Here is a 72,089-nt window from a genome sequence, read left to right as displayed (position 1 = left end):
GCCGCGGAGGCCTCACCGCCCCCTACTATTCCTACCGCTGGCCAGGCCCTGCGGCGATGGCAGCCTCACAGTGCAGCCGAACCAGTGAACCCTCGTACTCCTCTCCGCGCGGGCTTCCACTGCCGCGTCGTCCCCATCCTAGGCCTCGCCGTCATCCACCGCCGTGGTGCTCTCGGCGCGGCCTGGTCAACGTGGTCAAGGAACGACTTCCATCAGACATGGACTGTACGTGGAGAGGCTGACAGCTGGGTCCACGGCCGCAGCAAGGAAGTGCCTCCTTATTACGCGGAAAATAATGATTCCTCCACCTGACAGCTGGGACCCACCGGACGGGCCACTGTATTTCACGGAAAAAACGTTTCCCCCTGACTGCTGGGACCCACCAGCTTCATCTTCGCACGCAAGGAAGTGCGTCCGGGCAAAAAAACGATTCGCCCCCTGACTGCTGGGACCCACCAGCTACACCTTCGCACGCAAGGAAGTGCGTCCGGGCAAAAAAAAGATTCGCCCCCCTGACTGATGGGACCCACCGGCTACATCTTCGCATGTAAGGAAGTGCGTCCGGGCAAAAAAAAAAGATTCGCCCCCCTGACTGCTGGGACCCACCAGCTACATCTTCGCAGGCAAGGAAGTGCAGGACAGTCGGGACCCACCTGGTCGAAGCGTACGTAGCGTTGTCATTCTGGTCGCGAACGTGTACGTACATACTGGTCGATGTAGAGGCGCGCACGTGTCGTAGTAGAGGCGCGCACGTAGCATGTACACGTACGTACAGCGGCCAGGGTGCAAGAAAGAAAATACGGCCACGTATGTGTACATACGGGCGGGGTCTCGAACGCCTACTCGCGCATACGTACGGCCAGGGCTCGTGTACATGGCTAGGTCGGAACGGAGAAACAGCGTCGTCGTCGTGTTCATGGGGAGGCAACGGAATGCGTCGTGTTCATGGGGAGGCAACGGAATGTGTCGTGTTCATCGGGAGGCAACGGAACGCGTGGGAGCCAACCGGCTGGGTCAGAACGGAATGCGTGGTCGTGTTCATCGGGAGGGCTTGGATGGAACAGGCGATGGAAACGAGGCCTGGCGTACCGCAAAACGGAGGAAACGGACCTCCTACGTTCGGAACGGGGTCCTGTTGATCGAGAGGGGTGTGGCGTACCGCAAAACAGAGGAAACGGACCTCCTACGGTCGAAACGGGGGTCCTGTTCATCGGGAGGGGTGTGGCGTACCGCAAAACGGACGAAACGGACCTCCTACGGTCGAAACGGGGGTCCTGTTGATCGGGAGGGGTGTGGCGTACTGCAAAACGGACGAAACGGACCTCCTACGGTCGAAACGGGGGTCCTGTTGATCGGGAGGGGTGTGGCGTACCGGGACGAAATGGACCTCCTACGGTCGAAACGGGGGTCCTTTTCATCGGGAGGGGTGTGGCGTACCGCAAAGAGGGACTCCACGGGATATTGTTCATCTCCACCGTCGACCTCCTCCAGCCTCCACGGGCTACTGTCGACCTCCTCCAGCCTCCACGGGCTCCTGTTCATCCAGCCTCCACCGCGCGCCACTCCACCGGCTACTGTTCAACCACCCCTCCACGGGCACCCTCCACCGTCTACTGTTCATCCAGCCCTCCACACCACGGGGTCCTGTTCAACCACCCCTCCACGGGCACCCCTCCACCATCTACTGTTCATCCAGCCCTCCACACCACGGAGTCCTGTTCATCCAGAGGCAACGCCACCGCTCACTGTTCATCCACCCCCCCCGGCAACGCTCACTGTTCATCCAATCGATCGGCTTCAGTTAGCAGCAGCAGCGAAGGAATCGCTCGATCGGGTTCAGTTAACAGCCATCGATCGATCGCTCGGGTTTAGTAACGCGTAGCCTGCAGTGCAATCGCTCGGGTTCAGTTAGAGCCCAACGCCTCGCTCGGGTTCAGTTAGAGCCAACGCGCGTACGTGTACGAGAGAAACGCGCATCGCTCGGCCCCCGACCTCCCACCGTAACCGGGAACTCCCCGAATTTTCCTCCCCCTCGCTTCTACCATGGTTTTTTCCATCATGGACGGCCCAAAGAATGTCATGCAGCTGCGTCTCCGGCCCGCCCAGGACGAAAAGCCCATTTTTTGTCATGATTTTTTGTCATAGAAGTAGGAGCCCACCACATCTATGATGATACCGGGTTTTGTCACAATTATCGTCATAGAAGTGTCATATGTATGACAGAAAAAAAATTCGTTCGGCCCAAAATGTCACGATGTGTCTTTTTTTTGTAGTGTGAGGATTTTGAGTGCTTTGCTGAAATGATTAGACCTATCTTTTTGTGTATGCGTTTGACTGATATGCTTAAAATGAATCCTTATGCTAAATATATGAAAGATATTGTTACAAATAAAAGAAAGATACCGGAAGCTGAAATTTGCACTATGCTTGCTAATTATACTTTTAAAGGTGGAATACCTAAGAAACATGGAGATCCAGGGGTACCAATACCATGCTCCATTAAAAGAAACTATGTTAAAATTGCTTTACGTGATCTTGGAGCCGGTGTTAGTGTTATGCCTCTCTCTTTATATCGTAGACTTGATTTGATTAACTTGACGCCTACTGAAATATCTTTGCAAATGGCCGATAAATCAACAGCTATACTTGTCGGTATTTGTGAGGATGTGCCTGTTGTGGTTGCAAACATTACTGTTTTAATGGACTTTGTTATTCTTGATATTCCCGAGGATGATAGTATGTCGATTATCCTTGGTAGACCCTTTTTGAATACTGCAGGGGCTGTTATTGATTGCAACAAAGGCAATATCACTTTTCATGTTAATGGTAATGAGCATACGGTACACTTTCCGAGGAAACAACCTCAAGTCCACAGTATCAACTCTACTGGAAAAATTCCAACGATTATTATTGGAGGTTTTGAATTTCCTCTTCCTACAGTCAAGAAGAAATATGATATTCTTATTATTGGGGATGTGCATATCCCCGTTGAGGTAACTTAGTGTTATTCGAAATTTCTCCGGTTTCATGCGATTCGGAATGTGTTTGTTAACAAGACCTGATCAACCTTGCTAGTTGATTCCTTTTGATGAGCATGAGATGGATGAAGTTAGAAAGCACAACTCTCTGTACCCTCCTTCTAATTTCTGTTATTTAGATTAAATAAAGCAAAAATAGTATTTTCTGTTAGTTTTCTGAATTATCTGTGCATAAAAAATACCCCAAAAATAAAATTTCTCTAAATGCCCCGAAATTGAAATATGATTTTTTCTGGAATATTAGAGAATATCTGGCACTGAGAACACAGTAGGGGGAGCAAGCACCTGGCCATGAGGGTCCAGGGCGCGCCCACACCCCCTGGGCGCTCCCCCCGCCTCGTGGGCCCACGGTGGCCCCCCTCCACTTATTCCAGCCACCACACACTCCTTCTTCCTCCCCAAAAAATCACCAACCAGCTCAACCACTAGTTCTAGCTCATTTTGCTGTGATTTTCGATCTCCTAGCCCAAAGCTCCACTCACAAAACTGCTTTGCGGGATTGTTCTTCGGTATGTGACTCCTCCAATGGTCCGATTAGTTTTTGCTGCCTAGGTGACCCTGTTCTTGAGCTTGCATGTCATAATTTATATGGTCCCAAGTAGTTCTAATGCATGATATAGTCTCTAGGCACTTGTGGGAGTAGTTGCTATCAATTTTGTTGAGTTTGGCTCACCTTTATTTGAAGTTACTAAAAATTTCAGAAATTTTCAGAAAATGATGAAGAGATTTTTGAGGGGCCCTTCGAGCCGAAGCTCGAAGGATAAGCAAAGTGAAGAAGATAAGAGGACTAAATATAATCTCCCTCGCACCGCGGATGTTCGTCCGTGTGAATGGCCTTGTGATGAGTTCTTGAGAGCAGCTGGGATTCATGATGATTTTTATGATTTGGCTGAGAATGCAGGCCTCACCGACTTCCTCCGCAACCAACGTAAACAGTATCTCCTACTCACTAACACCTTTGTGCAAAATTTTCATTTCCATGCTAGGAGGTCACCACCTTCGGTGGATTTTTATTTATATGATGAGTATAAGGAGATGCCCCTTCATGAATTTTGTAAGGTTTGCAAGTTGCCCTTTTTGGGCAGCGTAGAGGAACCACATCGTAATGATGTGGAAGGGTTTATTGATACAATTGCTGTAGGGGAAACGAGGAAGGTTTCCGATGCAAGAATTACTAGCATACACTTTCCTGTTCTACGTTATTTTTGCAATATTTGCTAGTATGCTTAATTGGTCGCGGAAACTGTGGCAACCTTAGTGCCCCTAATATTACCATTTTGTGCCATGCCTTGTTCCGTGATAACACTTTTAGTATGGGCGCTATTGTTGCCAAGCGGTTAAATCTGAACCGTACTAAAGGTCCTATCCTGGGAGGTATCTTCGCCTCACGCCTCGCTGCACACTTTAACATACCAATTAGGCATTATGAGGAAGAAGAAAAGTTGCTGCCTTCTATTTTTCTAGACTATAAGAGTATGGTAGCACATGATTTTATTGTTAAGAACAAGAAAAAGGAGCTTAAATACAGACTATTATTTGATAAAAATCACCCTGAGACTATTACTTTGCCTGCTCCTTCTTTGTTTAACTTATCTTCAGGCAAGTATCTTGTTCAGCCAGAAGCATTACATGCCTACCAGAACCCCACATCAGTTACAGAGCCAGAGCCGGAACCACAACTTGATCCTCCACGACAGTCTGTTTACCAGTGGGATTCGGAGGAGGTTGCCAACCAGTGACACCCCAAGGCTCCTTCTCAGTACAACCCCAACTACAACTTTGGATATCCGCCAGGCCATAGACCAACTTAGGCAAAAAGCCTAAGCTTGGGGGAGTACGTATTTCTCACCGACATTACATTTATGTTCACACACTCATGCTAGTTGTCGGTGTTCATACTTTTTCATTGTATTATCCATGCTAGTTTATTTTCCTTTTTCTAGCTTTCTTCTTGTGTGTTTGAAAAACCTTAAGAAAAACCAAAAAAATTAGTTGTAGCTTTTAGCTAGTTTACTTTTCATGTTGTAGTGGTAGTAATTAAAAGAAAACCCAAAAAGATTTCTTGTTCTTCTTTTGCTTGTTGGGAGCTTTCCCGTGTAAATAGTTTTATTTCTTTTCTTTTCCTTGGGGGTCGAGACGGGGAGAGCATAATGAAAATGTTGAAGTGGCTCTTATATGCATTATTGTTGATTTAACCAAGAGCTCATATTGCCTTGTCTTCTCGTATTTATTGAATGCTTGCAGATTTTAGCTTAGTCCAAAGCACGTGCACTATTATTATTATTATACAGACCGTTCGGTCGTGCAAGTGAAAGGCAATTATGACGATATATGATGGTCTGATTGAGATGAGAGAAGCTGGTATGAACTCGACCTCTCTTGTTTTTGTAAATATGATTAGTTCATCGTTCCTGATTCAACCTATTATGAATAAACATATTTGCAATGACAATTAGAGATTATAGTTGCTTATGCCTTGCTTAATTAGCTAGGAGTTTATAATGGTTTACCTTGCGTGCCAACATGCTATTAAAATGGTTGTGATGTGGTATGATAGGATGGTATCCTCCTTTGAATGATTCAAGTGGCTTGACTTGGCACATGTTCACGCATGTAGTTGAAACAAAATCAACATAGCCTCCACGATATTTATGTTCATGGTGGATTATATCCTAGTCATGCTTGCACTCACTGTTTATTAATTTTAATGCATGTTCATGACTGTTGTCGCTCTCTAGTTGGTCGCTCCCCAGTCTTTTGCTAGCCTTCACTTATACTAAGCGGGAATACTGCTTGTGCATCCACTTCCATAAACCCCAAAGTTATTCCATATGAGTCCACCATAACTTCCTATATGCGGTATCTATCTGCCATTCCAAGTAAATTTGTATGTGCCAAACTCTAAACCTTCAGATGAAATTCTGTTTTGTATGCTCGAATAGCTCATGTATCAACTAGGGTTGTCTGTATCTTCCATGCTAGGCGGGTTATTCTCAAGAGGAGTGGACTCCGCTCCTCACTCACGAGAAAATGGCTGGTCACCGGGATGCCCAGTCCCATGCTTTAAGAAAATCAAATCAAAATAATTGCAAAAAAAACTCCCCCAGGGCTGTTGCTAGTTGGAGGCACTCGTTGTTTCGAGCAAGCCATGGATTGATGCTTGTTGGTGGAGGGGGAGTATAAACTTTACCATTCTGCTTGGGAACCGCCTATAATGTGTGTAGCATGGAAGATATCGAGATCTCTCGGTTGTTATGTTGACAATGAAAGTATACCTCTCAAAATGTTATTTATCTCTATTTTAAAATCGAGCTCTGGCACCTCTACAAATCCCTACTTCCCTCTGTGAAGGGCCTATCTATTTACTTTTATGTTGAGTCATCATCCTCTTATTAAAAAGCACCAGTTGGAGAGCACTACTGTCATTTGCATCCATTACTATTAATTTATATTGAGTATGACTATGACTGGATCTCTTTTACCATGAATTACAATGTTTAGTCAGTCCTTGATCATCAGAGGTGCTCTGCATTTATGTTTTGCGGTCTCAGAAAGGGCTAGCGAGATACCATATTGTTATATCATATTATGATTGTTTTGAGAAAGTGTTGTCATCCGAGATTTATTATTATTGCTCACTAGTTGATTATGCCATTGATATGAGTAAACATGAGACCTAAATGTCAGTGAATATGGTTAGTTCATAATCATTGCTGAAAACTTGAATGTTGGCTTTACATATTTACGACAACAAGAGCAAACAGAGTTTGTAAAAGTTTTTCTTTATTACTTTTAGTTTATCAATTGAATTGCTTGAGGACAAGCAAAGGTTTAAGCTTGGGGGAGTTGATACGTCTCCATCGTATCTACTTTTCCAAACACTTTTGCCCTTGTTTTGGACTCTAACTTGCATGATTTGAATGGAACTAACCCGAACTGACGCTGTTTTTGGAATGACCTGAAACTTCACGGAGATTATTTTTGGAAATAATAAAAATTACTCGCGAAAGAATCAAGGCCTGGGGGCCCACACCCTGTCCACGAGGGTGGGGGCGCGCCTACCCCCTGGGCGCACCCCCTGCCTCGTGGGCCCCCTGGTGCTCCACCGACCTCAACTCCAACTCTATATATTCACGTTCGGGGAGAAAAAATGTGGCACCCCGGCTCAGAGAAACCGGAACGCCCCGTATTCCAGCCCAGAGATCGAGGTGAAGTCTTCTGGAATACGGCACTGCTTAGCATAGAACAAACCAGCTCTCTATTACAACACGAATATGAATACAAGGTCTCCGATATTACAATGAATAACATCGGCACGACGACACTACGCCAACCACGGTTGCTCTATACAAGCAGCATAACAACTCGAAGCAGCGGAACAACTACTGGCAGCGGAATAACGAAGGGCGATGATGGACTCCAATCCACAGGGACTCTGGCTGAACGCTTATCCTAGATCGCGCACACAGGAATAACACCAAACAAGCAAGCAATCAAGGCACGACCTGCAAACTGGCATGACACGCCAGGTCAGTACATTGAATGTACTTGCAAGCTCACAATAACCAGAAGCATTTAAGACAAACAACACCATGGCAATTATAGGTTAAGCAGGAATTATCATGAGATCATCAGGATAACATAACATGAACAACATGAACATAATACTGCTAGAACAATATGATCATGGCAAGAACATATAAATCTGATGATACTAGCATGCAACATGATGACACTACATGCACCATTTATTCTGTTCGGGTTACCTCGTAACAATCACATGCATCACTTACCAACCACGGACATTACACGATCATCTCAGGATCAAATCAAGCTTGGTATAAACAATACCGTAGTAATCATTAAATGACCACAAGGAGCTTGATCTTTACCCACGATTCTCGCACAACATCACGAATATTCAACAACTCGGTATCCTCGATACCATGGTGATCATTCCGGCGATCACAACCATGACCAACACTTGGTCTCAAACGGTGATCTTTCCGGCGATCACAACCAACTTATCTCATCATCGACTTGTTATTAAGCACATTATTATTACTACTACTGTTGACTCATAGTGTGACCAACTACGAACTGGGCCCTTATCCGCGGGCGCGTCTATCGATAGATTTAATATACACTCTGCAGAGGTTAGTACACTGTACCCACACTACGGAACCCATGGCCTCGCACTCCCATTCGGGTGGACCAACGGCGTTCCGACAAAACCGATCTACTGCCATGACACTCTCCCGGCCACTCCGACCCACTCCCAACTGGGCTAGTCCTGGGTGGCCCCGTGTCGACCAAAGACACAATGACCACCGTCGTGGCCAAAACGTCCCTCGTGGGGACCGGATCCATAACAACAACAATGGGCACACAAGGTTATGTCTGCTTACCGGGCCAGGGTACGCACGCCCATAACCTTCCCTCGTTGGAGGCACCGGCGAGAGGCACGACAATAGACCCAGTTAGGACCTTCCCATAAAGGTAAGCGTGGTTGCACTGGTCAGTTCGATTTGGTGGCACCATGACTCAGCCAACAGTTGTTCAAGTTCAATTTAATCTGGTTAAACTTGAATGCAAATATGCTGAGCCATGATAAAATACATGATGCAATTACAATGCATGAGCATGAATATTAACATAATCATGAGAGAACCACATAACTATCCACCATATCAACAATGAATCATATCCAACTAAGCATGGCATACTGATTAGCATGAACATCATAAGTACATACTTCTCCGAAACATAACATGACCACTATCATCAACAATAAATATCATGCAAGAACATGTCAACAATGCCATCATGCAAGCATTTAACCAACTGGAAGCAAAGGAACATGCATAACAATGGTACTCGGGAGAGATGGCAGTCATGCACCGAAGACCATCAGCAACATCAACATGTACTACTAGCAAGCATAAGCATATGAAAGGAATACTAGCAACTAGCAGGGCATGATAATCAGGTGCATAGCAAGAAAGTAAGCACTAACCAAGAATCATTACCGAACAACCATAACCATATTTTAAACAAGCAAACAGTTAATAAATATTCAAGTTGAAAACCATGGCTACTGCATGACTATCATGCAAGTGGGTATTGTGGCTTGCCTGGGGTGACGGAGACTCCAGGAAAAAGTGTGGTGAAGCCGCGGAACGAAACGCCGGACGGTTTTCGCTCGGAGGGGGCTGATTAGAGGCAAGGGCAAAATGGTCATTTTCACTGTGTGAACACTTAATGAAAATGGTACCAACAAAAAGAGTTCGACGAGACGAAGAAGTGAGTGCTGGTTTCACCTCAATCGGAGTTACGGTTGCGGACTTATGAGGTGTGGAAGAGGAAGGACCAATCTGTGAATATTTTCATCACTAACGGGTCCCTGAGTGGATAAGACAGAAGCGGATTTGAGAAAATACGCTTTCTGACTTGGAAAGCGTACTTCAGGCCGAAGTAGAAACAGAGTACGCCTTCGAGAAACGAAAGCGTACTAGAATAAATACGCCTTCAGAAATGGAAAGCGCACTCACCAGAAGGCGCTTCCACTTATCCACGTGGACCTGGGCCTTGGGCCACTTACAGGCGGATCCCATGCGGTCAGGGGAGGGGCCAGGCGTTGCTCGTCTTCTACCTCGCTCGGTCCCGATCGAGACAGAGGCGAGGCAGAGGCGAAGCAGAGGCGGGCTCCAGCGAAGGGGCCGGCCGGCTCCGGTGGCCTTTGGCCACGGCGCGGCAACCGGCTGGACCGCAGCGACCAACCGCACCCATCCAGAGGGAGTACGGCCACCGGGGAGGCACGTGGAGGAGGGGAGGGGCGGCGCCATGGCGAGCACAGGAAGCTTCCGGAGGCGGGGTTCTCCGGTGATGCAAGCACTCTGGCGACGAACGGAGGAGATGGGGAGGCTGGCGGAGGTGTGGGGAGTGCGATGGTGGAGACGAGAGAGGGGGAGGAGCTCCGGATGGCAGAGCTGGAGTGGTGTCCGAGAGGAGGGGGCGGCGGCCGAACGTGGAGGCCATGGCCACGGTGCACTCCGGCGAGGGGCGAGGTGGCGGGGCGGCTCAGTGGGACGAGGGGGAGTCGGTGGACCTGGTAGGAGGAGGGGAGGAGGCTCGGGTTGGTCGGAACCAAGCCGAGGCCGAGGCGGCCATGGAGGAAAACGGCGGACTCCGGAGAGATGGGGCGATCCTGGTGACCAAATAAGGCGAGGGAGAGATGGGTGAGCTGCGGGAGGACTCGGGGCACGCTTATATATCCGAGGGGAAGGCTCTGGAGCACGCTAGCGAGCTCGAGCAGTGCTCTAATGGAGGTCAGTGGCTGGGCATCACAAGGGCATGGAGCTAGAGGCTCATTTATGGCGAACCACGATGACGCACCAATGCAGGGCGCTGCAGTCGAGCACGGGCGAGCTCCAGGACATGAATGGAGGTCGAGACGAGGAGGGAGGAGACGAGAACAGTGGCCGGAACAAGCCAGAGCACGCGTTCAGCCATGACGCAAGCGTGATCACCACGCGCACTGGCGCAAGCGGCGCTCTTTGGCATGGCCAACCATGTCCAGTGGATTGACCTTCGTGCCCTTATTCAAAATGAGGAAATAAATCTGTCCAGGGGCAAAGAAGAGATATGCACTTAGCTCCAAAAGTAAATCAGTAAGAAGGTGTTTGTAACTCTCTGTGGTTAAACCAGCTTGGTAACATGGTACAGGGTTTGTCTGCTGATGATCACGCACTAAGGTGATGCTGATCACCAAAAATCAGACCAAGAGGAGGAGTTTAGATGAGGGTTGCTGTAGAAAGTGCAAAACTGGCCAGAATTAGGGATTTGGATGATACACTCACATACTTGATCTCTGTGAGCTGAAGTTTGGCAGAGAGGGGTTATATGAGGGTATGAAGCTGCTGTAAAGATTGCATGCCATCTGTAAATACCAAAATGGCACTTGCTTCACAAAGCTTCATTCTGGACAGAAACTTGGAAAAATTCTAGAGGAATAATGGCTTGATGAACCATGCCCAAAATGGGTGTAGGTAAATTATATGGATAATATAAGGCCTAGAAAAATTGGCAGCCAATATGGAGCAAGAAACAATATACTTGCTTCACAAACTGAAATTTTGGACAGAATCAAAGAATTGAAGATGAGCTCACATGGAGGCATGACATGAGCTCTACTTTGGTGGAGGGATATGATATGATGATATGAGGGATCATGCACAATGGCAACTGAAAGAACATGCGGTGCCCCCATGTTTGGTTTTGGTAATTGATGACAATCTCTATGGACTAATGGTTGCCTTGAGTTATATTTGAAGGATTTGTCCATAGGCATTTCTTGAATTCCATGTGTTGGTTTCAAGGAGTTTATGTGGTGACCAAGGTGTTATTAAGGAATTATCCAAAGATTGGTCATGTGAGAGTAGAGCTTATTGCAAGCATGTCTTGAAGAAGAAGATTGTGTGATCATTCATGTTTACCTTCAAGACATCATCCAAATGAAGAGAGTTGGAAAGAGTCAAGGTTGATCAAGACTAAGTCAAGAGTGAATCAAGTTGATCAACACACAAAGCGCATAAGATGTACCGAGAGGGATCAAGCGATCCCATGGTGTGGTAAGCATTGTCAATTACGCCTTGTGTACTAACCCATGATCTTCGTGAGAGTTCTTTGTGGGGTTAGGTTGCGGTGTGCAAGTTCAAGTGAAGCATCATGACGAGATCAAATGCTTGAAGCTTGCCGTCCATTGTGGTGACAATGGACTGGTGAAGATGTGCGGAAGAGTGGCTCACCCATAGTGGAGTATGGGGGAGCAATCAACTAGACTTCATCGAGCCAACACAACCAAGAAAGGTGGTCCATCTTGAGGGAGTCAAGATCGTCATCATCTAGCTCAAGTGGACCATGTGCAAGGCAAAGGTTTGCTCTTGATAGGTTTTCTATTTTACCGGTCTCATGATGGTAGTTGGGAGACCGGGTTATAGGATCGATTGCCGTACTATCAAGGGGGGCTCTCGATGAGTAGCTTGATCGTATCGTTCATAGAGGGCTCAAACCATTGCATCCTTGCATCATCTTTGTTGGTTCTTGTTTGGTTCTTGTTTGGTTCTTCTCTTTGTGAGTTTTGGAGCTTATGGTCATCTTGATGACAAGCTCGAGTTCATCGAAAACGGAGTTCACTCGCATCTTCTATGATGTTTTCGATGTTGGAGGTTATGCCGGTTCTTCTCGTTGTTTTGATGCTACTCATCGTCTTGTATCCAACAAGCTTGAGTTTGCTCAATTCGGAGCTCATATGAAGAAGTTATGGCAGTTCTGGTTTTCTCCCTGCGGTAGTACCGCGGCCAGAGCGGCAGTACCGCTTATCGCCCCAAGCGGTAGTACCGCTGTCCAAAGCGGTAGTACCGCCTATGGCCATAAGCGGTAGTACGGCTACGGTTCCGCGCTGGTACCGCCTCGATTTTGGGTCTTGCATTTTTCGCGTCGAGTTTTGCAGTAGTTGCACGGCAGTTCCGCCTATAAGCGGTAGTACCGCCCCGATGGGCGGTAGTACCGCCTGTAAGCGGTAGTACCGCTCCGGTCGGGCGGTGGTACCGCTACTGCATTTTTGGTCCCGTGTTCTGCTCCTCCAGCGGTAGTACCGCTGGGGTGCGCGGTAGTACCGCTTATAGGCGGTACTACCGCCCCAAGGTTCATGTTTGGTTGCTCCTTTTTCCCTGCTTCTTCCGCCAGAGCGGTAGTACCGCTCGTGGAGCGGTAGTACCGCTCGTGTGCGGGCTGAGCACATAACGGTTGGATTTTTCCCCTTCTATAAAAGGGGATCTTCTTCCCCAATGAACCTTATCTCTTGAGCTCGTGTTCTTCCCCCATTGTTGACCTTCTTCGAGCTTGCTAACTCTCAATCCCTCCATGGATTCTTGCTAGTTTTTGAGGGAAAAGAGAGAGGAGATCTAGATCCACATTTCCACCAATCACTTTCTCCTCTATGTGAGGGGAACCCCTTGGATCTAGATCTTGGAGTTCTTGGTGTTCTCCTTCTTGTTCTTCCTCTCATTTTCCTCCCTAGCATTAGTTGCTTCGGTGGGATTTGAGAGAGAAGGACTTGGGCACTCCGTGTGCCCTTGCCATTGCATTTGGTGCATCGGTTTGAGTTCTCCACGGTGATACGTGGAAGTTACAAGTTGAGAAGCTTATTACTCTTGGGTGCTTGGTACCCTTGAGCTTGTTCCTCTTGGGTGCTTGGGCGCCCTAGACGGTTGGTGGTGTTCGGAGCTCAATCATTGTGGTGTAAAGCTCCGGGCAAGCGTCGGGGTCTCCAATTAGGTTGTGGAGATCGCCCCGAGCAATTTGACGGGTACCGGTGACCGCCCCCAAGGGTTGCCAAAGTGTACGGGTTCGGTGACCGCCCCCAAGGGTTGCCATTTGTACAGGTTCGGTGACCGCCCTCAAGGGTCCCTTAGTGGAATCACGGCATCTTGCATTGTGCGAGGGCGTGAGGAGATTACGGTGGCCCTAGTGGCTTCTTGGGGAGCATTGTGCCTCCACACCGCACCAAACGGAGATTAGCATCCGCAAGGGTGTGAACTTCGGGATACATCGTCGTCTCCGCGTGTCTCGGTTATCTCTTACCCGAACCCTTTACTTATGCACTTTACTTTGTGATAGCCATATTGTTTCTTGTCATATATCTTGCTATCACTTAGTTGTTTATCTTGCTAAGCATAAGTCGTTGGTGCACATAGGTGAGCCTAGTTGTTGTAGGTTTTGTGCTTGTCAAATTAACCGATAGGTTTATTCCGCATTTGTTCAAGCCTAAACCGTAATTATTTTAAAGCGCCTATTCACCCCCCCCCCCCTCTAGGCGACATCCACGATCTTTCAGCAACTCATTTGGATATGCCTAGCTTGCACCTCCTTCACAAAGCTTCTTTCTGGATAGAAACATTGGAAAATCTTAATTAAATAATTACTAGGCAAATGAGGTTGCATTTTGGCATGTGGCAATGATATGGACAGGAAAAGGTGTCCAAGGAGTTTGAGGTCAATTGGGAAAATGAAAATAGCACTTGCTTCACAATGTGCCATTTAGGGCAGAATAGGAAATGAATTATTTAAGCATGATGATAAACATGAAAAATAAAATATTTTTCCATATTTGAGAAAGATATGACCCAAACAATTTATGAGAATTATTTGGGAATTTTAGGAGTGATGGAAATAAAGGTTGCTTCACAACCTAGGGCAATTTGAGTTATTCCTTTAATAGAAAAGGAATATTCCCAATAAAAAGAATATTGGAATTTGGGTTAGGATGAAAATTGATAGGGTCTAGGGAAGGATTTGGAAATGACAAGCCACTCTGGAAACAAAGAAGAGGGCATCTTCTTCAGTTTCCAGACCACAAAGCCACGGAAAAAGAAAACTCAAGCAAAAATCTCAAAAAAACAAAAGAAAAAGAAAGGGCCAAAAATCAGGCTGTCACAAAAAAATAAGAGAGAAGGATTCATCGTGTTTTACGATACGGAGCCACCGCCCAGCCCTAACACTACTAGGAAAAGGGCTATAGATGGAATGGCCACTAATGGCGCACTGTGCATGTGGTGCACCATTACTAAATAGTAATGACGCACCATGTGTTGGTGCGCCATTAGTGTGCAAATACTAATGGTGCACCACATCCACGGTGCGCCATTAGTAAAAAAATTATTATTTCAAAACTAGTAATGGCGCACCAGGGAATAGTGCGCCATTACTAGTTAAACTAGTAATGGCGCACCACTCCCACGGTGCGCCATTAGTAATTATGTTTCAAAAAAAAATTCAATTTTATTTTATTTTATTTTTTAAACTACTAATGGCGCACCGTGGGAGTGGACTAGTAATGGCGCACCACTCCCACGGTGCGCCATTAGTAATTTGGCCCAAACATTCCCCCGAATGCACCCCCCCATGGACCGCCTTTTCAGTTTCAAAAAAAAAGAAAATGATAGAAATGTCAAAAAAATAAAAGAAAATAAGATTCCCATGTGATATGTGGTCTAGTTGTTAGCAAAATTTACAAACATGAATTTTCGACTTTTTTGCAAAATCTATCGAGAATTTGTAAAAATGGGCATAACTTTTGCATACGAACTCGGATGAAAAAGTTTTTTATATGAAAAATCATCTACTCGAAATGTTACATCTGAATTTAACGGGGGGAACCCCGTTAAACATGTTCAAAATCCTCAAAAACCTAATAGAAAAAAAGATACGGGGCTTTTAAGATCTGGAGAGGCAAAAAATTCAAAAAAATTCAAACTTACTAATGGTGCACCTGCCCATGGTGCGCCATTACTATCTTCCCGCCTTCAAAATTCAAAATAAATCAAAAAAATAAAAAAAGTTAGTAATGGCGCACCTGCCCACGGTGCGCCATTAGTATGCCGTATATATGGCTGGGCGTGGTCCTCTCCTCCTTACCTCTTCATTCTTCTCCTCCACTCCACCTCTCCTCCACTCCATCTCCTCCTCTCCTCCACTCCATCTCCCCTTCTCTCCTCCACCATACTACCCTCCTCCTCTCCGGCGACCTCCTCCTCCTCCTCTCCGGCAACCTCCTGCTCCTCCTCTCCGGCGACCTCCTCCTCCCCTCCCCTCACGGTTTCTCCTCCCTCCTCTCCGGTGATCTCCTCCTCCCTCCTCTCCGGTGAGCTCCTCCTCCCTCCTCTCCTCCCCTCCCCTCACGGTTTCTCCTTCCTCCTCTCCGGTGCTCCGGTGAACTCCTCTCCGGCGACCTCCTCCTCCTCTCCGGCGATGTAGGTGAGCGCCTCTCCGGTGACCTCCTCCTCATCCTCTCCGGTGACCTCGGCCCTCCTCTCCGGCGAACTCCTCTCCGGCAAAAGAACACGGCAAAAGAACGTACAAGATAAAAAAACGAGAACAAAATTTGAAAAAATATCATGCAAAAAAAGAGCAAAAAAAGAGGAAAAAATGGGCAAAAGAATCGCGATCCAGATCCAAATTCAAAATTCAAAAATACCAATGGCGCGCGGTGGGGGTTAGACGGTGCGCCACTACTATTTTCCCGCCTTCTAAATTCAAATATACTAATGGCGCACCGTGGCCTATACTAATGGCGCACTGCCTGGTGCGCCATTAGTAAAAAATACTAGTGGCGCACCAGTAGTGCGCCATTAGTAGGCAAAACTGGTGGGCCACTAGTAGGCCTTTTCCTAGTAGTGTAATCTCTCTCGGGAGGGCTGATCTGGAGTCCGTTCGGGGCTGCGGAGAGGGGAATCCGTCGCCATCGTCATCATCAACCATCCTCCATCACCAATTTTATGATGCTCACCACCGTGCGTGAGTAATTCCATCGTAGGCTTGCTGGACGGTGATGGGTTGGATGAGATTTATCATGTAATCGAGTTAGCTTTGTTAGGGTTCGATCCCTAGTATCCACTATGTTGTTGTGACTTTGCTATGCTTAATGCTTATCACTAGGGCCCGAGTGCCATGATTTTAGATCTGAACCTATTATGTTTTCATGAATATATGTGAGTTCTTTATCCTATCTTGCAAGTCTATAGTCACCTACTATGTGTTATGATCCGGCAACCCCGAAGTGACAATAATCGGGACCACTCCCGGTGATGACTGTAGTTTGAGGAGTTCATTTATTCACTATGTGTTAATGCTTTGGTCCGGTACTCTATTAAAAGGAGGCCTTAATATCCCTTAGTTTCCAATAGGACCCCACTTCCACGGGTGGGTAGGACAAAAGATGTCATTCAAGTTCTTTTCCATAAGCACGTATGACTATATTCGGAATACGTGCCTACATTACCTTGATGAACTGGAGCTAGATCTGTGGCACCCTATGTTGTAACTGTTGCATGAATAATCGCATCCGACATAATTATCCATCATTGATCCAATGCCTACGAGCTTTTCACATATTGCTCTTTGCTTAGTTACTTTACCGTTGCCACTGTTACAATTACTACAAAACTACTATCGTTACTTTTGCCACCGTTACCGTTACTTCCATACTTCTTTGCTACTAAACACTTTGCTGCAGATATTAAGTTATCCAGGTGTGGTTGAATTGACAACTCAGCAGGTAATACTTGAGAATATTCTTTGGCTCCCCTTGTGTCGAATCAATACATTTGGTTTGAATACTCTACCCTCGAAAACTGTTGCGATCCCCTATACTTGTGGGTTATCAAGCTCTTCCGTCCACGGAATTCGGCAAGCAAGCACTGGCAATTATCGATCTGTACTTTTGTGTGACACATCTGCAAGCTGACAACGAAAGACAAACATGAGCGGCACGTACCTGGAGCAGTGAACGTCGTTGCTGCAAAACCGCATGAGCGGGAGCGTCGCCATCACCGGCATGATCTTCAGAACCACATTCTGAATGTGGCTGCCTTGATCAGTGCCGGCAGCAAGGGCTTCAAGCATGGTCGCCAATCTTTAGGCACCGCCAGAGGCATCTTGTACCAACCGAACATATGCACGGTGTACCGTCAAGCCGTCATCATATCAGACGGTGAAGTCACCGTATGAAACTAATGGACGCTACGTACCTTTTCTCCCTCTCTTCGATCACATTCAATCCACGCATCAACGTGTCCTTGTCCCATTGTACGTGTAGCGTGAGCAGACGAGCCTGTCCGCTCTAGCAGCAAACCCGAAGATTGCCAAACTTTTTTCTAGAGTTGGAGTTGATTCGATCAAAGAATCATGCTACTTCCAAGCATAGCCTTTGTCATAAACAAATTACCCTATGCTCCAAATGGCTCTACCAAGGATCCCACAATTTTCCCGAAACCATGTTTCTCAGAAAAGGCTGGATTCCCTATTCCCATTTTTCATCAAAATTCCATTGATGTGCAAAAGCACGAGGTGATGCATACAAGTTGGCAGATGCATTGCCTTGCCTAAGAGCTTATCAGTGTCAATATCACTAGCTATCTAGATGTCTCCTCTCTTAAACCAATGCATACTCTACCAACGAATGGAGTGAGAATGAACACCCAAATTTGGTCGGCACAGTCGTAGTGTCCCTGTCAGTTTGTGGTGCTATCCCAGAGGGCATCAAATAAGTAGTGCATGTTGACGCTGCCGTCAAGAACCATGAGCCACAGCTGGACGTGTCAAGGGCCGGAGGCGAATGATTTTGGCATGATCTATGTCTCGCGTATTGCAAGATGGTAGTTCGTCATACCTCTGGCGCGAGTGCTAGCACACTAGTAGAAAAAGGGCCATTTGTCCCGATTCGTAAGGCCCATTTGTCCCGGTTGGGGAACCGGGACTAAAGGGTCGGTACTAAAGCCCTATACCTTTAGTCCCGGTTCTTACACCAACCGGGACAGATGGGCCTCCACGTGGCCGCTGCGGCGAGCCCAGGCAGGAGGGCCTTTGGTCCTGGTTGGTAGCACCAACCGAGACCAAAAGGCATCCACGCTTTAGCAGCTGGCAGAAGCTGAGGTTTTTTTTGAAAGGGGGTGGGTTTTGTAGGGTTAATTTAGGTGTTTCATATATTGTGTTAGCTAGCTAATTAATAGAGAGAAGTGTCCTCTCTTATCTCCGTGCTTGGTCGACGCTACATACTAGACGTATAGAGAGGACTCGACACGCTAGCTAGTAAGCAAATGAAGGAAACCATTAAGTACAGAAGATCGTCATGAACATATGCATACAGAGAGAAGTGATATCGACCTCTCCTTCTCCGAGATTGGTCGAACAACAAGTTTTCGTATATCTATCCGACGCTACTGGCTACATATATACAATATAAGTTCTCTTACAATATAATCCCCTAATTATATATGAACTCAGGGTCCACATGGTATTCTCCATCTTTATTGATCACGTGGTCAAGAAAGAATGCCGCCAATTCCTCTTGAATTGCTCGCATGCGATCTGGTGCTAGGAGTTCATCCCGCATCTGAAACATCTAATTTGAAGAAGGGGGTCAATACATATATATGAATGAATGAAACTCAACACAAATGATGGTAATAAAATAAAATTGTGAATATTTTTGCTTACGCACTTCATATTGTTTTTTAGAGTAGCCCCGCTCACAGGTCGTGTGGCGGATGGACTCGCAAACGTAGTATCCATAGTAAATATTCCCGGCTTCCTACCACAACCACTTTACAAGAAATAGAGGTCAATCAAACTGATAAGCAAGTATGCTAAATGGTATTGATGAAACTAGCGCTTGAATCACTAGGAGATGCGCAGAACTAGCTAGTAGTACTTACTTTTGGGTGTGTAAATCACAGCTTCCCCGGCAGTCCCGGAGCTTTTGCGGTGAATTTTTTCCAAATCGTGCCAGACAAAGAAAACAATTACTTGATATCAGGAAGTGAACAAAGTTGCTGATATGCTGCGATAATGATCGATTTAACTTACTTCTCGAGCATTTCAGTCATGTCCGCGTACTCCTGGGGATCTTTTTGTCTCGAGTCTATGACGGTTACTAGTCCCTGCTCAAGCTTAATCTCTAGGAGAATATTGTGGAACCTGCGCACGCATGCATAACTCATCAATTACATTACTATAACCTCGACTACTAAGGGAAACAAAATATGCACAAGACAGTAACACTCACTTGAAGTTGTAAGGAAAGAGTATTATATCTTTGTTTTGATTTATTACCAACGATAGTAGCAAGTTGGCCTCGATATCTTTGGCATGAAATTCAACTGTAAATGCATCTATGAGATTTGTGTTAATGAACCCAATATCATCAATTTGTCTTTTCTTCAATTCGGTGATCTTCAATCTGCATAATATAGTGAGGATAATTATATATACATGCAATGAAAGAGCTGAGCTATATATAGAGACTTAATGACAGAAGTAGTACTTGCAGACTGTAGCAAGTGACCGTTAATTTATCGAGGGCCTTTTGATTGAAAAACTGGAAGAACTCCTCAAATGGAACATACAACAGATCAATTCCAATGAGGTCATGCTCCTCTTTAACTTTCAGCGTCAAAGTATCCTCCCCCCAGACTATTTGCAGGTTTTCATGTACCAATCATGGAATCTTCGCATAATCGTTGTTAGAGATCTTTTATCTTTGACGAGAGGCTTCCCGTAATGGTATTTGTGTTCGTCCACCTCCAGTGCATCATAATGTACATCGTCGGGCAGGTAATCTCCAAGATTGGTACCGGGCAAAATCTCTGGATGATTAGCGACGATATCGCTAGACACCTTGAGCGGGGGGCACGATTGGTTAGCTTGTTAGCCGAGCTGGGCAATTTTTTTCCCAGCTCCTCATTCTGCTAAGCTTTGATCACTGATAGTACTTCCCGACCGCTCTGCTTCGATATATGACCTTTGAATAATGCGATCATAGTTGGATTGCAGCGGAGAAGGTGGTGGTCGCTTCAGGGCATCGATAGTGCGCTTCGCTTTCATCGGATCTATCTTCTCCTCCGGAGGTGGATGTTTTTTGCTTTCACCGCTTCAAAGAAGTCCCTCACTTCGGCTTACACGATCTTCTTGTTTTCCTCCATGGTCCTCTCGTATGGTAACTTCTCTAGAGGCTTGAGAGATGGGCCGAATCTATATTGCCTCCCGCCTCTGGCTGTACTGCTAGACGCCGGAGCAGACGAAGCGGCTGTGGCTGTCTTCTTTCCTTGCTTAAGAGGCGGAGGAGAAGGACTACGATGCGCCGGAGCAGCGGGTCTCTTCCGCCCTTGCTGACAAGGCGGAGAAGGAGGAGGCTGGCTGCTCGGGTGCGCCGGCGCAGGCGGAGAAGGAGGCGCAGTGCCGCCATGCGCCGGAGAAGGAGGCGGAGTGCCCTAATCACTCGCCGGTGGAGGAGGCAGAGGAGAAGGCGGAGTGCCCTGACTCACCGGAGGAGGAGGAGGAGGCGGAGGCGTCTAGTTCATAAGGTTGATGAGCTCCTTCCACCATAGCATGGAGTCTTCAGAGTAGAACCCAGCCGAGTCTCCCCTTCACCGGTAGGCTGGTCAAGCTCGAGGTCCTCAAATCCCTCCGTTATTTCGTCCACCGTCACCCTAGCATATCCTTCTGGAATTAGACGGCAGTGAAAAGTTGCGCCGGGTTCAGGAGGTCGACCAGAGCCGACAGCCGCCTTGACTTTGAATTGCTGCCATTGCGTCATAAGGTGGCAATGTTGAGACTCCGTGATAGCATCCACGGGGTAGCTAGCAGGAGCCGTCAAGACAGGCTCCAGAAGCAGCTCGGTGGAAGCCACGCTGCTTCTCCGTTGAGATGGCGGGGTAACTTCGGCAGGTCGCTTGCTGCGAACTGCTTCTCGTTCCTCTAGCGCTTGTGCCCTTGCGTGCAGCTTGTGCAGTTGGGTCTGATCCACTTTCTTCCTCCTCTCCTGGCATTTGTAACCGCCTACGTCTGGAAACCCAGCCTTCCACGGAACGGAGCCGGGCGTGCCTCATGTCCATCCAGGGTGCTCAGGATTTCCGAGGGCCATTGTGAGCTCGTCGTTCTCTCTATTGGTCCTGCGCTGCGGCGATATAGTCCGAAGCTTCGTGACGGGTATTCGCAGTTGCTCATTCGTCCAAACGCACTTCCCTGTTACAGGGTCCAAGGTTCCGCCAACCCCGAAGAACCAAGTCCGGCAACGGTCTGGCCAGTTCAATGTCTTTGGTTCGACCCCTGCGGGGCTTTGAGGTAGCCACCTGACCCCGTGCGATGGTGATGCTCCTTCTTCGCAGCATTTTTCTTGTTTGTCGCTGACATCTTCTTACTCTTGTCCGATGTCTTGTGGTCCACAAATGCGTCCTAGTGATCTCTGATCTTCTCAAACCGGCCGGTGAATTCGGGAGTCTTGTCTTTGTCGACAAACTTTGTTTTCAGCTCAGTCTTCCACCTCCTGAATAGATCCGCCATCTTCTTAAGATCATGAGCCTTGACCAATGGCTCTATAACTGGCTTCTCCGGATCCTCCTCTAGCGGTAGGGTGAAATTTGCCTTCAGCTCGTCCCAAAGATCATCTTTTTTCCTATCATTGTCATAAGACACCTCAGGGTCTTCCTCCTTAGGCTTATACCATTCGTGGATGCTGATCGGGATGATGTCCCTAAAAAGAACCCCGCACTGAGCAGAAAATGCTTCCTTGGTCCGGATGGGTGCAATCGGTTGGCCATCGCGCGCGATTTCTGTGATCGTGAACCTTTCATCCTGGCGCAACCTTTTCTTCGGGCCTCGTCTCATTAACGAAGTTTGGCTCGATCCGGAGGGCTAGAAAAGACGAAAGAAGAGTTAATATATGTACATGATATGTCTCCAACGTATCTATAATTTTTTATTGTTCCATGCTATTATATTATCTGTTTTGGATGTTTAATGGGCTTTATTATACACTTTTATATTATTTTTGGGACTAACCTATTAACCGAAGGCCCAGTGCAAATTGTTGTTTGTTTGCCTATTTCAGTGTTTCGCAGAAAAGGAATATCAAACGGAGTCCAAACGGAATGAAACCTTCGGGAGAGTTATTTTTGGAACAAACGTGATCCAGGAGACTTGGAGTGGACGTCAAGAAAGAAGCGAGGAGGCCACGAGGCAGGGAGGCGCGCCTGCCCCCCTTGGGCGCGCCCCCCACCCTCGTGGGCCCCTCGCAGCTCCACCGACCTACTTCTTCCTCCTATATATATCCATATACCCCGAAAACATCTAGGAGCACCACGAAACCCTATTTCCATCACCGCAACCTTCTGCACCCGTGAGATCCCATCTTGGGGCCTTCTCCGGCACTCCGCCGGAGGGCGAATCGATCACGGAGGGCTTCTACATCAACACCATAGCCTCTTCGACGATGTGTGAGTAGTTTACCACAGACCTTCGGGTCCATAGTTATTAGCTAGATGGCTTCTTCTCTCTCTTTGGATCTCTATACAAAGTTCTCCTCGATCTTCTTGGAGATCTATTCGATGTAACTCTTTTTACGGTGTGTTTGTCGAGATCCGATGAATTGTGGGTTTATCATCAAGGTTATCTATGAACAATATTTGAATCTCCTCTGAATTCTTTTATGTATGATTTGTTATCTTTGCAAGTTTCTTCAAATTATCAGTTTGGTTTGGCCTACTAGATTCATCTTTCTTGCAATGGGAGAAGTGCTTAGCTTTGGGTTCAATCTTGCGTTGCTCGATCCCGGTGACAGTAGGGGAAACGACACGTATTGTATTGTTGCCATCGAGGATAAAAAGATGGGGTTTATATCATATTGCTTGAGTTTATCCCTCTACATCATGTCATCTCGCCTAATGCGTTACTCTGTTCTTATGAACTTAATACTCTAGATGCTTGCTGGATAGCGGTCAATGTGTGGAGTAATAGTAGTAGATGCAGAATCGTTTCGGTCTACTTGTCGCGGACGTGATGCCTATATACATGATCATGCCTAGATATTCTCATAACTATGCACTTTTCTATCAATTGCTCGATAGTAATTTGTTCACCCACAGTAATAGTTATGCTATCTTGAGAGAAGCCACTAGTGAAACCTATGGCCCCCGGGTCTATTTTCCATCATATAAGTTTCCAATCTATTTTACTTTGCAATCTTTACTTTCAATCTTTATCATAAAAAATACCAAAAATATTTATCTTTTTATCTCTATCAGATCTCACTTTTGAAAGTGGCCGTGCAGGGATTGGAAACCCCTTTATCGCATTGGTTGCAAGGTTCTTATTTGTTTGTGTAGGTACGAGGCGACTTGTGTGTAGTCTCCTACTGGATTGATACCTTGGTTCTCAAAAACTGAGGGAAATACTTACGCTACTTTGCTGCATCACCCTTTGCTCTTCAAGGGAAAAACCAACGCAGTGCTCAAGAGGTAGCAGTACATACCAAAACAATTAATGCATCAATTAGCTAGTCAGCACAGGCTTAATTAATATATATACCTCACCGGACTTTGCAACAGCTCCCTCCACCGTTCGGTCACCGGAGCCGTCGTCACGGTTTCCTTCTTCCACAGGCATTCGGTCACCGGAGCCATCATAATCATGTCCCTCCTCCTCCATTGTTCGATCACCGTAGCCTGCTTCTTCACCCTATCCTTCCAGACCATCGCTGTCGTTAAGATACGACATGACATTAGCTCCGGCTGTGATTATGTCCCCCAACACCTCTTCTGTTGCCTCATCTCGTCCGTGCTCCATTGTTTCTGCAAATATTACAACATGGCAATTATTATAAAAATATGACAGCAGGTGGATATATTAGTGGCAAACGTAAACCTAGCTACCTAATCACAACAAATCATATTAGTGGCCTCGACGCTTCTCTAGGGTTTGGGGTGGCTTCGGCAACGCTTATATGGTTCGGGGTGGCCTCGACGATAACGCTCTTTTAACTTGGTAACTTTGGGTGGCCTCGGCAGCGCTTCTAGGGTTTGAGCCGGACCGCCTCTCTCATGATTGTCCGACGTCCGGACCGACAAGGGATTTAACAAAATGGCGCCATTCTGGATGTGCAGAAAATTGTCTAGTGTCAAAAGATTCAATAAAACCATGTCTTCATCATTAGGCGAAAGTAACAGGCGCATGGTGGTACGAAGTTCTCCAAAGTTGTTCTGGAACGGAGTTCCGGATAGGATAATTCGTACAAAAAGACGAATTATCCTATCCAGGACTTCGTTCCAGAATAAATTTGGAGAGCTTCGTACCATCATGCCCCGGTTACTTCCGGCTAATGATGAAACCATGGATTTCTTCAATACTTTGACACTAGGCAACCTGTCGACCCCTCGGCGATCCTCGACCCTTGACCCTCGACCGCTCGGCGATCCACGACCCTCTACCCTAGTTCCCGACCCTCGACCCCCTCATGTCACGTTTGTCTAGTGTCAAAGGATTCAACAAGACCATGTCTTCATCATTAGGCGAAAGTAACAGGCGCATGTGTTGGAAATATGCCCTAGAGGCAATAATAAATAGGTTATTATTATATTTCCTTGTTCATGATGATCGTTTATTATCCATGCTAGAATTGTATTGATAGGAAACTCAGATACATGTGTGGATACATAGACAACACCATGTCCCTAGTAAGCCTCTAGTTGACTAGCTCGTTGATCAATAGATGGTTACGGTTTCCTGACCATGGACATTGGATGTCGTTGATAACGGGATCACATCATTAGGAGAATGATGTGATGGACAAGACCCAATCCTAAGCCTAGCACAAGATCGTGTAGTTCGTTTGCTCAGAGCTTTTCTAATGTCAAGTATCATTTCCTTAGACCATGAGATTGTGCAACTCCCGGATACCGTAGGAATGCTTTGGGTGTACCAAACGTCACAACGTAACTGGGTGACTATAAAGGTGCACTACAGGTATCTCCGAAAGTGTCTGTTGGGTTGGCACGAATCAAGACTGGGATTTGTCACTCCGTGTAAACGGAGAGGTATCTCTGGGCCCACTCGGTAGGACATCATCATAATGTGAACAATGTGACCAAGGAGTTGATCACGGGATGATGTGTTACGGAACGAGTAAAGAGACTTGCCGGTAACGAGATTAAACAAGGTATCGGGATACCGACGATCGAATCTCGGGCAAGTAACATACCGATTGACAAAGGGAATTGTATACGGGATTGATTGAATCCTCGACATCGTGGTTCATCCGATGAGATCATCGAGGAGCATGTGGGAGCCAACATGGGTATCCAGATCCCGCTGTTGGTTATTGACTGGAGAGTCGTCTCGGTCATGTCTGCGTGTCTCCCGAACCCGTAGGGTCTACACACTTAAGGTTCGGTGACGCTAGGGTTATAGAGATATTAGTATGCGGTAACCCGAAAGTTGTTCGGAGTCCCGGATGAGATCCCGTACGTCACGAGGAGTTCCGGAATGGTCCGGAGGTAAAGATTTATATATGGGAAGTCTTATTTTGGTCGCCGGAAAAGTTTCGCGCATTATCGGTATAGTACCGGGAGTGCCGAAAGGGGTCCGGGGGTCCACCAAGGGGGTCCACCAGCCCCGGGGGGCCACATGGGCTGTAGGGGTGTGCGCCTTGGCCTATATGGGCCAAGGGAACCAGCCCCAAGAGGCCCATGCGCCAAGAGATAAGGGAAAAGGGAGAGTCCTAAAGGGGGAAGGCACCTCCGAGGTGCCTTGGGAAGGATGGACTCCTCCCTGGCCGCACCCTTCCTTGGAGGAAGGGCCAAGGCTGCGCCCCCCCTCTCCCTTGGCCGTATATATAGTGGGGGGGAGGGAGGGCAGGCATACCTAAGCCCTGGCGCCTCCCTCTCCCTCCCGTGACACCTCTTCCTCCCCGCTTGCGCTTGGCGAAGCCCTGCCGGGATCCCGCTACTTCCACCACCACACCGTCGTGCTGCTGGATCTCCATCAACCTCTCCTTCCCCCTTGCTGGATCAAGAAGGAGGAGACGTCGCTGCTCCGTACGTGTGGTGAACGCGGAGGTGCCGTCCGTTCGGTGCTAGGATCATCGGTGATTTGGATCACGACGAGTACGACTCCATCAACCCCGTTCTCTTGAACGCTTCCGCTCGCGATCTACAAGGGTATGTAGATGCACTCCCCTTCCCCTCGTTGCTAGATTACTCCATAGATTGATCTTGGTGATGCGTAGAAAATTTTGAATTTCTGCTACGTTACCCAACAGTGGCATCATGAGCTAGGTCTATGCGTAGTTTCTATGCACGAGTAGAACACAAAGTAGTTGTGGGCGTCGATTTTGTCAATTTACTTGCCGTTACTAGTCTTATCTTGATTCGGCGGCATCGTGGGATGAAGCGGCCCGGACCGACCTTACACGTACACTTACGTGAGACAGGTTCCACCGACTGACATGCACTAGTTGCATAAGGTGGCTAGCGGGTGTGATAGATTCTAACGTTCGAATACAACGGGTGTTGACGAGCCTAGCATGTACAGACATGGCCTCGGAACACATGCCAAACACTTAGGTTGACTTGACGAGCATAGCATGTACAGACATGGCCTCGGAACACAAGAGACCGAAAGGTCGAACATGAGTCGTATAGCAGATACGATCAACATGGAGATGTTCACCGATGATGACTAGTCCGTCTCACGTGATGATCGGACACGGCCTAGTTTGACTCGGATCATGTATCACTTAGATGACTAGAGGGATGTCTATCTGAGTGGGAGTTCATTAATCAGATGAACTCAATTATCATGAACATAGTCAAAAAGGTCTTTCCAAATTATGTCATACGCTTTAGTTCTACTGTTTAAGATATGTTCCTAGAGAAAAATTTAGTTGAAAGTTGGTAGTAGCAATTATGCGGACTGGGTCCGTGAACTGAGGATTGTCCTCACTGCTGCACAGAAGGCTTATGTCCTTAATGCACCGCTCGGTGTGCTGAACCTCAGCGTCGTCTGTAGATGTTGCGAAACATCTGACATACACGTTTTGATGACTACGTGATAGTTCTAATGGTTTAGAATTGTGGCACCAAAGACGTTTGTGAAACGTCGCAGAACATATGAGATGTTCCAAAGACTGAAATTGGGATTTCAGACTAGTGCCCACGTCAAGAGATATGAGACCTCTGACAAGTTTCTTAAGCCTGCAAACTAAGGGAGAAAAGCTCAATCATTGAGCATGTGCTCAGATTGTCTGAGTACCACAATCGCTTGAATCGAGTGGGAGTTAATCTCCCAGATGAGATAGTGATGGTTCTCCATAGTCACTGCCACCAAGCTAGTAGAGCTTCATGATGAACTATAACATATCAGGGATAGTTATGATGATCCTTCAGCTATTCGCGATGTTTGACACCGTGAGAGTAGAAATCAAGAAGGAGCATCAATTGTTGATGGTTAGTAAAACCACTAGTTTCTAGAAGGGCAAGGGAAAAAGGGATACTTCATGAAACAGCAAATCATTTGCTGCTATAGTGAAGAATCCCAAGGTTGAACCCAAACCCGAGACTAAGTACTTCTGTAATGAGGGGAACGGTCACTGAAGCAGAACTACCCTAGATACTTGGTAGATGAGAAGGCAGGCAAGGTCGACAGAAGTATATTGGATATACATTATATGAATGTGTACTTTACTAGTACTCCGAGCAGCACCAGGGTATTAGATACCGGTTCGGTTGCTAAGTGTTAGTAACTCGAAAGAAAAGCTGCGGAATAAACGGAGACTAGCTAAAGGTGAGATGACGATATGTGTTGGAAGTGTTTCCAAGGTTGATGTGATCAAGCATCGCATGCTCCCTCTACCATCGAGATTGGTGTTAAACCTAAATAATTGTTATTTGGTGTGTTGAGCATAGACATGATTGGATTATGTTTATCGCAATACGGTTATTCATTTAAGGAGACTAATGGTTACTCTGTCTATTTGAATAATACCTTCAATGGTCTTACACCTAAAATGAATGGTTTATCGAATCTCGATCGCAGTGATACACATGTTCATGCCAAAAGATATAAGATAGTAATGATAGTACCACATACTTGTGGCACTGCCATTTGAGTCATATTGGTATAAAACGCATCAAGAAGCTCCATGTAGATGGATCTTTGGACTCACTCGTTTTTGAAAAGATTGAGACATGCGAACCATGTCTATTGGTATATATGCATGAAGAAACTCCATGCAGATGGATCGTTTGGACTCACTTGATTTTGAATCACTTGAGACATGCAAATCATACCACATGGGCAACATGACTGAAAGGCCTCGTTTTCAGTAAGATGGAACAAGAAAGCAACTTGTTGGAAGTAATACATTTTGATGTGTGCAGTCCAATGAGTGATGAGGCACGCAGTGGATATCATTATGTTCTTACTTCACAGACGATTTGAGTAGATGCTGAGTGTATTTACTTAATGAAACACAAGTCTGAATTATTGAAAAGTTCAAGTAATTTCAGAGTGAAGTTGGAGATCGTCGTGACAAGAGGATAAAATGTCTATGATATGATCATAGAGATATCTGAGTTACGAGTTTGGCACACAATTAAGACATTGTGGAAAGTGTTTCACAAGTAATACCGCCTGGAACACCATAGTGTGATGGTGTGTCCGAACATCATAACTACACCCTATTGGATATGGTGCATACCATGATGTCTCTTATCGAATTACCACTATCGTTTATGGGTTAGGCATTAGAGACAACCGCATTCACTTTAAAAGGGGCACCACGCAATTCCGTTGAGACGACACCGTTTAGAGAAACCTAAGTTGTCGTTTCTTAAAAGTTTGGGGTTGCGATGCTTATGTGAAAAAGTTTCAGGCTGATAAGCTCGAACCTAAAGCGGATAAATGCATCTTCATAGAAAACCCAAAACAGTTGGGTATACCTCCTATTTCAGATCTGGAAGCAAAAGTAATTGCTTCTAGAAACGAGTCCTTTCTCGAGGAAAAGTTTCTCTCGAAAGAATTGAGTGGGAGGATGGTGGAGACTTGATAAGGTTATTGAACCATCACTTCAACTAGTGTGTAGCAGGGCACAGGAAGTTGTTCCTGTGGCACCTACACCAATTGAAGTGGAAGCTTATGATAGTGATCATGAAACTTCGGATCAAGTCACTACCAAACCTCGTAGGACGACGAGGATGCGTAATACTTCAGAGTAGTACGTGATCCTGTCTTGGAAGTCATGTTGTTGGACAACGATGAACATATGAGCTATGGATAAGTGATGGTGGGCCCATATTCCGCCAAATGGTTAGAAGCCATGAAATCCGAGATAAATGGATCTTTGAGAAGAAGACGGACGTGGACGGTAATATTACCGTCTATGAAGCTCGACTTGTGGCAAAGAGTATTTCCACAAGTTCAAGGAGTTGACTACGATGAGTTTTTCTCATCCGTAGCGATGCTTAAGTCCGTCGGAATCATGTTAGCATTAGCTGCATTTGTGAAATCTGGCAGATGGATGTCAAAACAAGTTTCCTTACCAGTTTTCGTAAGGAAAGGTTGTATGTGATACAATCAGAAAGGTTTTGTCGATCCTAAGGATGCTAAAAGGTATGCTAGCTCCAGCGATCCTTCCATGGACTAGAGCAAGCATCTCGGAGTCAGAATATACGCTTTGATAGAGTGATCAAAGTTTTTGGGTTTATACAAAGTTTGTTAGAAACCTGTATTTACAATAAAGTGAGTGGGAGCGCCACAACATTTCTGATAAGTATATGTGAATGACATATTGTTGATCCGAAATGATGTAAAAATGTCTGGAAAGCATAAAGGGTTGTTTGAAAGGAGTTTTTTCAAAGGAAGACCTGGATAAAGCTGCTTACATATTGGGCATCAAGATCCATAGAGATAGATCAAGACGCCCGATGATACTTTCAAAGAACGCACACCTTGACATGATTTTGAAAGAGTTCAAAATAGATCAGCAAAGAAGGAGTTCTTGGCTGTGTTACAAGGTGTGAGTATTGAGTAAGACTCAAGACCTGACCACAGCAGAAGAGAGAGAAGGGATGAAGGTCGTCCCCTATGCTTCAGACGTAGGCTCTACAGTATGCTATGCTGTGTACCGCACATGAAGTGTGCCTTGCGATGAGATGGTCAAGGGGTACAATAGTGATCCGAGAATGGATCACATGACAGCGGTCGAACTTATCCTTAGTATCTAGTGGACTAAGGAATTTTCTCGATTATGGAGGTGAAAAGGAGTTCGTCATAAAGGGTTACGTCGATGCGAACTTTGACACTAATCCGGATGACTCTGAGTAGTAAACCGGATTCGTATAGTAGAGCAATTATTTGAAATGGCTCCAAATAGCGCGTGGTAGCATCCACAAGATGACATAGATATTCGTAAAGCACACACGGATCTGAAAGGTTCAGACCCGTTGACTAATAACCTCTCTCACAAGCATAACATGATCAAACCAGAACTCATTGAGTGTTAATCACATGGTGATGTGAACTAGATTGTTGACTCTAGTAAACTCTTTAGATGTTGGTCACATGGTGATGTTACCAGTTAGTGTTAATCACATGGTGATGTGAACTAGATTATTGACTCTAGTGCAAGTGGGAGACTGTTGGAAATATGCCCTAGAGGCAATAATAAATAGGTTATTATTATATTTCCTTGTTCATGATGATTGTTTATTATCCATGCTAGAATTGTATTGATAGGAAACTCAGATACATGTGTGGATACATAGACAACACCATGTCCCTAGTAAGCCTCTAGTTGACTAGCTCGTTGATCAATAGATGGTTACGGTTTCCTGACCATGAACATTGGATGTCGTTGATAACGGGATCACATCATTAGGAGAATGATGTGATGGACAAGACCCAATCCTAAGCCTAGCACAAGATCGTGTAGTTCGTTTGCTCAGAGCTTTTCTAATGTCAAGTATCATTTCCTTAGACCATGACATTGTGCAACTCCCGGATACCGTAGGAATGCTTTGGGTGTACCAAACGTCACAACGTAACTGGGTGACTATAAAGGTGCACTACAGGTATCTCCGAAAGTGTCTGTTGGGTTGGCACGAATCGAGACTGGGATTTGTCACTCCGTGTAAACGGAGAGGTATCTCTGGGCCCACTCGGTAGGACATCATCATAATGTGCACAATGTGACCAAGGAGTTGATCACGGGATGATGTGTTACGGAACGAGTAAAGAGACTTGCCGGTAACGAGATTGAACAAGGTATCGGGATACCGACGATCGAATCTCGGGCAAGTAACATACCGATTGACAAAGGGAATTGTATACGGGATTGATTGAATCCTCGACATCGTGGTTCATCTGATGAGATCATCGAGGAGCATGTGGGAGCCAACATGGGTATCCAGATCCCGCTGTTGGTTATTGACCGGAGAGTCGTCTCGGTCATGTCTGCGTGTCTCCCGAACGCGTAGGGTCTACACACTTAAGGTTCGGTGACGCTAGGGTTATAGAGATATTAGTATGCGGTAACCCGAAAGTTGTTCGGAGTCCCGGATGAGATCCCATACGTCACGAGGAGTTCCGGAATGGTCCGGAGGTAAAGATTTATATATAGGAAGTCTTATTTTGGTCGCCAGAAAAGTTTCGCACTTTATCGGTATTGTAACGGGAGTGCCGAAAGGGGTCCGGGGGTCCACCAAGGGGGTCCACCAGCCTCGGGGGGCCACACGGGCTGTAGGGGGTGCGCCTTGGCCCATATGGGCCAAGGGCACCAGCCCCAAGAGGTCCATGCGCCAAGAGATAAGAAAAAGGGAGAGTCCTAAAGGGGGAAGGCACCTCCGAGGTGCCTTGGGGAGGAAGGACTCCTCCCTGGCCGCACCCTTCCTTGGAGGAAGGGCCAAGGCTGCGCCCCCCCTCTCCCTTGGCCCTATATATAGTGGGGGGAGGGAGGGCAGCAATACCTAAGCCCTGGCGCCTCCCTCTCCCTCCCGTGACACCTCTTCCTCCCCGCTTGCGCTTGGCGAAGCCCTGCCGGGATCCCGCTACTTCCACCACCACGCCGTCGTGCTGCTGGATCTCCATCAACCTCTCCTTCCCCCTTGCTGGATCAAGAAGGAGGAGACGTCGCTGCTCCTTACGTGTGTTGAACGCGGAGGTGCCGTCCGTTCGGTGCTAGGATCATCGGTGATTTGGATCACGACGAGTACGACTCCATCAACCCCGTTCTCTTGAACGCTTCCGCTCGCGATCTACAAGGGTATGTAGATGCACTCCCCTTGCCCTCCTTGCTAGATTACTCCATAGATTGATCTTGGTGATGCGTAGAAAATTTTGAATTTCTGCTACGTTACCCAACAGCATGATGGTACGTAGCTCTTCAAAGTTGTTCCGGAACGGAGTCCCAGATAGGATAATTCGCCTTTTGGTACAAAGTTCAGCAAGAGCCTTCCGAATATCGCTATTTGGAAGGCCTTTCCTGAAATTCATACCAAAAGGCTTATCATCCTATCCGGGACTCCGTTCTAGAACAACTTTGCAGAACTTCGTACCAGCATGCCCCGGTTACTTCCGGCTAATGATCAAGGCATGGATTTTTTTCAATACTTTGACACTAGGCAACCTCTCGACCCCTCGGCGATCCTCGGCCCCTCGACGACCCTCGACCCTCGAACCCTTGACGACCCTCGACCCTCGAACCCTCGGCCCTCTACCCTAGCTAGTTCCCGACCCTCGCCCCCTCAAACCCTCATCGACCCCCTCCCCTCCCCCCTCATGTCGAAGTTATCGAGGAGGGGGTATATCGACCCCCCCTCATGTCGAAGTTATCGGGGAGGGGGTATATCGACAACGACATACCCGATAAAAAATAAAAATACGAAGAAGAAGAAAAAAAGAGGAGAAGAAGAAAGGAATAGAGGAGAAGATCGAAGAAACCAGCATATTTCTCCTCTATTCCTTGCCCAGAAGATCGAAGAAAGGAATAGAGGTTAGGCTCGATCTTCTCCTCTATTCCTTTCTTCTTCTCCTCTTTTTTCTTCTTTTTTCCTCTTCTATTTATTTCTCCTCTTCTTCCTCTCTTCTTCTCCTTCTTCTTCTTCTCCTTCTTCCTATACTTATTTTCCTTTTTCCTCTCCTTCTTTTTCTTCTTCTTCCTTCTTCTTTCTTCCTCTTTTCTTCCTTTTACTTATTTTACTTTTTCCTCTCCACTAACCTAAAATTGATATCTACTAATTAACAACCTAAATAAAAAATCTAATACATATATGAAAAAAAATCATATGCACAAAAAAATCATATGAACATCATATGAAAAAACCAGCATATCAGCATCATCACATATATGAAAAAAACATCGGAAGGCCGCCGGACCGTGGGGCGGCGCGGCGACGGTGTCGGGGCAGCGGTGGCGCGGGGCGGTGATGGCGTCAGGGTGACGCGGGGCGGCGCGGGGCGGCGACGGCGTCGGGACGGCGCGGGGAGGCGACGGGGCAGGGCGCGGTGACGGGACAGGGCGCGGCGACGGGGGCGGCGACGGTGACGGTGCGGGGCGCGGGCGGCGACGGTGATGGTGCGGGGCACGGTCGGCGACAGGGCAGGGCGCGGCGATGGGGGCAGCGACGGCGACGGCGTCGGGCAGCCTAGCGGCGTCGATGACTTCGGCGTCGTCGGTGGGGCAAATGGTCGATGAAACTGAAAAATTTCACAACTCCTGCTTATATACACAAAGCATTGGTCCCCGTTTGTTCCACGAACCGGTACCAATGCCCCCCTTTAGTCCCGGTTGGTGCCACCAACCGGGACCAAAGGTCTCTTTTCAGCAGCCGAAAGGGCAGGAAGCAGAGACCTTTGGTCCCGGTTGGTGGCACCAACCGGGACTAAAGGGTGGCATTGGTACCGGTTTGCGGAACCAACCGGGACCAATGCCGTCCTTTAGTCCCGGTTGGTGCCACCAACCGGGACCAAAGGCCTTATGCTGCCCGAGTCAAAAGTTTAGACCCACCTCGCTTGCTGAGGGAGCTCGAGAGTGGTTTATAAGCGCTGCTGCGCCCACCCTCTCGAGCTCCTCTGAATTGCAGGCTTTCGGGCCTAACCTGTTACTGTGTGCATGTGGGCCTACTGGGCCTGTTGCGGGCCTGAATCCTTGCCCATGATTGGGTTTCTAGTCGTATTCAGGCCGTGTTGGCCCAGTAGGTGGCACTTTTTTGTTGCTTTATTTATTTTATTTTGTTTCTACTTACAACAAAATATTTAATGTTGCTATTTTATTTTATTTTGTTTCCTTTCTACTTATTTATTAAATTTTATTTTGTTTCTACTTATTTATTTTATTTTCTTTCTACTTATTTATTTTATTTTGTCTACTTATTTATTTTATTTTGTTTCTACTTACTTATTTTATTTTTCTTTTTGCTAATAATGTTTTGAACAGAAAATACTTTGATAATTTTAGTTGCATAAATTTTATATAATTTTAGTTTAAAAATACTAGAGGTTTATAAAAGCTTTTTAGTTGATTCCTTTTGCTATTAGAGTTTTATAAAAGTTTTTTAGTTGATTTTCTTTTTGCTATTGAAGAATATTATAGTTTTGTTTCGTTGATCATAACAGAATATTTTAATTGATTATTTTTAGTTCATTCTTTTAGCTATTAGTTCATATATTTTTCGCTATTAGGTCATTTCTTTTTTATATTAGTTCATTCTTTGAGCTAAATGACCCTGAAATTGAAAGCACTACAAATGAACTCTGAAAAGGTTGAAAGTTGGCATGGTATCATCATTTCACCCACATAGCATGTGCTAGAAAGTTGAGAAGCTTACGGGAAAAACTTGATGCACTTCGTGTACAAAATGGACAATCTCTTTCGAAGTATCAAGGTTTCGGACGAAAACTCATCTGTTACAAAGGGATTTCATTTATTTGAACTCCAGACTTTTGTGTGTTCAAAATGCACCATTCAAAGCAACATCATCAATTTTCAACCCTTTCTGACTTCATTTGTTATTTTTCATGCATTTACTGATTTTTTTGAGCTAAATGACCCTGAAATTGAAAAGCACTACAAATGAACTCTGAAAAGGTTGAAAGTTGGCATGGTATCATCATTTCACCCAAATAGCATTTGCTAAAAAGTTGAGAGGGTTACAGCAAAAACTGGATGCACTTCGTGTACAAAACGGACAACCTCTTTTGAAGTATCAGGGTTTCATACGGAAACTCGTCTGTTACATGGATATTCTAGATCAAAGGCATCATCATAATAGTCGTGGAGAGAAATTCTTCATTTTTTCTTCGCTTCTGTCCTTTGCTTATTGTGCCGTAACCATGGATAATCTTCATCGTTTAATAGGGTGCTTGGGTCAGCCTTGACTTTGAAGGGAGGAATTTCATGAAACTTTTCATAATCTTCGGACATGCCTGTCTTGCCCTCCACTCCCACGATGTCTCTTTTTCCTGAAAGAACTATGTGGCGCTTTGGCTCATCGTATGATGTGTTCGCTTCCTTATCTTTTCTTTTTCTCGGTTTGGTAGACATGTCCTTCACATAGAAAACCTGCGCCACATCATTGGCTAGGACGAACGGTTCATCTGTGTACCCAACATTGTTCAGATCCACTGTTGTCAATCCGTACTGTCGGGGATATACCCCGCGGTATGACCCGGCCGGAGATATGACCCGGGTGGGCTTGGTGTTTCATTGGTAAACCGGCAGACAGTTAAGACAGATGATAACCCGGCAGACAGTTAAGAAAGATGATAACCCGGGAGACAGTTAAGACGGATGATAACCCGGCAGATGTTAAGTCAGATCATAACCCGGCAGATGTTAAGTCAGATCATAACCCGGCAGATGTTAAGTCAGATCATAACCCGGCAGATGTTAAGTCAGATGGTAAACCGGCAGACAGTCATAACCCAGCAGACAGAGTCGCCTAGGGTTAATAAGCCCGAGACGTTAAAAAGCCCAAGATGGTTAAGAAGCCCATGAAGAGAAGTCAGAATAGTTTAAGTCTTAGTCCAAGATGGACACTACATGTAACCCGCCCCTTCAACTTATATAAGGAGGGGCGGGGCACCCTAAGAAGGACAAGTAAGGAGGAATAATCTTAAGGCTAGACATAACTTGGAGAGCCGGTTTACGGCGACTCCCTCGTGATGATAATGAGACCTAGCCACAAACAGCATGTAGGGTTGTTACCGGATGATGTTTCCCGGGGCCCGAAGCTGCCTAAACCCTTGTCTTGCGTTGCGTCTCTCGATTCCGATCAACCCCTCTCAAGCTACCACATAGATGCGGTGGCCTCACGACTAAGTCCTCACACTAGGACATTTGCCGTGACAATTCCACGACACGTACTGTGGGTCTACCTGTACCCCGCCTCCTGACAGATTGACCCATTTGCACTTAAACAAAGGGACCTTAAAATCATATCCGTAGTCAAGTTCCCATATGTCCACTATGTAACCATAATATGTGTCCTTTCCCCTCTTGGTTACTACATCAAAGCGGACACCGCTGTTTTGGTTGGTGCTCTTTTGATCTTGGGCGATCGTGTAAAATGTATTCCCATTTATCTCGTATCCTTTGTAAGTCAATACAGTCGAAGATGGTCTCCTGGACAACGAGTACAGCTCATCACAGACAGTGTTGTCACCTCTGAGGCATGTTTCCAACCAACTACCGAAAGTCCTGATGTGTTCACAAGTAATCCAGTCGTCACACTGCTCCAGGTGTTTGCAGCGTAGACTGTTCTTGTGTTCATCGACATACGGGATCACCAAGGTAGAGTTCTGTAGAACTGCGTAGTGTCCTTGAGACCAAGAATGCATGTCCCTGCATATTATTGAGTCCCCTCCAAGCGTGCCTTTTCCAATCACTCTCCCCTCATACCGCGATTTAGGGAGACCAATCTTATTAAGGCCAGGAATGAAGTCCACACAAAATCCAATGACATCCTCTGTTTGATGGCCCATGGCGACGCTTCCTTCTGGCCTAGCGCGGTTACGGACATATTTCTTTAGGACTCCCATGAACCTCTCAAAGGGGAACATATTGTGTGGAAATACGGGGCCCAGAATGACAATCTCGTCGACTAGATGAACTAGGACGTGCATCATGATATTGAAGAAGGATGGTGGGAACACCAGCTCGAAACTGACAAGACATTGCGCCACATCACTCCTTAGCCTTGGTATGATTTCTGGATCGATCACCTTCTGAGAGATTGCATTGAGGAATGCACATAGCTTCATAATGGCTAATCGGACGTTTTCCGATAGAAGCCCCCTCAATGCAACCGGAAGCAGTTGCGTCATAATCATGTGGCAGTCATGAGACTTTAGGTTCTGGAACTTTTTCTCTGGCATATTTATTATTCCCTTTATATTCGACGAGAAGCCGGACGGGACCTTCATACTAAGCAGGCATTCAAAGAATATTTCCTTCTCTTCTTTGGTAAGAGCGTAGCTGGCAGGACCTTCATACTGCTTTGGAGGCATGCCGTATTTTTCGTGCAAACGTTGCAGGTCCTCCCGTGCCTCCGGTGTATCTTTTGTCTTCCCATACACGCCCAAGAAGCCTAGCAGGTTCACGCAAAGGTTCTTTGTCACGTGCATCACGTCGATTGAAGAGCGGACCTCTAGGTCTTTCCAGTAGGGTAGGTCCCAAAATATAGATTTCTTCTTCCACATGGGTGCACGTCCCTCAGCGTCATTCGGAACAGATAGTCCACCGGGACCCTTTCCAAAGGTTATTTGTAAATCATTGACCATAGCAAGTACGTGATCACTGGTACGCATGGAGGGCTTCTTCCGGTGATCTGCCCCGCCTTTGAAATGTTTGCCTTTCTTTCGACATTGATGGTTGGTCGGAAGAAATCGACGATGGCCCAGGTACACATTCTTCCTGCATTTGTCCAGGTATATACTTTTGGTGTCATCTAAACAGTGCGTGCATGCATGGTATCCCTTGTTTGTCTGTCCTGAAAGGTTACTGAGAGCAGGCCAATCGTTGATGGTTACAAACAGCAATGCATGCAGGTCAAATTCCTCCTGTTTGTGCCCATCCCACACACGTACACCTTTTCCACAGCTGTAAAAGTTCTTCAACTAATGGCCTTTAGGTACACATCAATGTCGTTGCCGGGTTGCTTAGGGCCTTGGATGAGAACTGGCATCATAATGAACTTCCGCTTCATGCACATCCAAGGAGGAAGGTTGTACATACATAGAGTCACGGGCCAGGTGCTGTGATTGCTGCTCTACTCCCCGAAAGGATTAATGCCATCCGCGCTTAAACCAAACCATACGTCCCTTGGGTCACCTGCAAACTCAACCCGGTACTTTCTCTCGATTTTTCTCCACTGCGACCCGTCAGCGGGTCCTCTCAACTTCCCGTCTTTCTTATGATCCTCACTGTGCCATCGCATCAACTTGTCATGCTCTTTGTTTCTGAACAGTCGTTTCAACCGTGGTATTATAGGAGCATACCACATCACCTTTGCAGGAACCCTCTTCCTGGGGGGCTCGCCGTCAACATCACCAGGGTCATCTCCTCTGATCTTATACCGCAATGCACCGCATATAGGGCATGCGTTCAAATCCTCGTACGGACCGCGGTAGAGGATGCAGTCATTAGGGCATGCATGTATCTTCTGCACCTCCATTCCTAGAGGGCATACGACCTTCTTTGTTGCGTACGTACTGTCGGGCAATTCGTTATCCTTTGGAAGCTTCTTCTTCAATATTTTCAGTAGCTTCTCAAATCCTTTGTCAGGCACAACATTCTCTGCCTTCCACTGTAGCAATTCTTGTACGGTACCGAGCTTTGTGTTGCCATCTTCGCAATTGGGGTACAACCCTTTTTTGTGATCATCTAACATGCGATCGAACTTCAGCTTCTCCTTTTCACTTTCGCACTGTGTCCTTGCATCAACAATGACCCGGTGGAGATCATCATCGGGCACAATATCGTCTGGTTCCTCTTGATCTTCAGCAGCTTCCCCCGTTGCAGCATCACCGTATTCCGGGGGCACATAGTTTTCATCATCCTCTTCTTCTTCGTTGTCTTCCATCATAACCCCTATTTCTCCGTGCCTGGTCCAAACATTATAGTGTGGCATGAAACCCTTATAAAGCAGGATGGTGTGAAGGATTTTCCAGTCAGAGTAAGACTTCGTATTCCCACATATAGGGCATGGATAGCACATAAAACCATTCTGCTTGTTTACCTCAGCCACTTCGAGAAATTATGCACGCTCTTAACGTACTCGGAGGTGTGTCTGTCACCGTACATCCATTGCCGGTTCATCTGCGTGCATTACATATAATTATGTGTGTCAAAAACCATTACAGATTCACATGCATAGATAAGTGACCAAATTAATAGAAGTTCATCATCACATTAAAACCAAAGTACATCCATAGTTCTCATTGAACAACATATAGCTCTCCAGAGCATCTAATTAAACCATACATTGAAACTATGTAAAACCTTTCAATGCAACAACAAATGCGATCATAATCACAACCAAGGTAACAATTGATCCAATGGCATAATGATACCAAGCCTCGGTATGAATGGCATATTTTCTAATCTTTCTAATCTTCAACCGCATTGCGTCCATCTTGATCTTGTGATCATCGACGACATCCGCAACATGCAACTCCAATATCATCTTCTCCTCCTCAATTTTTTTTATTTTTTCCTTCAAATAATTGTTTTCTTCTTCGACTAAATTTAACCTCTCGATAATAGGGTCGGTTGGAATTTCCGGTTCAACTACCTCCTAGATAAATAAAATCTATGTCAACTTGATGGGCATAATTGTCATAAACAATAAATGAACCAAATAGTTATAAAAGATAAAGATAATATATACCACATCCGAATCATAGCCAGGACGAGGGCCGACGGGGGCGGATACCAAAACCATCGCACTATATAATAACAATCAATAATAAAAGTAAGAAAATTAGACAAGTATCTATTTAAAGTAAGAATTTTTTTCTTACAGAAGAAGATAATAACAAGAGGCTCACCACGGTGGTGCCGGCGACGAGATCGGCGTGGGTGATCGACGGCGGTGAAGACGGGGACGGGACGTGACGGACCGCTAAACCTAGACAAATCTCGGGGAAAATGGAGCTTGGAGGTCGAGCTTCGAGAGGAGAAGGCTTAACTAGTGTGGCTCGCGCATTTCATCGAACACCTCATGTGCATAGGAGGTGAGCTAGAGCACCACAAAGCTCTCCCCTCGCCGGCCAGAAAAACAGAGCATTGTGTAGTGCTCTGCTTGCGGGCGAGGGTCTCATTGGTCCCGGTTCGTGGCTGGAATCGGGACTAAAGGCCCCCCTTCTGTCCCGGTTCTAGGCACGAACCGGGACCAATGGCTGTGGGCCAGGAGCGAGGTCCATTGGTCCCGGTTCGTGCCTAGAACCAAGACAAATGGGTCCACACGAACCGGGACAAATGCCTCCCGAGGCCCGGCCGGCCCCGTGGGCGCACGAACCGGGACGTATGCCCCCATGGGTCCCGGTTCGTGACAGAACTAGGACTAATGGGCTGGCCAGGCCCCAACCAAAGCCCTATTTTCTACTAGTGGCAGATCAACCGATAACATTTGTTCCTTTAATTAGCTTCTCAGAGCAGTTTTGGGAAGCTCTATGGACCTGTTTTAGAAGCTTCCACGCGCCTTTTTAATTGTTTCGTAAAACCTCGGGAACAAAATTTTAACACACCTCAAACATTTTTATAATACGCCGATGAAAAGTTTTTAAAATTAAACAAAGTAATTTTCCATATATATCTATATATATATATATTATAGCATTATAAAAATTTAAATATAAGTAATGAAGAGATTTGAAAAATCCTCACACTGGAAAAAGAAAACAAAAAGCATGTAGCGTGGGTTGACCTACTAGAGGCTGCCATTGACGCGAGCGGCACGCCCGTCTCGCAAGAGTAGTGACATACATCCATAGGCTCGTCAACACGTACATCCGGTCATCCCATTGAACTATCCTATTGTCTATCTTGAAATTGTTGGCTAACCTCAGAAGACATTTTGACATATTTGGGTGGAAACTACGATCAAAAGGATAATGAGGATAATGGGACATCTTGACGAGACTACAATGCACTGCTTACCAACCTTTCTGTATGGGAGGGGGGTTTTATAAGTCAAGAAGAGAAATATGGGTTTTATAAGTCAAGAAGAGAAATATGGCTGGAAAGAAGATGGCGGGAACATGAGGGTTGGCGGGAAAGAAGATGGCGGGAACAGAAGGGTGGCAGGAAAGAAGTTGGCGGGAACATAAGGGTTGGCGGGAAAGACGATGGCAGGAAAGAAGATGACGGGAAAGGCAGGTTTGGCGGGAAAGGGTTCCCCAGAACATGGTTATGTTCCAATCATTTTCAGAGAGGATGACTAGAGCTAATCATCTTCAGGGAGGGCGACTGGAAGCCCTTGTTCAGCCGACTGCCCAGTCATCTTCAGGGAGGAGGACTCGACACTAATCATCTACCAGTAAGACGATTAGTTCCAGTCGTCTTGCCCAAAGATGACGCCGTATTATTTGTGGAATATATCTAAACCGTGTATTATTTTTGTAAATTAATAAAAAATGTAGTATTTTAGAAAAATTAGCTAATATGTTATGTTCCCTAATCTTGGACCTCTCCCATTCAAATAGGGTATTCAATTTGGAATTTGTTTCACCATTTTGACAGTGTCAATGAATTATTAAATCAATCGACAACAACCAGCCTATAAAAACATACAGTCCGTGCATCCTCTCAGCACCTAGAAAAAAACACCAATATGCGATATTGTAACACCAATATAATACATGCAACCACCAACCTAAAAAATGTCCCCACATAAATATGGATTGATTAGCACATAACACTGAATCACCTCGCGGAAGGGAAAGAAATACAACAATATAAATAAAAAGAAAACACACTTCATCATATCCCCCAGTCACCAAACCAAATACTCCTCATTTTCAAAATATAAGGCGTGTTAGTTTCTTAAAATAGTAAAATTTATTTAACACTAACCAAGTTCAGAGCCGAAAACATCAACATCCGCAATATTAAATAAATAACATACGAAAAATCATTTCACGACGAATCTAACAATACCGATTGGTATTATGAATATTGATACATTTATCTACAAAATTGGTCAAACTAAAACAGGTTTGACTTTTCAAAGACTAATACACCTTATATTCTGAAACACATGGAGTAGAAAATTTATGAAAATCCAACAACATCAATGACGCAGCAAAGCTTGCCCAATCCTTCTAGATGAAGATGATGCCCAAGTGCATGCCAAATTTGGCGGCCCTGTCTCTTGGAGGTCCTCACAGGTATAGGGTGTGCATGTGCATGTCCATGTGGATGAGTGTACGTGTGTGTATGTGAGCGCCTGCATTTGTACTGTATTTCTAAAAAAATTATGAAGGTTTTCTCACACAAACACATGGTGCAACTGCAAGTGCGAACAAGTGTCTAGCAACACAACAAACTAACTAGAAAAATGTTGCTTTAAAAATACTAAATCGATGCAATCATGAAATTTGGACCTTTTTCGCAACATCACAACTCGAGGACTAACCTAAGTCGACAAATTTCTCTCGTTTGACAACCAAATGACGTAAGAAACATACGATAACTATTTCGTAAGTAATAGTCCATGAAACGTTGATAGCTAAAGTTAAATATAATGGAATTTGGTCTAGAATATGACGCTCAACAAAAATTCCAATCTGGTGAGCTTTATACAAAGAAAGCATTACTCCCTTCATTCAATTTTGTAAGAGTATATGGTAGTAAAACTAGATACAAAGCCTCGTATATCAGATGACCAGAGCAACTGGATTTTGTCTTCTGAAGACGTTGGTGAGCTCTCCAATACTTGGACACATTGTTGTATGTTGGTTCTTTCAGACCACCATTCGTTTTGACCCTAGATATTTGCCACTACAAGAAGCCAAGCATGGGTTGGCTTGTTAGGAGCCGCTGTGAATGTGGAATACAGAAGCCAACCAAGGCCAGCGCCAGGACGCAAACGGAGGGCAAAACCGCATGGCGTACTCGCGAGGCTCGTCGCTTCATGTTGCGTGATATAGGAGTCCTGCCTCGCTGCATCCGTACGACCTGCTTGCGAACCTGACAAGTATCAAGATATGTGATATTGTAAATTGTAAAAAGAATGGTCTAAACTTCAAAGCACAATAAGGCCAGATTGAGCTATTTTAACATGGTCCAAAATAGATATGGGTCATCTAACGTCTAATATTACTCTTACCTCTTGGAGGTAAAACGATGTCTATGATGGTGTAGGGCTAATATGAACATCCTATATTGCAAACCAGGAAACAAACTATATATCGCTAATAAAATCTAGCATCAAATAAGGGAAGATATAGCAATATCAATTAATGCTCTCTCTATCTTCCATATTTGGTTGCGTATAACAATTTTCAATGTTGGCATGTAAAATATATACCAGTACAAACAAAAATTGTTGGTATAAAATACTTAAGAAATATATGTTGTAGAAACACTTGAGTAATTCAGAGCAAAAGAATGGCATTACTACACATATTATAGTATGTGTGTTTTTGAATAATTTTGTGGTACACGAAATAAGTACAAGAATATAAATATAAGATATTCAACTTGAAGTGTCTCTATGATGCACATATATTTTCCTTCTAAAACTGTAGGACGTGATAAGGAGCATTGGAATCATATTTCAACTTATAATATATATGCACACATAGAATAATATTTTATTTTCAAGCATGTAGTAGCGCATATATATATATATATATATATATATATATATATATATATATATATATATATATATATATATATATATATATATATATAGAGAGAGAGAGAGAGAGAGAGAGAGAGAGAGAGAGAAGAGTATAATCTGTCAAAAGTATTTGCTTTTAGTTTTGCTGTAGTGTTTGTATATCCCAATTTATCTTGACTGTTGAGATCAAATTGCATCTTAAAATTTCTCGGATGAGATTAAATTGTCCCCACTGGCACTGCATATGCCTGATCTGATCACACGCCCTTGGGTGCCAGTATCAGCGCATAAAAACAGTTATATACATCTCTAAAATGCAAACACAAAACAGAGAAAGTAGTAATAACAGAGCACAAATGGTATGTTGATTCATCTCAAAGTCCAAACCATGTGGTGCAGATTGAAAAACTAGGCGAAAGATGATGGATACGGATGTTTGTAGAATTCATAGTGCAAACCATCATGAGGGAATATTGGTCAAAATAATGAGAAACATTGGCCGACTGTGATTATGTTCCAATAAGTTCTAACATAAATTTATTTAAAGACAATTCTACCATAAATTACACGTACCCCTATTGACGACGGCAGATTCTGTTTCAAAATATCCACCATCACCCCCGGATAGCGTGTCATGAGGTGCTTGAATCCATTGGTCTCCTTCATGGCGTCGAGCACATCCTGCGACGACACAAATGCGATGCAAGCATTTTTGAGATGGACGCGGTCATACCACTCTGCCAAAGTTAGGGCGGTTGCCACTGTGTGCTCGTTTATGTTTTGGCATAGTTTCCCTTCGCACATCGTCGCTAGCCTGTCCAGGCCATATCGAACTCCGACAATGAACAAATGTTGCAGCGTCGCGCTTTTCTCAAGATCACAACCATGTGGGAGCGTATCCGTGTACATGAAATAAAGAAGCGCCTCGAAGATGACGGGGTCCATGTCATCAACCTTGACGGGTTTTGTAGGGTCCGCCTTCGTCGGGTCCAAAAGCTCTGCCCTGAAGGCCGGTGATCGTGCCGCCAGCACATGTCTATGAGCACGGAATGATTTGTCACCCACGATGAACGTTACATCCGCGCCTTCCTCGTCCTTCAACATCCTTGCAAAATCCTCTTGCAGATTCGACGGCGGGGCCGGGATGGCCAAAGTGTCATGCTTCCTCATGACAGTCAAAACACACCTGATCGTTACACAGTCCTCGTTGTCGGATAGCAGCCGTCGCAGCTTGGACTTCTGGACAAAGTGCTCGAAGCCCCAAAACATACCTGCGGACTGGAAGGTATGTTCTATGCTCCCTTGCACAAACACTTGGCCATCCTTGCCCAATAAACTCAGGGTGTAGTTGGTCTGCAACCCTAGTTCTCCATTGCATAGACGCAGATAAGCGGAGGCGTGGGCGCCACCGCCCGCCTTCCACCCGTCGGGGTAGAACGTGATGTCCCACTCGCAGCCGCCGACGAAGAATGTGCTCGACGAGACGAAGTTGCCGGCGCCCATGCCGTCTAGCAGCGACAAGCCCGTCACCTCAAAATTGTGCGCCGCGGTGTCGCCCTCCGTAAAACTCGTCGACCACGTCTCGGGCACATCCTGCTTCACCGGAGAAGAAGAAGAACCGATGGTGTTTCCCATCGGAATAGGTAGGAGATCGGGCGAAGGGCGAAGGGCGACGGGCTGGTGCTCAGGTTCGTGACATACGCGTCGCTTATGTATATATTATGCCAAAAGTGTTCAGAGTTCACGTCGCGTACGCAGGGACACATAGACGGATATTTACCCTGGTGCAATTCTGTAAGGACAGAGTTCACGTACCGTACGAGAGCGGCTGGTGTTGGAAGGCACCGGCAGGCGGCAGTGCCGTCAGCAACCGGGTCTCGCAATGAAATTCTTTTTTTTTTTTGCGAAATCTCGCAATGAAATTTTTGCCACGGATCAGGCCCTCGATTGCGTTTGCTTAGCCCTGGATTAGATGGGCCAGGCGTCCAGCAATTTTGTTTCGAAAAGAAAACTTGGCAAAAAAAACTTCTCTCTTTTTTTTGTATACAAGGGTCGAATTGCCCTTGCTTAATGCATGTACCTGGCGTTCTACAAAAATATTTTCCTAAGAAAAGACACCCAAAGCATCTTAATAAATCTGATAATATCAAGGAACACAGAGTACGACGGCAAAGCATCTTAATAAATCTGATAATATCAAGGAACACAGAGTACGACGGAGAGAGAAAAGACAAACAATCAACAGCAACAAAAAGGAGCTACAACAATAAACCATGCTGACCGTCTTATTCCTACGGCTGTACGTTTTCCTCCAGAGTTTGGAAATTGCATTGAACTGGCAATAGACTAAAGTGACACGTGAAAACGCCATCGCCATACCCTGCCCGTCTTTGCATTCTCAGGTATAGAACCATTTGATTTATTACAAAAATATTCCACCTGTTTCTTTTTACCCTGTATGTAAGATTTGCCTTAAGTCAAACTTTGCAAAGTTTGATCAAATTTACACTAAAAATATCATCATCTACAATACTAAAGATCTACAATATGAATTCCACGAGGCACCTAATGATTTTAATTCGAGTGTCGAGGCACCCTTCCAGCTCAGTCATACTCATCATACATCAGAGCTGAGCAAGTACAAATTTTGTACAAGATCGTATGAGCGGAGCCCGAGGAGCCAAGCACGGCTTGCCTCGTTCCCATCCTTTGTAAAACAGCGGCCGTTGTGCATGTAAAAAGAGAGGCCAACAGAGGAGGTCAGCGCCAGGACGCAGACGGAGGGCAAAACTGCACCGGGAACTCGCGAGGACCACAGCTTCATGTTGCGTGATCTGGGGGTCCTACCCGGCCGGCTCCGTGTGACCTGATTGCAAACCCAAAGACGGGAAACAAGATATGTAATGTTGTACTAATAAACTGTGAAAGGAAGTTGAAAATTGTAAAGCACAATAAGTCAATAATGTCAGGTTGAGAAAACCATCTGCTATGTTCGGACTGATTCTTCAGGGTGAAAACTTTGACTCTGACCTTTGTGGTTGGATCCGGCAACGATTGCGCTTGAGTCGTTTCCTTCCTGAAGGCGTTGCCGTTGAAGATCCACTTAATCCATGTGGTGTCAATGGTTGGTGCGGATATGGTCTGAGTTGTAGTTTGTCGATCGCTGATCTGATTGCTTTGGGGCTTTTATTTTTTTCTTTTTCTTTTTTCCAAGCCTACGCATAGCTTTTGGTCTTAGGACTTTGCTAGTTGCTGGCGTGTTTTCATGCGTGTGTCTGTTAAGTTGGCTGTGTGCATCCTAGTTATGCAGAGGCCGAGTGTGTGCTCATTATATTGTATCCTCTTGATGCTTTTTTGAGTCAATAAAATCCGCCCTTTGTCGAAAAAATGATCATACGCCCTTGGGTACGAGTATCAGCGCATGAAAACAGTTATATGCATGCAAAATCTAAAAACAAAAAACCTAAAATTCAAACAGAACAGAGGAAATACTAAAAACAGAGCAGATATGGTATTCAACTAAAAGTTCAAACCATGTTGTCCAGATGAAACTAACTAGGCAAACGATGATGTATATGGATGTTTTTAGAATGCATAGTGCAAACCATCTTGGGAGATGCTCAGAACATAAAAAAAGATACTGAATGCGATAATTTTTTGTTATGTTCAACTTAGTAATGAAATATATTTATTCAGAGAAAATTCTAGCATAAATTAGTCATACACTTGTTGAAGACAGCTTGTGTTTTAAGATATCCACCAGGGCCCACGGACAGCTTCTCATGAGGTGCTTGAATCCATCGGTTTCCTTGACGACGACCAGCACATCCTGTGACGACACAAATGTGATGCAAGCATTTTTTAGTCCCACGCGATCATGCTGCTCTGCTAAAGTTGGGTGGTCGCGACTGTTTGCTTATTTATGTTTTGGCATAGCATCCCTTCGCACATCGTCACTAGCCTGTCCAGTTCATATCGATCTCCGATAGCCAACAAACGCCACAATACCGCGTTCTTTTCAAGATCGCTACCATGTGGGAGTGCATCAATGTACATGAAATGAAGAAGTGCCTCGAAGATGTCGGACGTCATGTCATGAACATTGACGGGTTTTGTAGGGTCCTCCTTTGTCGTCGGGTCCAAAAGCTCTACCCTGAAGGCCGGCGACCGTGCCGCCAGAACGTGTCTATGAGTACGGAACGATTTGTCACCCACGATGAAGGTGGCATCCACGCCTTCCTCATCCTTCAACATCCTTTCAAAATCTTCGTGCAGATTTGACGGTGGGGTTGGGATGATGAAGGCACGCACCTCTTCCGTGCGATGATTCCTCATGACAGTCAAAACACACCTGATCGTCACACAGTCGTCGTTGCGGGAGACCAACCGTTGCAGCTTGGACTTCTTGACAAAGCGCTCATACCCCCAAAAGGTACCTGTGGATTTGAAGATATGCTCTAGGTTCACTTGCTCAAACACTTGGCCGTCCTTGCCCAATAAACTCAGGGTGTAGTTGGTCTGCACCCCTGGTTCTCCTATGCAGAGACGCAAGAAGGCCGAGGCGTGGGCACCTCCGTCCACCTTCCACCCATCCGGGTAGAACGTGATGTCCCAGTCGCAATCACCGACTCTGGACGTGCTCGACGAGACCAAGTTGCCGGCGCCCATGCCGTCCAGCAGAGAGAAGCCCGTGAGCTGGAAACTGTGCGCCGCGGTGTCGCCCTCTGTAAAACTCGTCGACCACGTCTCCAGCACGCACTGCTTAGCCGGAGAAGAGCCGAAGGTGTTTCCCATGGCAAAACGTGGGAGATCGAGCCAAGGGCAACGGGCTGGCGCTGCAGGTTCGTGACATACGCCTCGCTTATGTATTCAGCAGGAACAGGGTACCTATGCCAAAATTGTTAAGAGTTCAGTTGACGTACGCATGGAGAGGATGGAATATAATCCTTCAAAGATGGTTTCCTGATATATTCTGTGGTGTAATTCTGTAAAGACAGAGTTCACGTAGGTACGGGAGCGGCTGGGATTGGAAGGCAACGTCAGTGCCGTCAGAACCAGGAGCCATCGCCCGGCGCCTTGGTCGAACGTGCCGAGAGGGTCGTCCCATGAAAATTCTTGCCACGGACCAGGCCATCGATTGTGTGTCCTTAGTCTCCCTGCATTCCAGATGGGCCAGCAATTTTGTCTCCCAAAGAAAACATGGCCAGAAATTTTCTCTATACAAGAGGGTCCAATTGCTTTTGCCTAATGCATTACCTGGTGTTCTACAAAACTAGTATTTCTTTTCTAAGAAAAGACAACCAAAGCATATTAATAATGTGATAAATATCAAGGAACATGGAGTACGGCGGAGAGAGAAAAGACACACAATCAACAACAAAAACATCAATATATTGCAAAGCATAGTTCATATATGTTGTACTAATGCATGCTATGTCGACCAAAATCACGCGAGAGCTAACATTGGCACAAACTCGGCTCATTTTCAACCTGAGCTACAAAATAGACTCATGCTCTGCTAATTTATTTTGGAATCAATCCCGGTGTAGCTAAAAGAAGATTCGCTGTGAGAAGGCGCATACAACGGGGCGTGGCACAGGCGGCGCTCTTGGCCGGTGTGACGCTTCAATGTCGGCTCCAATGAGAGGTCGTGTCCGCTCTGAGCCGGCATGAATGCGACGATGGTGCTCTCGAGCAGCATGAATGCGTGGCAACCGTTTCACGCGGAAAAGGGCACGAGTGAGGGAGAGGGTTTTGGTTGGGACCAACAGGTTGTTGACGTCCGGACTAATCCACGAACGGATGGGATACCGCATTGGATGCCATAATACGTTTCGACCACGTGGTTCGAACAGATGCGAACGGTTTGAGAGTCGAGATGCCTTAAACTATAGGGATACAAAGTGGCGATCCGGGGAAACATAGAAAGCTTGAATGCATAAGATTATAATAGTCCATAAAGCCATGTTCAACAAGCAAATTGAAAAGCAACTAACTAGACCATCACTCCAATCGACTCGGTCTGCTGCTGGGTACATCATTTATGCAACCCTGTTTTTCAAGACGGTCAGATCACACCTGATGGTGAAGCAGTCGTCGTCCTGCAACTTGCACTTCTCAATAATCAGCGGATCTTCCCAACCACGAAAAGTCCCAGCACCATCCTTGAACAGAATAGTTCGTGTTGCCGCCACAGGCTCCGTGCCTTTGTACGCCTTGCCATCGTTCCCCAGAAAACTAAGCGTGAACTTCACCTTGATGCCCAGTTGCTCCACCCTTCCTTTGAGAGACAGTTGGGCGAACGCGTGGCCAACGTATGTGTCAGGGTAGAAATCGATGCACCAGTTATAGCCGCCGACGCTGAACGTCTTCGAGCTTACATGGTTGAGGGTGCCCATGCCGTCGAGCTGCGAGTAGTTTGTCACCTTGAAATTGTGTGCACCGGTGGCGGCCTCCGTCAGGCACGTCGACCACCCCTCTCCCCAGAAAGGAGTGAATTGCAAAAAACATCGACACTTCAGGCTAGGTTTGCAGGTATCACACATATACGAAATTGTGCCAAAAAGTATTAAATTTTTTCATAATTTTTTGCAAAAAACACTAGTTGCTTGTTTCGACCGTTTTAAGTGCGTTTATGACAAGGGGGGCCCGCATCCGTCGACGTGGCAGCACTGTTCACACGGCAACGCCGTTAGACGGCGTTACACGCCGCTGGCGCACTGGTTCGAGCCGGGCGGGTCAAACACCCCGAAGGGGTGCAGGCCCCACCCCCAGCCCTCACTCTCTCCCGTCCTTCTCCCTCTCTCTGCTCCCGCTCGTTTGCCGCCGCCGCCCCCTCCCACATCTCCGACCGCCGTCGCCGCCGCGTCACCATGGTTTCCTGGTCTGATGACGACAGCAGCGAGAACTCTCACCAGTACGCCGACTCAGCTTCAGACGAGGGCATCATCAAGGTGAGTTGCTCGAGCTCAAGCTAGGGTTAGGGTTGCGATTTGGGGATTTTTCTGTTGAGCTTGATCTGAAGTTTTGTTGCCTTTCCTTTGCACCTCCAGATCCCTGAGACCATCCATGACTCCGATTTCGAGGGCACTGAACCTGATCTTTTGTGCAATGAACACTCCCTACCAGCAGAGAGGCGTGTTGCTTTCCAGGGCATCCATACTGGCAGGAGGTTCTTTGCTTGTGCTGTGAAGGTATGTGCCAAATTTATGCTAATCTGGTCACTGTTTAGTACTGATTTTATAGTTAGCAGATCTGGTGTGCTAGTTGCTCAGTGAGGTCATTGTTTATATGTGAGCATGTGCAGAGTGTTGTCAGCAGATCTGGCCTGTTAGGTAGGTTGCTAATTAGTTATGTATTTTCTGTGATAGTAGTGGGTTAGGGAGGTCATTGTTTATATGTCAGTATGTGCATAGGGTTGGGAGCACTGATTGAGACTTCTTACTTTATAGCATGTGGATTAGTGGGCACTGTAATTGTTTAAAGTAAGCACTGATTGAGCATTGATTGAGACTTCTTACTTTATAAAGTAGTGCACTGATTGAGACTTCTTACTTTATACCTGTTTGTTACTTTATAGCATGTGGATTAGTGAGCACTTTACACCATTTGTTACTTTGTAGCATTGTGTTACTTTATACCTGTTTAACACTAAAATTACAGGAGGGAAGAAACTGTGGGCTAGTTGAATGGGTTGATCCATTTTGGCCAGCTACAATGGAGAATGCATTGACCAAGTTGTGGGATAAGTATGAAGAGTGCAGGAGGAGCAAGATTGAGGACAATCTGGAAAGCTCATTTGATGTTCACAATCTGACACAACAGAAGATCAAGCTGCAGGCAAGTTATGAGAGGTTGGTTGAAGATGTCAACGGCCTTTTGGATGCCCAGGAGCAGAGGGCTCGGATGGAGAGAGGTAAGATGCAGAACAAACCTGATGAGAGCAAGCTGCAGGAGAAGTATGACATGCTCAAGAACCTGACAGTTGCTCAAGCCAATGTCATTAGGAACATGAAGTTGAAGCTTGCTGAAGAGAAGATTAAGTTGCAGGCCCACATTGATGAGCTTGAGAAGGTTGTCGAGCAGACCAAGCTGAAGCTGAATGGGATCAAAGCCATCTTAGATGAATGAGCAATATAATGTAATATGCTGCTTATTAGTACCACCAGCATGGTTATGGGATGATGAGTACTATTATTATGGTTATGTAATGACTACTATTAGATGAATGATCTAGTAATATCTGAATTATGGTTATGTAATGTACCTATTTAGCATTAAGCACTATCGTGTAATATGGTACTTATTAGTTATGATTATGTATGAATCTTCCAGTTATGCTGAATCTGATGCTGTTGGTTGGTTGGTTTTGTCAATGCCGATAGACCCTAGACTCACTTTGGTTGGTTTAGTCGATGATGATAGACCCTAGACTCACTTTGGTCGGTTTTGTCGATGACGAGAGACCCTAGACTCACTTTGGTTGGTTTTGTCGATGACGAGAGACCCTAGACTCACTTTGGTGGGTTTCTCGACGCCGATAGACCCTGGACTCACTTTGGTGGGTTTTTCGACGCCGAGTGACCCTAGACTCACTTGGTTGGTTTTGTCGATGACGAGAGACCCTAGACTCACTTTGGTTGGTTTTGTCGACGCCGAGAGACCCTAGACTCACTTTGGTTGGTTTTGTCGATGACGAGAGACCCTAGACTCACTTTGGTGGGTTTTGTCGATGACGAGAGACCCTAGACTCACTTTGGTGGGTTTCTCGACGCCGATAGACCCTAGACTAACTTTGGTGGGTTTTTCGACGCCGAGTGACCCTAGACTCACTTTGGTGGGTTTTTCGACGCCGAGTGACTCTAGACTCACTTTGGTGGGTTTTTCGACGCAGAGTGACCCTAGACTCACTTTGGTGGGTTTTTCGACGCAGAGTGACCCTAGACTCACTTTGGTGGGTTTTTTGACGCAGAGTGACCCTAGACTCACTTTGGTGGGTTTTTCGACGCCGAGTGACCCTAGAATCATAGTAAGCATCATCATCATCCATCTAAGCCAACATCATCACCAGAATCACCAGCATCACAGCCAACATTTTCAGGTTCTCACATCCATCACAACCAACATTTAAGATAAACATCCAAGTTCTCACAACCAACAATGGTTCAAAGCCAACATAGGCATCATAGGTTCTGAAAGCCAACAAAGGCATAGTCTAGTTGAAAGCCAACATAGGCATCATAGGTTCTGAAAGCCAACAAAGGCATAATCTAGTTCACAGCCAACACATAGACATCACATGTCAACAAAGACAAAGGCATCTAGTTCCTAGAAGCATAGAAGTACTCTTTCAACTTGTATGAAGACGTCCTTTTTCTTCCACTCTGTCTTGGAGCTTGAAAAGTTGACCTGTTTCATGTAGCAGAGGTAGAGGCTGTACCAGCATTGGTAGCTTTCTTCCGGGGAGACCTCCTTGGAGGAGGAGCAGGTGTAGTGGCAGCAGGTGTAGCTTTCTTCCTAGGAGACCTCCTTGGAGGAGCAACAGGTGTAGTGGCAGCAGGTGTAGGAGCAGCAGTTGATGGAGATGGCCTCTTCCTTGGTGGTGCAACAGCTGTAGGTGCAGTAGTAGATGAAGATGGCCTCTTCCTTGGTGGTGCAGCAGCTGTAGATGCATTTGTTGTTGAAGTAGAAGTCTGTGACCTGTTTGGCTGCATTTCAAAAACAGTTAAGGCTTGTGAGTTACAATGGAGACAAAATAAAGAGAATTGAGGTGCTACTATAACTAACCTGATGCTGGTTCATTCTCATAGCAAGAGCTGGCTTGAGGGGCTTGGAGCAAACATTGTATCTATGCCCTACAAGTTTGCAGTTGCTGCAAGTAATAGATGCCATCCTAGATGTATCTCTTGGTGCTGGCTTTTCAAATTGGTTTTTCCTCCTCTTTGTTTGTTGCTTCCCAACCATGTCTTTGAATACTGGAGGCTCTATGTCCTGAGTTCTTGTCCTTGGCCACAGGTTTGGACCAGGCACAGGAAATATGATATGTGCAAATGCTTTTTTATACATTTCCTTTTTGAAGAAATCAGCAACAAAGTCCTCTGGCTGCAACTTAGCTTTCACTATTGCAGAAACTGCATGATGGCAAGGCATAGAAGTCATATCCCATTTCCTACATCCACATGTTCTGTCCAGCAAGTTCACTGAGTAGGTGTTTTCTCCACTAGTCACTTGGTAGATGTTAGGACCAGCCATCAAACTCTGGCACCACCTTGAGTTGTACTTTGTCTCCTCTAACATTTCAGCATAGGTAGGGCAAATCTCCCAATTTGCTGTCTCTGTCTTTGTTCTATTCTTGTTAAATTTGACCATCAATTTTGTCCTAATTCCTTCTATCATGGTCACTATTGGCTTGCCTCTGACATCTAATATCATTTTATTAAACACCTCACTGATGTTGTTCACTACCAGATCAGTTTTGCAATTAAAATCCATAGCATGCCTGGCCCAAGTATGAACAGGGATTTTGTGAAGCCATGTCCAAGCAGCCTTACACTCTCTTTTCAAAGCATTCATTGCATCAAGGTGTTCATTCTCAGTATAAGAGTAGCTAGCTGCATCCATGTGTTTCTTTAATTCATCACCTCTAAAACCAGCAGTTTGGAAATTCTGGTAGATATGTCTAAGGCAGAATCTTTGTGGACAATTGGGGAAAACATGGTTTATTGCATTTAAAAGCCCCTGTTTGAAACAATGGGAAATAAAGCTAAGCATTGGTCCTATAAACAATGAAACAATGAAGCTATACCAATGTGCATATGAAACCATGAAAGCTAGTGCAATATTGTATGAGAAGAGAAGTTTACCTTCTGCCTATCAGAGATGATGGTATAATAACCAAACTTCCCACTTTCTCCACCAAGTGCATCTTTAAGCTGTGTTAAGAACCAGGTCCAGCTGTCTTTGTCCTCTTTGTCAACAACTCCAAATGCTATAGGGTAGATATTATTGTTCTCATCCCTTCCTGTTGCAGCAAGGATCTGTTGACCTGTTGACAGCTTGATAAAACAACCATCTACCCCTGCAAAGCTGACAATTGTGAGAACATAGTGTATGTAATGTGAGCACATAAACAATTCACAACTTAGTAAATGAAATGTACCTATGAATGGTCTGCATCCATTCAAAAACCCTTCTTTGCAAGCACTTAGACAGAAAAAGAGGCCATGAAACCTAGGGTTTTTGCTTGGGTGCTCTGGTACATGCCTAGTAGTAACAATACATCTAGAGCCTGGGTTTGTATCCAACACAGCCTGCAAATAATCTCTTATTCTAGTGTATTGTCCTCTCTGATCTCCTTGGACAACCTTCAATGCTTGCTTCCTAGCCCTGTAGGCCATATGGGTGGACATCTCTATTCCATATTTCTTCTTCAGTGTCTGCATTATTGTGGTGACTGGTGTGCCAATATCAACTCTCATCATTGCCTCACACTGGTGTGCAACCCATTTTGCAGTGACCTTGGTGTTCTCTCCTACAGCTGGGCATGTGTGCACAAAATTTGCCTTCCTTATGCAAAAAGTAGTCTCATTTGCAACAACAGAAGCTGCAATAAAGAAAGGGCATTTTGCATTTGTGCACACAACTATGATGCTGTCATTGTAGTTTCTGTGGAACTCATAATTCCTATTCTGAGTTATGTGCAATGTCTGAATTGCTCTCCTAAACTGATACACATTGAGGAAATAAAGTTTTCTGCAAAACTGCTCCTCTAGGTTCTCTCTCTCCTCACTGTACCAGATCCTTGGCAAAGATCTCACTGATCTGCTCTTCCTTCCATTGGGCAGAACAAATTGTACTTCCACAGCTCCATCATCATATTCCCGCTTCAAAACACCAAGATCTGGCTCCTCATCTGATGATGGTGCCCAAACATCCTCAAATCTCTGTTCCAAGCTAGAATGTGACCTCTCTGTTGGCCCTTTTCTAGCTTTCTTCTTCTTTGTAGGCACCTCTTGCTGCTCCACCTGCTCATCTTTTTCCACCTGCTCCTCTTGGTGCACCTGCTCCTCTTGCTCCACCTCCACATTTTGCCCTTCCTCATCTTCATCATACAGTTCATCCACATCAGTGTCTCCATCAAAATGAATGAGTGGATCCTCTCTTTGCTTCCTCATCTCATTAAGCCTCTGAAGATAGTCCTCATCTGCATCCAGATCTGAATCATCTTCAGTTAGAAGAATTGGTAGCTTCTGCTTAACCTTATTTACATGCTCAGCTGCAATCTTATGTTTCCTAAATTTGGCAATCTTTGTTCTCCTCTTCAACTCCATTAATGTCTCCAGTTCATCCTAATCTGCTGCATTGGATTGGTCCATGGCAGCATTTGTATCCAGATCATGGTTTGTGCTCTGCTGTGTAGTGAAGAACTGCAATGGCTCTGGCTGACTCTGTATTATACTTTTTGGTGGTGATCTTAAGAGAACACCAGAAGGATTTACTACATACACAGGGTTCTCTCCTATATGGCTCAAAGGAACCTGCTCCTCAACCAGATAGCCTGAGTTCAAATCTGCAGGTCTTGGATCAGTGCCCCTAACCACTGTCAAGTTCACTACATGCTGATCATTGTTAGCAATATGGTCAAGCATTTCATCCACCTTATCATCGTCACAAATTTCATCCATTCATGTAATCCCCACACCAGGATCCCTCACAAAATACATGAAATCATTAAGCCCATATCCCTCTGTCTCTATTAGGGCAACCAAATTATAATATGTTATGTCTGAAATGCAAACTGATCTCTTCAAGTTGTCTCTGTCATGGAAGTGCATTCTAACTTCCCAAACATCATCGTTCAAACTACACACAAATAATTAAAATAGCTTAATTAACAGAGCACTAAAACAGAGCACCAATGTACTATAAACATGCATAATTCCTAAAACAGAGCACCAATGTACTGTAAAAAAATGCATAATTCCTAAAACAGAGCACTAAAACAGAGTAATCAACATTATAATTGCTACAATACAGTACAGTACACTCTGAAAACAACAAACACCTTCTGAAAACCACTGTCAAGTTCTGAAAACCAGTCAACTTCACTGTCAAACCAATGCAAACTGATCTCTCCAAGTACAGTACCCTGCTAACTACTCTGCTGACTACATCATCAACTAGCTACTCTGTTAACTACAAATCAACCGCAGCTAAATCACAATAAAGAGAGCACCAATTAACAGTGCCAAAAAACCTAACCCTAACCCTAGAATCGATCTACAGGAAGAGGGAAGAGGGAAGAGGGAAGAGGAAACTCACTAGACGCCGCCGAATGACGAGGCAATCCGGTGACTCTCCGACGGATTCTCCTTCACTGCCCTGGCCCAAGATCTTGCCGCCGCATATTCGAGACAGTGCCGGGGGCTCTGGCTGGGGCTGCTCGTATTCGACGGCCAGCTAGGGTTTGAGCTCCCGCATATATCTCCCACAGGTGGACCATCGTCTCCAACGCCGGCAGACCCGCCGCAGTCGCCGCCTGCGCCGCCAGCCGTCGCCATGACTGAGAGGAGAGAGTGCGGGGGAGGAAAAGAGAGTTAGAGGAGCGGACCGGGCGGGGTACGGCTCGAAGACTAAGCGGCCCGGCTCGAACCGGTGCGCCAGCGGCGTGTAACGCCATCTAACAGCGTTGCCGTGTGAACAGTGCTGCCACGTCGACGGATGCAGGCCCCCTTGTCATAAACGCACTTAAAATGGTCCAAACAAGCAACTAGTGTTTTTTGCAAAAAATTATGAAAAAAATTAGTGTTTTTGGCACAATTTCGTATATGTGTGGTACCTGCAAACCTAGCCTGAAGTGTCGATGTTTTTTGCAATTCACTCCCCCAGAAAGAGATGGTGTTTCCCATGGCAGAGTCGGCGGACGACAAGGGCAACGGGTGAGCGGGTCTTGTTTATACGTATATATAGAAAGCTTGAAAGAAACATGGCCATAGTTGTAAGCTATTTTCTCAAGGAGAACCGATTAATATACTACTAGTAGGATACCAAGTCGGATTAGGAGAATCGTCCCGCGAGCTAAGTACGTACGTACGTGCTGCCTTCGGGCTTCCGGTGTCACGTGTACACCTAGTTATGGCTTCAGGGTGCAAAACGGTAAGTCCGGGCGATCTCGGCTAAGCTGTTTTTTTCTTGATCAGATCTATTATAAAGATTCACCAGTAGTATAAAGCACCTCAAACATAATAAAAATTACATCGAGGTCCACGGATCACCGAACGACCATTGCCGTAGTCAAAACGAGCCACCACGCGCCGCTGTCGCCGCTCCCATACCGGAGCCGGCCACACAGCCGAAAAGTCTTCGTGCACGTGCCCCTAAGGACCAGCACCCTGGAGCCGGAGTCGTCGCCTTTGAATCCTTGAATCGATCTGAAGAACTTGACACCAAATGTCGCTGTTGCGTACGCACGGTGAGAAACCCTAACCTCGCCGCCCCAAGGAGCTGATAGAATCTACGCCGGAGCTCTGTCTAATCCATCTAAAAGGATGAACTTGACGAGGATTGGAGTCAGGAAGACTTACTCGAAGAAGGAGCGCCACCATCCATCGAAACGCCGCTCCTGAAAGGACTAAAACTCTACCTATCTACTACCGGGAGTCGAGACACCAGGATTCTCCTCCCCGTCACCGGCCGCAAAAGCGGCAGATGGAGGGGAGGTGAATCCACGGGCTCGCCGGAGGAGATTGAGGGGAGGAAGGCTTTCCCAAGTCGCCTTGGGAGAGAGGAATGGCTAAGATGGTGATATCAAACAAGTAAGCTTTGTTTGACACGAATATAAGAGGTCGGCTTTAGAGTTGGCTCGCATTTAACCGTAATGGTTTTGAGTGGATTTTGGGCCAATAAAAAATAGCACGTTCACTTTCGAAAATGGCTTGACCTACTCATGCTCAAGTTAAAAGGTTATAATTTATGTAAACAGAATAGGGTGTGTGGTCTGGACATATATAAGCTTGATACAATAAAATTATGGAAATGATAGTTGCATCAATATATTGCAATTCGCAAAAGAAAAAACATCAGTACATTGCAAAGCATAGGTCTTATATGTTCCGCTACGTAAATTATGCTATGTCAACCAAAATCAAACGAGCTAACATTGGTGCAAACCCGGGCCATTTTCAATTGAGCTACAAATTAAACAGACTCATGCTCTACTAATTTATTTTGGAGTCAATCTCCGGTGTAGCTAGAAGACGAGCTGCTATGAGTGGCTTCGACTCGAGCTCTTTTGGCAGCCCTACCACCAGCGATGGCGACGCTGTTTATGATGTCCCCTACAACGGAAGGGCAGCTGGATATGAGATGCTTGAATCCATCGGTCTCCTGGATGTCACTGAGCACACCATGAGAGGACAGGAATCCAAGGCATGCATGCTTGAGTTCCACGCATTGGTGCTGCTCCGCTAAGGCAAGTGTGGTGGCAACTGTGTGCACGTCGATGCTCTCGCATAGCCTTTGTTCACGCATTGCCGCGAGCCTATCCAGCCCATACCGATCCGCGGCAACGAACAAGTGTTGCAATGGCGCATTCTTGTCTACACCACTGTCATGTGGAAAGGTATCCGTGTAGATGAAGTGGAGGAGTGCCTGGAAGATGGCGGGCTCGATGTCGTCGACCTTGATGTGTCGAGTAGCGTTCTCCTCCATTCCGCTAAAGAGCTCCGCCTTGAACACTAGCGATCGTGCAGCCAACATGCATCCATGAGCGTGGAACAACTGGTCGCTCACGCTGAATGTCACGTCCGTGCCTTCCCCGCCCTCCAGCATGTCTACCAGGTGGTCATGGAGATTCGACCGGGGGATGACGACGGTGCTCCGGTCCTCCGTGTGATGCGTGATGACGGTCAAGACGCACCTGATTGTGAAGCAGTCATCAACGATATGCTTCTTGAAGAAGAATCTAGTATAGCCATAATAACAACCCGACAACTCGAAGATATGTCTTAAGGCGCTTCTTCGTATGGTTGCATTCCCGTCTCTATCCAATAAACTTAAAGTGTACTTGGCTCTCGTACCTGGCCATGGTTCTCCTCTATATAGACACAAGAAGGCCGAGGTGTAGGAAAGCATCCTCTTCTGTTTGTCCGTCAGGGTAGAACCTGATACACCAGTCATAACCACCGGCGCCGAACCTTCTCGAGCAAATGTAGTCGCCGGGACGAAAGCCGTCGAGCAGCGAGTAACCGGTGATCTCGAAGTTGTGCGCCACGGTGACCGTGCTCGCCAGGGATCTCGATGACGATGTCTTCACTGGGTACTCATCGTAGTTAGCCGACGAGGCCGAGCTGCTAGACATGTCGAATCAAGGGAACTCGCGTGAAAAAAAGGTGGAGGATCAAGGGCGACGCCTCACGATCGAACTCAGGGTCGTCGTTGGCCTCGGATGTGTGAGATTTGGACATTGCGTGCACGCCTTGCCGTCTTTATATGGATACACACGTCGCGTCGGTTGTACCACCCAAACTAATAAGGAATCCGATAGCTGCTGGGATACCGATCGAACAGGAACTCGAACACAGAGCGCGCTTCTATACGTGGTCCAATTTTCATCCTGCCTTCCGGCCGGCCGGTGCCGCGTGCACACGCGCGCACTATCGTATCGACTCGATGCAAAAAAAAAAGAAGAAGAAGAAGAAGAAAACGCACGCACGCACTAGATGGAGTGCACGTACATGCATGCACGGATGCTGCTTCTCGTCAAACGCACATGCGACGTCGTCACCGGACCCCCCTCTCTCTCTCTCTCTCTCTTTCTTTCTTGGATTTTCCCGTCAACTGCCTGAAATTATGGGCCCCTCTCGCTCGCTCGCTAGCTCGTTTTGGCGAATCAATCGGCGTGCACCTTTAATTGCGCACCTCACCTCTCTCTCCCCCATTCACGCGCGCGTGCGGCGCTCAATCCATCGCGTCTCCTTCCTCTCCTCCGCTCACCGCGCCGCCATCGTCCACTCCGCCACGACGCCCGGCAGAGCCTGAATCTTCTCTACTCGTTCGTGCGTAACAGATCTCTTTTGGTTGGTTCCCAACTTGTTTGTTTCTTTACTCTTTAGCTGCGGGAACTCCGGCAAAAACGACAAATTTGACCTGTGGACGAAACAATATCACAAAATGAACCGTTGGCGTAAAAAATTTCACCCAACTAATCTTTTTATGTAGATCCCGACAGTTAGGCATCACACTACACTGTACAGCGCCTGACTGACATGAGCTACATACCTGGCCATCCTCGCACCCCGGGCTGCCTGAAAAATGCTAAGTCAGTGTGCAACGCCTGAGAGCTAGGCACTACACTATACAGTGTGGCGCCTAGCCTCTACGCGTTGCACTAGTGGCTGCACTATCACTACCACTAGTGCAACGCCTACATGCTAGGCGCTACACCCGAAGCTTCCCAAGGCTCGACGCTTCCGGCTGTGCATCTATCCCGATCGTCGACGCCCATGCCCCCGCAAGGTACTCGGGGCTTGAGCGCTCACCGGCAACAATGCCATCTCCACTACCCCTTCCCCTCAATCGATCCCGGCCGGCTCCTTCCTCTCTGGTCGCTGCCGCCACCGCGACAGGATCGTCGACTCCGGTAACTCAATTCCTCGCGCGCGCGTCGATCGATAGAGCTTGAATCTTCTTCTTTTTCCTTTTCCCTGCAATTGCAATTGCAATACGGAGCACAGAGAAAGATCTCGTCTTTTCTCTCAACGCTGCTCCTCCTCTTCACTCTCTCCTCCTTCCTTACCATGCGTCGCGTCGCCGGCGAGTGGTCCTGTCCTACAGCGCACCATAGCAGATAGAGCTTAGGAGGCTGTTGCGCTCCTCACGTCGCCGAGACGGACGGGATGATCTTAGCTTTTCCTCAATCCACCTCTGCCGGCACTGCAATGCGATCCCAAGATCGTGGCCACGGGTGCAGGTCGCCGGCGCGCGCGTACTAAGTGGGCGGCGAGAGAGCGAGCGCCACCCTCGTCATACGTCAAGTCGCCCACCGAGCATGTCTATATATCTATGGTGCGCGCACCCACAACCTTCCACGGCCGGAATGCTCGTTGCTCGGGTTGCATGCATGCATCACTGCCTGCTTGCTTCCATCGCTCGGATCAGAGATGGCAAATCCGAGCACTACTGGCCGTTGGATATCATCTACATTCTATCAGATTTTGCCACATGTACAATCTAGAAGGCTCCATGGTCGAATTTAAGCATAATGCACAAACGTCAAAACACAAGCACTTGTCCTTTGTTCTAGAATCTTTCGTGTCATAATTGCCCAATTATTTTCTAGATGAATTGCCATTATTTGTTTTTCCTAAATACTTCACATTGCAGCTGCGCCGGATGGACGCGGCGAGCGCACGCGCTAGATGACAAAATTAGTTTGCTGTCTGTAATAAACGCGTTATCCACTGGGTAGTGTAAAGCGCATGCATGTGCCAACGTCATCTATTTATTCTGTTTCAAATTTTCAAGAAGCTACAACTTTTGAACCGAGTGTCAGAACGCAGAACCGTTTTCACTGCAGGGTTCCTCGCGACGAGCTCTTCAAAACTAGATCCCATATGAATATGTTTTGATGATTTTTTTTTCGAAAGAAACTTTGATGCTAGATGAAGCAACATTAGTGTTAAACATGAGCAACTCTGTTGCTAGATGAATTGCACCGTGTGTATGACCAACTTCGCCTAGTAGCCACCTAGTTAGTTGTGTGCAACAGTGTAATAGGGGGGTCACCATGATTTCTAAGTTGCATACATTGGAAAATAAGTTGTGGATTGTTTAGTTGCCTATTATACTGTGAAAATTTCTTACCTTAGAGTGGAAACTCTAACATGGCTTATAAGTTGTCTACCGCAGAAACCAGGTTGCCCTTTCACTACGAAGTTGCCTACGAGTGATCCTCAATTTCTTACAATACTATGAAAGTTGTCCATCAAGGGACCTAAGTTGCCTACAATATCGAAAAGTTTTTGTGGGATTTAAGTCATCTATCATTATTTCAAATTTTGAACTATGTGGGGATGGGTGGTATGAGATCTGTGTGTTTTCCTTTTCTAGGGGAGTCTGCCCGCCAACGCTCTTAAGCACACGGATGTTGGCTAGCCAGGTCCTGACGAGCTCTTCAAAACTATACCCATATGAATACGTTTTGATGATTTTTCTTTCTTTCATAAAGCAACTTGGACGCTAGATGAGACAACTTTAGTGCTAAACAGAAGCAACTCCACTCCAATTTAAAGTAATTAAGTACCAACAGTGAGCAACTAACTAGTAATAGAGAATAACCTTGAACAGAGGTAGACAACATCATATCACCTTTATAAGCAACTTTCTTTCTACGAGAGAAAACTTTAGTGCAAAAATAGGCAACTTCACTACACTTTCTCCTAATTAATTTTCTCTAACACTCCTAACTTCCTCACAGGTACTTCTAAGTTGCATATTCTCCTAGGTTCCTCACTGGTACTTCTAAGTTGCATATTGTTGATTCTAAACTGCCTATAATACTATGAAGTCATCTACCATTGATACTCTTGTATCTGCTATTGCTAACTACGATAGGCAACTTGGTGCTCAATTTTGGCAACTTTTAGAGTGTTTGCATGCAACTTAGAAAAACAATGGTAAATCACTTCACAATATTGTAGGCAACTATTTTTGCAAAGTTAGGCAACCGAGAAGCAATGATAGACAACTAATTACCAATAGTAGGAAACTAGGCATCAATTGGTAGGCAATTTACAATATTTATAGGTAACTGCACATCAATTGTAGGCAACTAACTATCAAACAATAGGCAAATGAGCAACCATGCATGATAGGCAAGTTGGGATAATGTTAGTAAAATTCACAGGTACACATAGTGTAGTGGAGTTGTTTTGTATGTAGCACTAAAGGGGCGTTATGTTTTGTCTGATTTTTCTTGTTTTTACGCCAACAAACCTAATAGGAAGTCCTACTAGGCCAAAGGGAAGAAGTTGCTTCTCTATCGCACGATAGTTGCCTCCTTCACACCCAAAGTTGCCCTAAAAAAGTATCCAGTTGCCCACAGTCAACCATACAATTGCCTAAAACAAAGTATCCAGTTGCCCACAATCAACAAATAGTTTGCCTAAAACCATGTATCCAGTTGCCCAATCCTCACGAACAGAAATATTTTATCAAGACCATTTTTTGATAAATACCTAAATGTTTTATATACCTGTAATTAAGTTTGGGTCATAGAGGGGGGGTCAAGATTTTCCCCTCCTCGGGTGGGATCCCTTGGTGCGACCGTAGAGGGGAGCGGGTGGAACATACCTATATATGTTGTCTCTACTAGTTGTTTTTGTGGTTCTTTTTTTTTGCACAAGGGTTGCATGATGTTACTGCAAGGAGCTTATGGGGCAGCAACCCCTCTTTTAATGCATGACACTAGTTGCTTCAAATTTTGTAAGAGTTGTCTGAAATCATAGCAAAGTTGTTGCATGTTTTTTTACTTTTGCATAGGGGATGCATGCTAATTTTTACTGCAAGGAATTCATATGGGGCAGCAGACCTTTTTTACATGCCTGATAGTAGTTGGACTCATTGAATGGCTAAAAGTGTCTAGAGAGGTCGATTCCGATATTTGGGGCGTTTTGGTGATCCACGTTGGAGTTGTCTTTATGTTAGGCGATTTAGAGGTGAAACTAGTCAATTAATAGTCATGGTAACTGACTTAAAAGGATCCTCCGTTGATAGGTAGTCATACTAGGAAAAAGGAGTTGCTTTTCTATAACACAAAAGTTGCCTCTTTAGCACACAAAGTTGCTCGGAAAAAAAAGTTCTTCGAAACCTACTCATATGAGATCTAGTTTTGAAAAACTCGTCGCGAGAAACCCATTGGTGAAAACGGATTTGAATTTTGACATTCTAATCAAAAGTTACAAGTTTTTAAAGTTTTTGATCCCCTAATAAATGCAGGTGGGAGCTGGCGCGGGAGGTTTTTCTTTTTCTAGACTGTCCTGACGCGGCGTGCGGTAAAACTTTCCTTTTGGGGAGGGCGCTCGCTGGCCCGAACGGGCGCTCGTGCGCCAGGTAGCCAGGTCCTTGTTTTTTACGTTATGCTTTACAACGCACAATTCCATAAATCTTAAAATAGATTAGCTTTTTTATAAAAACTAATTGATTTTGAATGAGGTGAACTATAGGAATGAAACAAAACATCTACATCATGCATATATAACTCAAAGCTTATATGCTATAGTGTGGTATTTATACATAATTTGGTTGCCAAATCTCTTACTAGTAATGGTAGACTTGCATCGACCGAGAAATCAAGCGACCGAAAAATAGTGAACTCAAAAGAAAAATCTAAAGAACTTAGCTGCAGTTTGTTGGTGTTGTTGTTGTTTCTCTGTTCTTCGTACGCCAAAGGAGTGATTATGCTTACGAAGGATGATGACGACTGAGAGAACTGTCAATCACGTCGGGAAACCAATTTGTTTGGGTTCGGTACTCCGGGTCCGATTACGGTTACGGTTTCGGAAATGACTAAAGAAATGCATACTTCCACTTTGGATTCCACATTTGATTATCCCTCTCTTGGACTCCTCACTTTGTCCGTTTGTCGTGTGTGCTAGCCCCTATAAATCCACCAAAACATTTCCAGCTTAAAACCCCAGTGCAAACGACGTACAAATACAATGGTGGATTCCATGGCCAGCGTCACCGAGCTCGGCGCCATGATCTCGGACGCGTGCCAGGAAGCGTAGAAGCTGCCGGGTGCTCTCATCTCATGCGGCGTCGTCGAAGCCGCGGCTGCACTCTGCCTGATCATCTCTAGCGCGCCCAGAGGTCTGTTTCTCCATCGAGGTGCGCTTCGGTACAACCCCCAAAAAACGTATAAAAGGTAGGGCGGTCATTTCACACGCCGTACGAAAATACTCGCCCGCCGTACGTGCGCCCGCGTAGCCGTACGGCGCTGTCGCGTACGCCCGCACGTCCGCGCCCACGCCCGGTGTATGCCCGCCCGCATGCACGCCCGCCCCGCTGCGTACGCCCCAGTGATTAAAAAAAACCGATCGGGCGAACCCTATCTTCACGTCGCCTCAGGCGCCGCCGCCGCCATCTCCGGCAGTACCTGGCCGACGGAAAAAAAACCTACGCGTTGTGCGCTACCGGACGCCGACAACCGCCCGTCGTCAGCCCGGCGTGCTGTTCGCCCTCGCGTTGTGTGTGACTAGGCGACGACAACCGCCTCGGTCAGGCAGACGCCTCTGCCGCCGCCAGCTCGTAGCTGTTCGCCGTCGATTCTCCGGCGAATCCCAACACTATTCTCATGTCTGACGAAGGCAACGAGATACGCGAGGCGCTGGCATAGTGATTTAAAAACGGATTTTAATTGCGAAGATGTTACGTGATGTTTGAATGGATCTTTGATTATATATGAACATGTATAGATTGAGGCTGAAATAGGATATGACGGTGATGATGGCGGTAGCGAGGACGGATCATTGTCATTGGATGAAGACGAACATGACGGCGAAAATTATATGAGTTTGGATGAGTCTTACAGTGGCAATGTAAGTGGTCTGCATGTTGTCAACCATATTAAATATAAGCATCCGCGATGACAATAATATGTTTGACTTTGCACAGATAGGAGGGGATGATGACAATGAGGATATGGATGTAGATGATTCATATGCTAAAAGCGGAAGCCATGTAGGTTTAGATTTATGTATTGTAGTTTATTTTAAAGTGACATGAAAAACGCATCAAATCTTACATATCATATTTACAATTTGCGCAGATGGAAGTGGAAGGGTACTATGAGTGAAAAAATTTCGATGATGCCAATGACGAAAACGATATCGATGCATCTTATAATGACACCTCGAGCAAAGTAAGTAGTGGAAAGTGAATACATATGATAGTCCTTATACAACTACTTACTGACATATAAGGTTGTTTGTATTTTTTCTCCAGGGAGAGGTTGGTGGCGCGTGCGAAAACGATGATGATGCCGATGGTGATGAGTGCAATTTTGACACTGGGTACGATGAATACCAGCAAAAATCACTGGACAGGCATTGGACGGTGATGTCCACGACGTTCAGGACAGACGAGGAGGCATATGATTTCTATAACGATTATGCGAAAAAGCGTGGCTTCAGCATTAGGAAGGACAACTTGAAATATGCAAAGGGTATCGACGCACGTAGGCGCTTGAGGAGGTTTCTGTGATCAAGGGCTGGGAAACGACAGGCCAAGTTTTGTACCATGGAAGGGAAGAAGCGCAGGCTGAGAGCGGAGACTCGGTGCTATTGCGAGGCCCATCTAACTGTGAAGCTTGACAGAAAGTGCTCCATTTAGTATCAGCAGTTTCAACGATGATTATAGTCACACTCTTGCTAGACCGGATGAAGTTATATATCTTCGATCTCATAATCAGATAAAGGAATACCAGAAGCTCGAGATCTTAGCAATGGCAGGTCCTGGGCTAAAAAAACATTGGATTTATGACAACTTCGTTAGTAGGTATGGATCGTATGCACGGGCTGGTTTCGGGAGGAGGAAGCTTTATAACATGTGTTATAGGGAGAAAATGAAGTTGCTAGCAAAGAGTGATGCGGACACTGCGATTGGTATCATGACGACGAGAAAGGCAAGGGATCCAGACTTTTTCTTTGACCACACTGTTGAAGCAGAAGGCAAGCTGAAGAACATGTTCTGGTGTGATTCTCAGTCACGTCGGGATTACCTTGACTTTGGTGATGTAATCGTCTTCAACAACACTTACAAGATGAATAGGTACGGAATGCCATTCATACCTTTTGTTGGTCTAAACAATCATCGTTGCACCATTGTGTTCGGTTGTGCTGTTGTGTCAGATGAGACGGAGGATACATATGTTTGGGTGTTGCAGACCTTCTTGAGAGCTCAATGTCAGAAGAAGCCGAGGTCTGCAATTACAGACGGAGACGCAGCCATGATAAGGGCCGTCAGGAAGGTCCTTACTGACGTGTGGCATCGACTTGTTCGTGGCATATAGAAAAAAACATGCAGAAACACCTCCACCACAAGTCCCTTAAGGAGTTCAGGTCTCTTATTTACTATGCTACTACACATGATGAGTTTGAGGCGAGATGGGCAGCTTTTAGAGCTAAATGGGAGTCGAAGAAAACTGGAACATGGTTGTGTAGGATGTACAGGAAGAAAAGGCTTTGGGCTGCGTCATATCTCACCGGTGGGTTCTTCCTTGGTATGCGGAGTAACCAGAGGAGCGAGAGTCTGAACTCTTGCCTTCATATGCATCTTGACTCTGGCATGACAATTGTTGATATGGTTGTGCATTATGAGAACTGCATTGTTCGGCTCCGTGAGAATGAGTCACACGACGACTGCATGTCCACACAGGCACTCCCTGTACTAGTACTCGACGAGTTCAAATGCATTGAAAAAGCCGCTGCCCATGACTTCACTGCGGTGAACTTTTACCTCTTGCAGAAAGAAATGAAGAAGGCAGCAGATCTTGAGATCATAGATATACTCAGTGGAGCCGTCAGTAGGAGATTCATAGTGGCATGGAAAAATAACAGGCAACTGAAATTCAAAGTGGACTATACACCTACTAATTCAGAAGAAACAGTGAAGTGCAGTTGTGATAGTATGAAACGTAAAGGTCTTCCATGCAAGCATGTTCTTTATGTTTTAGCCAGGTTGAACGTGAAGGACTTACCTAAGTGCTTAGTGCTGCGAAGATTCACCAAGAATGCTAGAGGTGGACTGCCCGTGAAACGCACTAGCGATCTCTTCGCATGGGGATGGGCAGGTACTGAGGAGAGAACTAAGTACAGTGAGTTGACTATTTTGTCTGCGGAAGCAAATCATGCGGCATGTCATAGACCATTCCTATTTGATAAACTGAAGGCTGCTCTGGAGGATGTGATAGCAAACAAGGACGTTGAGGAGGAAGATTATGTGAGACAACATAGGGTTGCACATGACGATGCTTTTGTGCCGGATCAAGGTCATGTTTTTGTTGGTGATCCAGAGAAAATCAATACGAAAGGAGCACCGAAAGGGCAGAATAACAAAGGTCGTGGTAAGGAACCTGGCATGACTACAAACGGTAGACCTAATGGTTTTGATGAGAAACCTCCTGTACGCCTATGCGGTTTATGCAGAATAAAAGGTCATTTCAAAAACAATTGTCCTCATAATCCTAAGTATGTGCCCACCTTTTTATTAACGTTCTTTTCTTGTTTAGTTTATTCTTTACAAAATTTTGACGTATATTATGATCTTTCTATACAGGAACATGGCATGATGATCATAGCAAGGATTGTTTGAATAAGAACAACAACTTCTGAATAGAGTTGACGATTTATTTGGCTGTATTAAAGAATAGTACTTATATATTTGTTTCGGTACATTGATACTGGGAGACTTGTAATCGGTGTTTACTTATGTTATATTTGTTGGCACTATACTTGTTGTTCTTAATATGATATGCAACATACACATTTTACGTTATAATATATATTTCTTGGCGCTATAGGCATTGTTTTTAATACGATATATGATGTATACATTATTTTAATAGAAATATATGATTTTGTATATAAAACATGCATGTTGGGCGATTGGAGGCGTTGTACAGCCGCCGGTTGCTTTAATTTAAAATAAAAACGTTAACAGCCGCTGGGGGCGAGTGGCGCCAGCGGGCGCAAAGGGGTGCTACGTACGAGGACGATTCTGCTGCCGTCGCAGATGGCGATCCCGAGGCAGACGCCGCCCTCGGGCGTAGAGGGGCGCACGCGGGCCGACGGGGAATCAACCTCGGGGGCGGCACAGGCGAACCCTGGAGCGACGCGCGGCGCGGGCCGGCTGGCCAGATGACGCGGCCCACGCGTGCCATCTCGCGCCGTGGTGCGGCGTGGGCGACGCTCGCCTCGTGCGGCGCGGGCGACGCTCTGCCATCTCTGCACCGTCAGATTGGCTTCGCAGGCACCGCATAGATGATCCTTCTTGAACTTGACACCCTCGATGCCAACGACGTGTTTCTTCTTCGCGAGTGTGTACAAGTTCCTCACGCTCGGATGTCCTAGCCTCCGATGCCAGAGCCAGCACTCTGAAGCTTTTGCTAGAAGACATACGGTCAACTGTGGTCCTGCTGAGAAATCTACCATATACAGATCATCTTTCTGATACCCTTCAAAGACTAGAGACTTGTAAGATTCCATTAGAACAAGGCAACGATATTTTCCAAATATCACAATCATGTTCAAATCACAAAGCATTGAGACAAACATTAAGTTGAACCTAAGGGATTCAACAAGCATCACTTTATCCATGTGCTGATCCTTTGAGATTGCAACTCTACCTAGACCCAATACCTTGCTTTTACCAGTATCAGCAAATGTGATGTGACTCTTGTCAGATGGACGTAGTGTTGAATCCATCAGAAGACTTCGATCACCAGTCATGTGGTTAGTGCATCCACTGTCCATAATCCATTCTGAAGACTTTGGTGTCATACCCTACAGTGCAGTTAGGGGGATAGGCTTCACCAAGGGTATTGTGAAGCATAAACATTTGACGAACAAGCGGATTATCAAAGCTTAGATCTAGGTTAGGACTGATAGGATGACTGGGAAGCAATTCAGGAACAAAATACATAGTAAGACCATTTGGGCATTTTATCTTGCGCCCTACAAGATGTTTTAGGTCCCCGGCAATAGCATCGGACACCTTTGATTTCCGGCTAGAGACCTTTCCCTGCAAAAGAGAGTTAAGTTTTCTTAACCACCCACATTTTCAGGGGTGGCTTCGAAGCAATGAGTCTAAGTGCAGCATCTGAGAACTTCGGCTTTGGAGCCCTAGCAAATAGCCTTGCAGGTGGTGAATAATACTCATATGAATAAGCAGAAAAGTTCTTATTTTTTATGAACATAGCGGTTTGAAGAAACACGCTCATATTCATATGCCTGAGTATGATTTCCCTGCAAAATATTGGCATTAGGGTGGCTCTGGTGAGTCCTTTGTCTGTATGAAGCCTTTGGACCATATGAAGCCTTTGGTCTCGGGTTTGTCTTCTTCCCTTGTGGTGTCATGATGACATTCACAGGAAGATTCTCAAGACAACTTTTGGGTACCCAGATCTTCTTCATAGGTGGCCCATTCCTGCAGTTAGTACCAATATACCTGGCAAACACTTCACCATTCTGATTCTTAAACAGTTTATAGTTTGCATCAAAGGATTCATCAATGATAATGGGGTTAGCACAAGTAAAGCCAGATAAGGTGGATGGATCCACTGAAGGTTCCTTCGCAGCAACCCATGTGGTTTTGGGGTACTGCTCAGGCTTCTAGTAAGAACCATCAACATTCATTTTCCTCTCGAACCCAACACCCTCTTTCCTAGGGTTTCGGTTCAGAATCTGCTTTTTGAGGACATCACATAATGTCTGATGCCCTTTGAGGCTTTGTACATCCCTATCTCAAGCAATGTCTTCAACCTAGCATTTTCATCAGCAATAGTAGTGGTATCCTCAGCAGAGGGGTTAGTTACCACATCAGCAGTTGAAGATATTGCAACAGTAGCAGCAGTAGAACATTCAGCAACAGAGGTAGCGTTATCATGCTCAAGGCATTTTAGACATGGTGGTTCAAATCCTTCCTGAGCGGGACTGATCTGTAGAGCACGAAGTGACTCGTTCTCCTTTTGAAGATCTTCATGAGCCGCTCTCAATTTCTCAAGCTCTTGCTTCCTTTGAAGATAATCGTAGGAAAGCTTTTC

At 45.8% G+C, this 72,089-nt stretch overlaps 4 protein-coding genes and 1 pseudogene across 4 annotated transcripts; 1 reads left to right on the top strand and 4 right to left on the bottom strand.

The window, feature by feature from the left end:
- Positions 1–44,809: 44,809 nt before the first annotated feature.
- LOC109783572 (BTB/POZ and MATH domain-containing protein 2-like) lies at positions 44,810–45,907 on the bottom strand. Its single transcript, XM_020342169.1, has one exon. It carries the CDS (start codon positions 45,905–45,907, stop codon positions 44,810–44,812), a length of 1,098 nt encoding a protein of 365 aa, XP_020197758.1.
- A 2,083-nt stretch (positions 45,908–47,990) lies between these two features.
- Positions 47,991–49,066, bottom strand: LOC109783571 (BTB/POZ and MATH domain-containing protein 2-like; annotated as a pseudogene).
- Positions 49,067–50,313: 1,247 nt separating this feature from the next.
- Positions 50,314–50,817, bottom strand: LOC141041292 (BTB/POZ and MATH domain-containing protein 2-like). The gene has a single exon (XM_073507425.1). It carries the CDS (start codon positions 50,815–50,817, stop codon positions 50,314–50,316), a length of 504 nt encoding a protein of 167 aa, XP_073363526.1.
- Positions 50,818–51,144: 327 nt separating this feature from the next.
- LOC109783570 (uncharacterized) lies at positions 51,145–52,402 on the top strand. The gene is made up of 3 exons (XM_020342167.1): positions 51,145–51,225; positions 51,325–51,465; positions 51,935–52,402. Exons 1-3 carry the CDS (start codon positions 51,145–51,147, stop codon positions 52,400–52,402), a joined length of 690 nt encoding a protein of 229 aa, XP_020197756.1.
- A 7,101-nt stretch (positions 52,403–59,503) lies between these two features.
- Positions 59,504–61,557, bottom strand: LOC141041291 (BTB/POZ and MATH domain-containing protein 3-like). The gene is made up of 4 exons (XM_073507424.1): positions 61,550–61,557; positions 61,265–61,429; positions 60,433–60,618; positions 59,504–60,233 (listed from the first exon to the last, which is right to left on the bottom strand). Exons 1-4 carry the CDS (start codon positions 61,555–61,557, stop codon positions 59,504–59,506), a joined length of 1,089 nt encoding a protein of 362 aa, XP_073363525.1.
- Positions 61,558–72,089: the final 10,532 nt, after the last annotated feature.

Source organism: Aegilops tauschii, chromosome 2 (genome assembly GCF_002575655.3).
Source record: "Aegilops tauschii subsp. strangulata cultivar AL8/78 chromosome 2, Aet v6.0, whole genome shotgun sequence".
In the NCBI taxonomy this organism is placed as follows: domain Eukaryota; kingdom Viridiplantae; phylum Streptophyta; class Magnoliopsida; order Poales; family Poaceae; genus Aegilops; species Aegilops tauschii.
The sequence above is the reverse complement of the archived record's forward strand: the minus strand, read 5'-3'. Positions and strand labels throughout refer to the sequence as shown.

Bases quoted from the DNA above. Each gene is read 5' to 3' on its own strand.
- LOC109783570 (XM_020342167.1), top strand. From the start codon at position 51,145: ATGGTTTCCTGGTCTGATGACGACAGCAGCGAGAACTCTCACCAGTAC. The intron at 51,226-51,324 runs GTGAGTTGCTCG...TTGCACCTCCAG, and splicing joins CAGACGAGGGCATCATCAAG to ATCCCTGAGACCATCCATGA. The intron at 51,466-51,934 runs GTATGTGCCAAA...CTAAAATTACAG, and splicing joins TCTTTGCTTGTGCTGTGAAG to GAGGGAAGAAACTGTGGGCT.
- LOC141041292 (XM_073507425.1), bottom strand. From the start codon at position 50,817: ATGTGTGATACCTGCAAACCTAGCCTGAAGTGTCGATGTTTTTTGCAA.
- LOC109783572 (XM_020342169.1), bottom strand. From the start codon at position 45,907: ATGGGAAACACCATCGGTTCTTCTTCTTCTCCGGTGAAGCAGGATGTG.
- LOC141041291 (XM_073507424.1), bottom strand. The intron at 60,619-61,264 runs GTGAGCGGAGGA...CATGTCTAGCAG, and splicing joins GAGTGGACGATGGCGGCGCG to CTCGGCCTCGTCGGCTAACT. The intron at 60,234-60,432 runs GTTCTACCCTGA...TGGCTATACTAG, and splicing joins GGTTATGACTGGTGTATCAG to ATTCTTCTTCAAGAAGCATA.